Source organism: Stegostoma tigrinum, unplaced genomic scaffold, assembly GCF_030684315.1.
Source record: "Stegostoma tigrinum isolate sSteTig4 unplaced genomic scaffold, sSteTig4.hap1 scaffold_101, whole genome shotgun sequence".
Lineage (NCBI taxonomy): Eukaryota > Metazoa > Chordata > Chondrichthyes > Orectolobiformes > Stegostomatidae > Stegostoma > Stegostoma tigrinum.
Genome location: NW_026728053.1, coordinates 117,324 through 189,412, shown reverse-complemented (window position 1 = coordinate 189,412; position 72,089 = coordinate 117,324). Strand labels below are relative to the sequence as shown.

Below are 72,089 nucleotides of genomic sequence, written 5' to 3'. Positions count from 1 at the left end.
CTGGTATGGAAGAGGAGTTGAGTCCTGGGGCGGTCAGCCATGTTCTGGATGGTGAGTCAGGGTCGAGAGGTAGAACATCCAGATCCTGGTGCTATTTCTTATGTTTTTGTCTGCTTCCTAGAACCAGTAAGGAGTTTTATATTCAAATTGTCCAGTCCTGAACCATTTCAGACTGTGGTTTGGATGCTCACATCTCTCACTATTTGGATTTTGTTTTGCGAATACATTCTAAAGTGCAGACTGCAGACCAGAACATTGTATTTTTGAAAAAGAAATATTATAAAATTGAATAACTTTATAAACCATGATAATAAAATATTAATTGCTTGCTTAAATTGAAAGGGTTCTTTATCTTGCTCATCTGTTTGAAGCCAAATTATTTGTACATGCTTTCTACAACAGATTGGCTGGCTTTGAAAATGTTTTCACCATTACCTGTATGAATTTCCACCTCATATTTCGGTCATCAAGCTGGTGAGAAATCCTTGGAGATAAAGAGACATCAAGTGGAGATAACTGATTGGGCAGGTCATTTAATATTTTGACTTCTTGTTTCACTGGGGCAATTTCTTCTTTAAAAGCCTAATGGAGAGGAAGCATATAAAATCTGAGAAACGTCCTGAAATTAATGATTAAATGTTAATAAGAAATTAAGTTAAAACTAACATCCTAATATTAAATACAAAATACAAAAGCATCTGCTGGAAATGACATTCAATTAATGAAGATTTCGAGCTCAAAGTAACAGTGTCGATGAAACTATCACAAATTGTTGTAACAGAAAACTGAATTCACGAATCTATTCTTGAGGGAAGGGAATCTGCTTTCCTGAGCAATTCTGGTATCTGACTTCAAATTCACAGGAATATGGCTGACTCTCTACTGACTTCCAAAATGGCCCACCAAGCCATTCCTGGATGGGAAACAAATGTTAGCCTTGCCAGCAGTGCCCTCATCCTGTGAAAGAATGCTTTAAAAAAAGTGGACAAATCAACTCAACAAGGCTTTGAAGGATAATTCTACTTAGTCCTGTTCTTCTTATGTTATGCTATCCATATGCAGAACTGTATTTGAAAATACAATTTGACACCTGCCTGAGGCACAGCATATATAAAGACATCCTGAGGCATCCCAAAACTCAATCTGTTAACCAGTTCCAATTCAAGCCATTAGGAAATCAACCTCTGGATGTCGGGTATGGGTTGCCTGAACAAGCATAAATTGTTCCCTTTTTTTATATACCACCAAGCAAATAGCAGACAATTAGGTTTAATGTGGAAAGGGTTTTAGGTTTTGGTTGGGCAAATCAGGGCAGAACTTATACACTTAATGGTAAGGTCCTCGGCAGTGTCGCCAAACAAACTTGGGGTGCAGGTTCAGAGTTCCTTGAAAGTGGAGTTGCAGGTAGTGAAGAAGGCGTTTAATATGCTTGCTTTTGTTGGTCAGCACTCAATATAGAAGTTGGGAAGTCACGTTGCAGCTACAAAGGACATTGGTTTGGCCATTTTTGGAATACTGCACTCAATTCAGGTTTCCTTGCTTTTGCAAAGTTGTCGTGAAATTTGAAAGGGTTCAGAAAAGATTTACAAGAACATTGCCAGGGTTGGAGAGTCTGACTGTAGGGAGAGGCTGAATGGGTTGGGGCTGCCTTCTCTGAAGTACCTGCTTCAAAATCTTCCCACCACCAGCCTCATCTCATATCCAGCCCGACTGATCCCGACTGATCACAAGGTAAGAATGTAACCACCTCTGAATGGCACTTCTCACAAGACATTGGAAGAAAGTCGCTTAGCCACATAATTTCTTTTTCTGGCAATAGGAGTTTTTAATGCAATAAATTGCAAAGAATTCACGAAAAGAAAAGCATGCTGCCGTTTGACTCTTCAGAAATATGGCAAATCCCAAATTTCCACTGTTAAATCTTGGTAAAAATGGAGTGATGAAAATCATCTGCACACAACAAGGTGGCCAGCTTTTGAATCGATAGTATTTATGTAGCTGATCTTGTTCAGTTTCTGGTCAACAGTAACACCCGTGGTGTTGATGGTGGGGGATTCAGCGGTGGTAACAGCATTAAATGTCGAGAGATAATGGCTAAATTCTCCCTTGTTGGAGATGGCCATTGCTTGGCACTTGTGTGGTGCAAATATTACCTAGCACTGTATCAGCCTAAGCCTGGATAATATATTTGGTCTTGCCACATTTGAACATGGACTGCTTTATTGTCTACGGAGTTGGAAATGGTCCTGAACATTGTGCAGTCATCAGCAAACATTCCCACTTCTGACTTTATAGAAGGAAGCTGAAGCAGCACAGATGTTTGGCCCTGGACACTGCCCTGAGGAACTCCTACAGAGATGTCCTGGAGGTGAGATGACTATGTCTAACAACCACAAAAGTTTTCCTTTGTGCTTGGTATGACTACAACTAATAGAGGCCTTTTCCCTGCCTTACAAGAATCGAAGTCCACCTTAAAATATTCAATGACCCCAACTCTATCATCTTAGGAGGCAGCTACTTCCAATGTCATACAACTATCAGAGAAAAAATGCTCTGCTCATCTGTCCTTGAGTGGCAACTTCAAATTTTGCATGTGTCCCTCGTTCTGCGCTCGCCAAAGTATAGGAAAAATCTTTCTACATATTCCTTGTGAAGACCATTCAGAATCATATATAGTTCAAGGAAATCACCTCCTTACTCTTCTCAATTTCAGCAAAAACAAGTCCAGTCCTTCTAAGATAACAAAGTGTGGAGCTGGATGAACACAGCAGGCCAAGCAGCATCTCAGGAGCACAAAAGCTGATGTCTCGGGCCTAGACCCTTCATCAGAGAGGGGGATGGGGGGAGGGAACTGGAATAAATAGGGAGAGAGGGGGAGGCAGACTGAAGATAGAGAGAAAAGAAGATAGGTAGAGAGGAGAGTATAGGTGAGGAGGTCCTTCTAATCCTTCCCAGTCCTTCTGATCTTACTTCATAAGACAACCCATTAATTACCAGTTTCAAAATCTCCCCTTCCCCCACTGCATCCCTAAACCAGCCCAGTTCATCCCCTCCCCCCACTGCACCACACAACCAGCCCAGCTCTTCCCCCCCACCCACTGCATCCCAAAACCAGTCCAACCTGTCTCTGCCTCCCTAACCGGTTCTTCCTCTCACCCATCCCTTCCTCCCACCCCAAGCCGCACCCCCAGCTACCTACTAACCTCATCCCACCTCCTTGACCTGTCCGTCTTCCCTGGACTGACCTATCCCCTCCCTACCTCCCCACCCACACCTTCTCCACCTATCTTCTTTACTCTCCATCTTCGGTCCGCCTCCCCCTCTCTCCCTATTTATTCCAGTTCCCTCCCCCCATCCCCCTCTCTGATGAAGGGTCTAGGCCCGAAACGTCAGCTTTTGTGCTCCTGAGATGCTGCTTGGCCTGCTGTGTTCATCCAGCCTCACATTTTATTATCTTGGAATCTCCAGCATCTGCAGTTCCCATTATCTCTGATACCATTAATTACAAGTATTGTTCTTGTAAACCTAAATCTGAACTGCCTCCTTAAATGAGGCAACTTATATTATATGCCATAATTGAGGTACGGCTTCAATGCTATGTATAACTGTGGCATAAAATCCTCACTTGTATGTTCATTTCCTTTTGTAATAACATATAGCATCCATTAGCATCCTTAATCACTTGCAGTTAATCAGAAAGCCTGGTACAAACACCAGATAACATGACAGTCCTAACAGGATGCATTTTCCAATGCTTTCAATATATAGTCATGTGTGTCTCAGTGAATAAAAATCCTCCTCATTTTACCCCAATTAAATCTCACAATAAAGGAAGTACGTCTGAAAGTCATCTCATCCTGAGGAAAACAGACTTGCTCCAGGAAAGCTGCTAAAATATATCAAGAAAAATATATATGAAATGGTTCTAGAAATTTCTGCAACACAAATATCAAAGGAAACAATAGTTTGATGAACACACTGTTAAGTGTTGCACTTGCACATCACATTTTGGAAAACAAACAACACTGATTTTCTGCTTTTTTAAAAAAAGAATGTTGAATGTCTTCATTATGCAGCACTGCAGTGAACTGAAAAAGGTGTAGACTTTTAACCTGCAAAGAAAGTCTGTGCAGAAGTTAAAACAAACAAAAAAAAAAGCCACTTCTGCCCTAAAAAGACAATATTACATCACAAAAAGACAGGGAAGTTGGAGAATGCAGCATCATGCTACCTGCAGAGATCAAGTTTTGTCTGTGTCATAAAAAACAAAAGAACTGTGGGCACTGTAAATCAGGAACAAAAGCAGAAGTTGCTGGAAAAGCTCAGCAGGTCTGGCAGCATCAGTGAAGAGTGAGATCTGAGGAAGGGTCACAGGACCCGAAACGTTATCTCTGGCATTGTCTACGTCAGAGTGAGTTATGTCTATTGCTTCAGCAAAATCCAACCAACTTTGAATGAAAATCAATGCTTAAGAAACATCCAAAACATCCGCTGTACCCGTTGTGGCTTCCTCTGCATTGGGGAAACGATGCGGAGGCTTGGGGACTGCATTGCAGAACACCTATGCTCAGTTTGCAAGAAACAACTGCACCTCCCAGTCACGAACCATTTCAACTCCCCCTCCCAATCCTTAGATGACATGTCCATCCTGGGCCTCCTGCAGTGCCATAATGATGCCACCCGAAGGTTGCAGGAACAGCAACTCATCGTCCGCTTGGGAACCCTGCAGCCCAATGGTATCAATGTGGATTTCACAAGCTTCAAAATCTCCGGTCCTCCCACTGCATCCCAAAACCAGCCCAGCTCGTCCCTGCCTCCCTAACCTATTCTTCCTCTCACCTATCCACGCCCCCCACCTCATGCTGCACCCCCATTTCTTACCTACTAACCTCATCCCGCCCCCTTGACCTGTCCAGCCTCCCCAGACTGACCTAACCCCTCCCTACCTCCCCACCCATACTCTCCTCTCCACCATCTTCTCCTCTATCCATCTTCAATTCCCCTCCCCGCTCTCCCTATTTATTTCAGAACCCTCTCCACCTCCCCCTTTTCTGATGAAGGGTCGAGGCCCGAAACGTCAGATTTTGTGCTCCTGAGATGCTGCTTGGTCTGCTGTGTTCATCCAGCTCCACACGTTGTTATCTCGCATTCTCTAGCATCTGCAGTTCCCATTATCTCTCTAAAATAAAGGCTGATGTCTTTCAAAACCCAATGTCAGATTTTGCAGGTCGTCCTTACCCTGAAAAAATACCAAATAGGCATAAAGAAGAAAACTGGAGGTGAAACCATTCAAAAAATTTTCATTAGCATAACAAATGTTCAAACTGTAAAAGCAGGTTAAGCACCTGTACATAAGGAAACTGTACTCAAATTTTACACAGACACTTAGAGCTAACAAATGCGAGAAACCAATATCCATTTCTTTCTGGATTGCCAGTTTTGCTGTTGGGAAAATAGGCCTCTACTGAGCAATGTAAATTCAAACAAGATAGCAACCTCTCAGAACTCAACACTCACAGTCGTAGAGTTCTGTTTTCACAGGTTGGAGTATAATAGGGTAAAGTACAATACACCAAATCTTCTTTGGCACCTTATCCTTCCATAGAGCTGCTTTTAGTAGATGCGCACAGAATTCATTTTATACACATTTAAAAGTTTCTTAGTTCAAGAGGCCAGTTCCAGCACTTTGACTTGCATCTTCTTCATCATCACAACAGAACAAAATAAAAACTCACTCTTTGTAAGTCACGTTTTCAATTTTTAGTGACAAGGTGAAGTGCGAGAACTGCTCACTTGATGTTAAAATGTCCTAAGTATGTACCTATATATTTCAATTCTGTGAAATAGGTGGAATGAGTTCGAGAAAAGGATTAATTTTGTTGCTCTGGGAGAGAGCTGGTACAGATAAAATAGGCTGAATGGCCTCCTCCCATGCTAAAAATGTCCATAACTGTTCTTGGCCCTGCTAAATTGAAGTGGCCATCCTTTCATTATGACTGTGAGACGCAGCATGTTACGATAGATGGCATAATGGAGAAATCCTTTGTTATTAATGAACTTTTCAGCACTAGGCATCCTTTCGAAGTCAAATGTTCGACATATACCTGTTGCACTGACTTGGTTCCAAACACTTACAATATGGAGGTGCTGGTGTTGGACTGGGATGGACAAAGTCAGAAGCCACATGGCATCAGGTTATAATCTGACAGGTTTATTTGAAATCACACAAGCTTTTGGGATGCAGTCCCTTCATCAGGTGCAGTCAGAGAGGAAAACACACAGACACACAATTTATAAGCAGACAGATCAAAAGATCATACAACTGGTGTGAGTGGAGTGTCAGATAATAAGTCTTCATCCAGGATGTCTGTTTATTTGCAGATGTTTTGTTGAAGAAACACACAACTTGTAGTTACAGTCAGTGTGGTATCTTATAAATTCCTGCTTTGGAAATAAAGCTTAAAACTCTAAGACAGATTCTGAACACAAGCCTCTAAACTACAAGTCAGAGTCTGACCTGAGATGTCACCTTTTGTGCATTCCTGTTGCGCTGCCTGATTATCATGACAGCACAGCACTGACATTGACTTTATAAACACTTTACTTGCCTCTAACACTCTTGGTCACCTGTAGAGAGTTATTATCTGACACTCCACTCAGGCCAATTCTATGATCTTTTGATCTTTCTGCTTATAAACTGTGTGTCTGTGTGGTCACCTCACTAACTGCACCTGATGAAGGGGCTGCACTCCAAAAGCTTGTGTGACTTGAAATGAGCCTGTTGGACTACAAGCTCGTGTCATGTGACTTCTGACTTCAAACAGTTATAGAATATGTTTTCAATCCTACCTTGACTTGATAATAAGACAACTTCCTAAAATTTATAAAATGAGAAATATGTCTAACCCTGAGCCTTTTAAAAAGGAAATATTACAACCATAGTACAGTCAGACAGTAAAGACAGAAGGAATGATTTAGTCAACTGTGTCTGACACCACACAATTAATCCCCCTGATGGAAGAAAGGTTGGCTGCGTTCTCTTTCTTCAGGAACATCCAGCTAATACCACCTTACTACTGCTTGTTTTATTCAGCTGGTGTTCCATCTAATTCCTTTCGGTCTTGGTCAAACCCTCATGTAATTTATTTAAATTTTCAATAAAATAAATTTAACTTTATATTCCACAATTTGAACATTTCCTTTTAAGGTTTGAATGGTTCACTTTGTACAGTGCACATGTGGTGTTCATAATTGGAGAACATGGTGGGAAAATCAAGCTAACTTCTGCGTTCTTGTCAGTAATGCCCTTTGAACAGAACATGAAGTTGCGGAACTATGTGGAGACAACAATTTAAAACTGGGAAGACCACTGTTTGTGGTCCGACCACACATTCATGCAATCCCTAAAGCTGTCTCTTTACATCTTTTTAATACTGCCTACCTGTCTCTTGTCTTGGCTCATTAGCAGTGAAACCTTCATCTGGAACTACTTCACTTCTGGACCTGACAATTCCAATGCATTCCCTGCTGGAGTCCCACATTTGCCCATGGCATCTAAAACACTCTAAGGCTCAGGGTTAGACATACTTCTCATTTTATAAATTTTAGGAAGATGTCTTATTATCAAGTCAAGGTAGGATTGAAAACATATTCTATAACTGTTTGAAGTCAGAAGTCACATGACACCAGCTTGTAGTCCAACTGGTTCATTTGAAATCACACAAGCTTTTGGAGTGCAGCCACCTTCACCAGGTGCATTTTGTGAGGTGACCACACAGACACACAATTTATAAGCAGAAAGATCAAAAGATCATAGAATTGGCCTGAGTGGAGTGTCAGATAATAACTCTCTACAGGTGACCAAGAGTGTTATGAGGTCATCTAAAACTCCACTGCCTGAGTCTCATCTTGAAACAAATCCTATTCTCCGTACTTTCTAACTCACTGATACTATTAACAGTAATTTTATTAAATTCTCATTTTTGTTTACACATCGTTCCTTGGCTACGCCTATCGCTATTTTGGTAATCTCCACCAGTCCAACCATACTTCAGGATATCTGCACTCGTCTAATTATGTCCTCTTGCCCACTCTTGATTTTAAATGGCCCACGACTGGTTGTCAAACATTTAATTGTGTAGGCGTCAAACCCAACAAGAGACTTCCTCCACCTCTTAGCCGCTGTACCTTTCCTCTTTTAAGGCACTTTTTAAAACAATCCTCTTTGATCAAGCTCTTGATCATCAGAACTAAGAACTTAATAAGGCTCAGTTGTATTCTGGGATCGTTAATACTCCTTTCAGATGCCTTCAAAACTTTGCCTCCATTAAAGAGATATAAAGTGGTTGAAGACATTGCACAGCAGACGGGGATGAATTGGGGAGTTATTTCAAAGAGCTGTGATATGCCAGAAGACCTCCTTCCACACGCCAACTCTGATTCTACGTAACAAAAATGATTTTCAGACTTGGGAAGAGCCTTCAAAAATGTCACTGGTAACCAGCTTTTGGGCAGAGTAGAGCTGCTGAGATGATAGACCAGGAAAGAGGGGTACCAGTACTGATAATATGCTGAACACAATCAAATTTTGAGGTTGTAGAATGATGTGGTCTTCAGCATTTTTGAAACTTTGACCCTTTTCCTTCCTCTTCACGGAGCAAGTCAAATAGCGGCAGCACAATGTTGCATGGCTGCTCAAGCCTGCTCCACCGTTGATGATGATTGTGGCTGGTCTTCTCCATCAATTTAGCTTTTGCTCGTATCTCATCCTCTTTTCAAAACATCGGTCTATTCACGTGTAGTATCCCTCTCGTTAATTTAATGAGAATTCATTCCAATCACTGAACTCCTAACGCTGACCCACCCCAGATCAAAAAATTCAGCTGAGATCAGGAACTTATCTAACCTGTATGGCTGAGCTGGCTTTTAAAAAGTTTGCCAGTGAGAGAGTCCCAGTTAGAAACATTCATTCAAAAAAATACAATTGCATGGATTACTCTACAATCCTAAACTCCATTCAAATTCAGTTGGCTGAACGGTTGGTTTGTGATGCAAAGTGATGCCCTGCAGAGAGGGCTCAATTGCCACACCAGTGAGCTGACCACAAAGGATCTTTGCCTCAACCCCTCTACTTGCCCGAGGCATGGTGATCTTCAGGTTAAATCATAACCAGTTGTCTCTCTCTAAGGAGTGGCCAAATGGCGTGCTAAGACTTTACCTTTAATCCTGATAACATAGCAACAAGCAGATAACTCAGCTGATGTCACTGACTAATAGAATCCTCAATTATACTAATATTACCGATGTGATATCATCAGAAGGCATGCTCAACTAAGTTTTAATTTTCAAATTAAGTTAACAACCATTCAATCAATATTACTTAAGTACTCATATTACTGATCGTCTCGATACAACATTGCGGTTACATCTGTTCATAAGTGAAGTGTAATGTAATTGCACTTAGTCTGGTTTTATCAATGTGATCCTGCAATGAGTCAATAAGCAGGTCACCCACAGGTTGCCAATCAGTGTGGACCCCCTCAGCTGTTATCACGAGCCTCAAGATCATCCAGAGCTTTCTGCAGTTCTTGAAGTTTCTCCAATGCCTTTTCCACCTGTTTCTGCCAGTTGTTTGCATGGGTTTTCAATTGCTCCCAATTTTCCTTCACTTCTATTGACTGTTTGAGGACAGCTTTGGCAATTCTCTGGGCTCTCTCTTCCGGGTTAGGTTCTGGAAATATGAAATGCAAATAATTTATCAACTATTCATGACTTTGATCGATGGAACTGAAGTTTTCTTTCGAAACCCCTTTCCTTTAAAAGGTCTCTCTGGACTTTATCCTGAAATTGGGAATATATAGTATAAGACTAAAGATTTTGTTACAGGCACATCAATGATAAATTCTGTAATGAGCTAGCAGGTCACGGAGCCATTAACAGAGAATCTCAGAGAACCAATACAAAGCCAAATAAAATTGTGCAGATATTTGAAATTTATGACTACCAAGGAAACTTTAAAAAAGGAAAAAGATTAGAGTGACTAAATGGGTTAAATTCTCAACAAAAGATTTGACATATCCTTTCAGGATATCTTTCATAGCTATTAAAACAAACATCCAACACAAACCAAGTTTCATCTTTCAGGACTGGCAAGTTAGAATGATAAACCCGAAGTCTACCCTGCACAATTCGCTCTAGAACTCACTCAATGAGGTTGTTACGTGATATAGAGATAACAAAGTGTGCAGCTGGATGAACGCAGCAGGCCAAGCAGCATCTTAGGAGCACAAAAGCTTACATGTTGGGCCGAGACCCCTCATCAGAAAAGGGGGAGGGGGAGAGGATTCTGAAATAAATAGGGAGAGAGGGGGAGGTGGATCGAAGATGGATAGAGGGGAAGATAGTTGGAGAGGAGACAGACAAGTTGAAGAGGTGGAGCTAGTAGAGGTGAGTGTGGGTCGGGTGGTAGGGAGGGGGTAGGACAGTTCAGGGAGGACGGACAGGTCAAGGGGTGAGGTTAGTAGGAAGGAAATGGGGGTGTGGTTTGAGGTGGGAGGAGGGGATAGGTGGGAGAAAGAACAGGTGAGGGAGGCGGGGACGAGCTGGGCTTGTTTTGGGATGCAGTAGGGGGAGGGGAGATTTTGAAGCTTGTGAAATCCACATTGATATTATTGGGCTGCAGGGTTCCCAAGCAGAATATGAGTTGCTGTTGCTGCAACCTTCGGGTGGCATTGTTGTGGCACTGCAGGAGGCCCAGGATGGACATGTCGTCGAAGGAATAGGAGGGGAAGTTGAAATTGATCGCGACTGGGAGGTGCAGTTGTTTGTTGTGAACCGAGCATAGGGACTGCTTTGCAGAACACTTAAGTCTCTCCTTGGTTTCCCCGATGTTGAGGAGTCCACAGCGGGTACAGCGGATGCAGTATACCACATTGGTAGATGTGCAGTTGAACATCTGCTTGATGTGGAAAGTCTTCTTGGGGCCTGGGATGGGGGTGAGGGAGGAGGTATGGGGGCACGTGTAGCACTTCCTGCAGTTGCAGGGAAAATGTCGGGTGTGGTGGGGTTGGAGGGAAGCGTGGAGCCGACAAGGGAGTCATGGAGAGAGTGGTCTCTCCAGAAAGTAGACAAGGGTGGGGATGGAAAAATGTCTTTGGTGGTGAGGTCAGATTGCAGATGGTGGAAGTGTTGGAGGATGATGCGTTGTATCCAGAGGTTGGTAGGGTGGTATGAGAGGATGAGGGGGTTCTCTTTTGGTGCTTATTGCGGGGATGGGGTGTGAGGGATGAGTTGCAGGAAATGTGGGAGACATGGTTCTTGACCACTGTGTGTGGTTGGGTGGGGGGTGGGGGGTTGCGGTCGTTGAAAAACGAGGACATCTGACGTGTACGGGAATGGAATGCCTCATCCTGGGAGCAGATGAGGCGGAGGTGAAGGAATTGGGAATAGGGGATGGAATTTTTACAGGAAGGTGGGTGGGAGGTGGTGTATTCTAGGTAGCTGTGGGAGTCGGTGGGCTTGAAATGGATATCGGTTTCTGGGTGGTTACCTGAGATGGAGACAGAGAGGTCCAGGAAGGTGACAGAGGTGTTGTAGATAGTCCAGGTGAACTTGAGGTGGGTGCCTGAGATGGGGACATATATAGCTCCATTCATATTCACAAATCTCTGTTTCAAATCTAATCTTCTTAAGCACGTATGTAATTTTTCATTGTCAATGAATGTTGTTATGTTGATTGCATAGAGAAAGTGTTTCAAGAGACTGATTGGCCTCATACTTTTCATCCAATTGTATTTGGCAAGTTGACGTTCAGCACTTCTGTAACAAGTCCAATTCCAGTAAGTGGCGCAAATGGCATGGTCAACATTTCAATATAAATACAAGAGAGAAAAATTAAGACAATGGCCTGAGTGTTTCGCCCGATTACAGCAGAGGCATTAACACATACTAGTTTACATTAATTTATCTCTGAATCTACCAAGAAATGAATTCTTTGACAATGTCACGACAACATTGAACATTTGGCAAGCTCAGGGGCAAGGGGACTGGTTCAGAACTGTACACAGAAACGTAATGAACAGAAACACTGTATGGTGAGAATGGTACTAAAAAGGAAATGGTACAATTTCATCTGTATCAATCTGTAGTTGGAATACACATGGTTTGAACCGGCACCAATGCAAAATTGAATTGCCATTGCGTGACATACCATGTGTTCAGAATGAGGAAGAGATGAAGCTTAGTTATGATTCATTTCATTAACATGAATCTTAACTAACTAATCTAATTAAACGAAGCAGTTTTACAGACAGAACGCTGGTTTACAAACAAAATCTGCACTGATTGACTTCCAGATAGTAAAATGAAAGCTGTTGATCTCAGACTTTGATTATACACAGAATTGAAAGATGAAGTGACAATCTTGGATTCAGGATTGCAAACTGACATCGGGGATTAAGCAACTGATAGAGACCATCCATGTAGTTAATCTTGAATTGGCAGCATTACAAGTGACCAGGACAATACCTGCTCTATAAAAATAAGAAAAAGTAGAAACAGAAGACAACTAAGATACAACAAAAATGCAACATTCAATTTGAATTACAAAATACTTTAAGCAAACAATTTTATTTAATTCACATATATTATCTGCAATAATATCCATTTAATATTGGTTCTTCCAAACTGTTGCAGCATTTTGACATTAAAAGAATATTCCATCACAAGTATTGCTTGCTATAAAAATCCCAGCATGTTCTGAAATTCTTAGAATAAAAGTATTTCAATCTGATGGTGCTCCTGCATTATTCATCAGTTCCCCACTCAATGGGTATGTTCTGATATGCAGGAAACTTCTATTGTTCGATATGGGGACGGGTATTTACTTGGCATTGTTCTCATGGAGGCAGCACTGACAGATTATAATTTTCTTCCTGTGGGCTCTGTAGTCCAGATTTTTCTCTCCTCCATTATGTTGCATTAAAGATCAACAACATTCACCATTTCCTCAGTCTGAGAACCTACCATGTTAAAAAGTGACCAATTAAAGTGTTGCATTGCCTTCAATTTCACAAGGACTGAACTAATCTGCTGCTTACGACACTGATTGCAAAATTAAAAACCATGAATTGATAACAAAAACAGCGGGATTTTGTACTTTCCCTTGTGGCAAGTTTGAAAATAGAGGACATTTAATCAGGTGGAAGGATGGCACCACCTACAATTCTGCTTAGAGCCAGATTAAATCCATGGTGAGAAGACTTGTGCATAACTTCCCAACTTCATTGCGAGTTAAAGTCCCCAATTGAGCAACTGACGTACACATACATCATCCCACAACAACTGGTATTGACTCAACAGTGGGCAGGGGTGTCACCATTAAGAAATGTAACAGGCTTTCAAAGGCATTCAATGTGCAACATCAAGAAGGGGAAGTGGCGTGCTAATGGTGTTTCACTCAATCCTGGCCCGAGATCGAGCAATAATCGTAGGTTGGTTGCCAATGGTAACAGAGATCATCACCTCCCAAGTGACACTGCTGCTTACTACACCTGCTGGGTTCTGGTTAGCCAACCGCTCATGGAAAGTGGCATCCCACCAGGTTTGCCGCCGGTCTATTATGTGCCAGAGGGGAGAAAGATGTAGCTGCCTACGCATGAGAGGAGCAAGGTCAGGATGACGTACCCCTTGAGGGGAGCGACCTGAGGCTGGCGCTCCCCTGAAGGGAAGCTGGTTGGGGCAAGCCGTTCCCTCATCAGTTCTCGAGTCAATGGCCTAGACCCTCGTCGCTTCCACAGGATTACATCCAGAGGCTAAATAGCTGCCTATTCATCAGTGCTTGCAACTACTTCAACTCCGATTCACAGCTGGACCTGCAGGTAAATCTGCAAAACCACTGTCCCAGAGTACAGTTTCTTTGCATAAAAGGCACATTTTCAAGCTAGGAAGTCAAGGTAAACCAATCTCTTCCAACATTTAGAACTTTTGATGTTGGAAATCAGTCAAGTACAAAGTCGCAGCTCATCAGGAACTAAAACAAAGTTGCTGGAATAGCTCACCGGGTCTGGCAACATCTGTGACGGAAAACAAAAACAGCGTTAACGTTTCGGGTGCGGTGACCGTTCCGCAGATCATCAGGGATGTTTATTACTGGAATATTAATTAAGTAGAAACTAAACAAAATTGGGTAAAAGGCAGGAGATGGAGAGTGGTGATGCAAGGAAGTTTTCCATACTGGAGGCCTGTTGCCAGCGGTGTCCCACAGGGATCATTGCTGGGTCTGCTTTTGGTTGTCGTTTATATAAATGATTTAGATGAGAATATAGAAGGCCTGGTTAGTAAGTTTGCAGATGATACCAAAATCGGTGGTACAGTGCACAGCAAAGAGGGGAAATGCCAGTTTTGAGGAAAGGTCACCGGACCTGAAACGTTAACTTTGTTTTTTCCTTCAAAGAAGCTGCCAGACTTCCTGAGATTTGACAGCAACTTTGTTTTTGTTCGTGATTTACAGCATCTGTAGTTCTTTCGGTAGTTAAGAAGGTGTTTCATGACTCAGACCTTTGAGGAGAAGAGTTGGAATGCCATGTTGAAGTTGTACAGGATATTGGTGAGGCCTCTTCTACACTGTTGTGTCCAATTCTGGTCGGTGTTCAAGGAAGGATATTATTAAGCTGGAGAGGGTTCAGAAAAGAATTACCAGGATGTTGCCAGAAATGGAGGTTTTGAGATTTAAGGTGAGAATAGACTGGGGCTTTTTTCACTGGATCTTAGGAGGTTTCGGGGTCACCCGATGAATGTTTATAAAATAATGAGGGATCTAGATAAGGTGAACGCCAAATGTCTTTTCCCTACTGTGGAGGATTTCAAAACTATGGGGCATAGTTTTAAGATGAGAGGAAAAAGATTTAAAAAGGAAATGAGGGGCAATATTTTTATACAGAGGATTGTTCATATGTGGAATGAACTTCCAGAAGAATTGGTGGATGCGGGTACAGTTTCACTATTTAAAAGACATCCAGGTAAGTACATGAATGGAGGGATATGGCCGAGCGCAGGAGGCAGGCAGGACTACTTTAGTTTGGGATTATGGTCAGCATGGACTAATTGGACTGAAAGGTCTGTTTCGTGTTGTATCACTCTATGACTCTATAAATACAATTTTATTTAAATGCTAGTCTATCTTCTTTAGCATTGATCAAGGGTAGGTTATGGACAAAATAGAGCTTTGTAATTAGTCTGATCTCAGCTGTTTAAGGAGACTGGTGAAGTCTTTGTTGTCAGAAAAGTGGCCTAAAAAGGAAACAAATACAAGATTGGGTTGCCTCTTGAGGTTAACCACAGATCTATGTAAATGTCTGGCTCACATTCAGGAGGACTTTGCAATGTGTGACTTACTAGTGTTTTATACCACTACAACAATCGAATATGATGGATTTGCTTTACAAGAAAAATGGTGAAGGGCTATTTTGTTTCACTTTATAATTTACAACACACTATCAAGGTCATTCATGTATGACAATTGAATGAATCAAATTCCATTTTAGTTGAGGAATCGAGTGGTAATATCAGGTTTGGCCTTTGAAATGACAAGTGTTATGATCCCAGTTGATGGTGATACTGGACAATTCAGATTCCAGGGTGAGATAAATTTTCATTCTCTTTACTGTGGTATTCAATTACTGAAAATGCTCACAAGCGGATGCCTATGTATATTTATAACAGAAGAACACAGAAAATTATTAGATTAAAACCCACGTCTTGTCCTTCTCACTACACACGGTATAGGTGTACAATTCAAACTTAAAACTTGCGCAGCATTCCTCCAGTATAGAATCCAAGCTCACAAATAACATTATTATGTGAAGCCTGTTCAATATTGCTCTCCAGAGAGAGAAAAATGTTTTCATTTTCTATTAATGTCCTCTTATCATTATTTTAATTTTACTTGGATGGATTTCATTTTAACAGCATTGAAACCTTCATTTTTTTTAGTTTTATGAATCACAGAAACTCAGTAAGCAGGTACAGCAGGTATTAAGGCAGGGAAATGGAATTTTGGCATTTGTTGCTCAAGAAAGAGAGTATACAAATACAAAAGAAGGTTGCTGCAACTATGCAAGGCATTAGTGAGTCCACACCTGGAGCCCTGTGTACAGTTCTGGTCTCCTTACTTAAGGAGAGGTGTCATTGTATTGGAGGCAGTCCAGTGGAGGTTCACCAGGATGATTCCAGAGACGAGAATGCGTCTTAAGACAGACAGAGTAGTTTCGGCCTACATTCTCAGGGGTTCAGAACAATGAGAAGGGATCTAATTGAGGGATATAATATGTTCAAGCAGATTGATAAAGTTGACGTGGAAAGGATGGTTCCTCATGTGGGCAATAGAACAAGAGGTCATAGTTTTAGCATAGGGAAAGAAGGTTTAAAGGGATGATGAAAAATTTCTACACCGGAAGGGTCATGAATCTCTGGAATTCACTCCCTGAGAAGGCATTGGAGGGCTGTGACATGGAGCAAATTTGAAGAGGAGATAGAACGATTTTTGAGTTCATAATGGGTTCAAGAATTATGGAGAGCAGGTAGGAAACTAAAGTTGCAGCAGAGATAAGATCAACCACAATCATATCAAACAGCGGGGCTCGAGGAGCTGAACTGTCTTACTCCTCCTAGTACTTAAGTTCATTATCATTTTTGGTTTGGAGCTGTGAACTGTGAGCTGAGAGTGACCTTTGGACTGTGAGCAGCAGCTTATGTGAAAAAAGAAGAAACAATTTGATATTTGTTTATGAGGCTAGGTCTGGAGGTTAATTGCAGGTCAATTCTTCTTCCAAGAAAACTCTGTTGATGAGTCACTAGCAAAGAGAAACCAATATTGAACTGTCTTTAAATCAGAAGGATTGTCCCTGCAAAAGCTACAGGACAGACGTTTGATTGCCAACTGGTTGTCCTCCCATTATCAACTTATTCTAAGTTAAGAGGTCCTCTGTTACAAGTAATAATTAATTATCCCCCAAAGCCTACTGAAAGGTATTTGCATAGCTCAATGTTTTCAGAAACCAAGACAGAAGCTCAGAAATTACTGGAAATGCTCAGCGAGTCTGGCAGCATCTATGGACAGAAGTTAGAATTAACATTTCAGATCCTGTGACACTTAGAAATAAGGAATTTTGAGGAAAGGTGATACGACCCAAAATGTTAACTCTGTTTTCTCTCCATAGATGCTGCCAGATCTGCTGGTTTTTTACAGCAACTTCTGTTTTTGTTTCTGATTTACAGCATCTGTAGATTGTTCAGATTTTAACTTAACATACAATCTCATCTGACTGTGAGATTTTAGATGATGGACAAAAACAAAATTTCTGGAAAAGCTCAGCAGGTCTGAAAACATCTGTGAAGGCCAAAAAGAGGTACGATGTCAGATCTGGTGGCCCTTCCTCAGAGCTGATCAGAAGAAGGGTTGACAGATCTGAAATCTTTCTTCTTTTTTTCCTTCACAGATGCTGCTGGACCTGCTGAGCTTTTCCAGCAGCTTTGTTTTTGTTCCTGATTTACAGCATCCACAGTTCTTTCCATTTTAAAGATCATGCAGTCTGGTTAAGTAAACTGGCCAGTTACACTTGATTTAGTTTTTTCCCTTTGATACATTCCTTAATTATATCTGTTTGTGTGTCTTTCTGTCTTTGCTAGAATTGGGGCTAGAATCAAAGAAGATGATGTTTAAGTCATAGGCGTTCGTCAGAATACCTTTTTGCTTAACTTTTTTTAAAAAAGATACTATATTGTTCATAAACTGTAAAATCTTTTGTTTTGGCTATAAACCTGGTGTCAGGTATTGTTATTCACAAAGTCTGGCACTGGCTTTTCAAAAAATCTGATTAGGAAACATTGGGATCAATTTTGAACGTCACTAAATACTTTATATCAATGAGTTGCAAATATAGACAGGGAAGCTGATTGAATACGGCTGTGACTTCAGGTCATAAAATCAGTCATAACATACTTATATTAAATAAATAAAGACATTCCATCACATTCTCTTACTAATCAAGTTCACTTTGATTGTGACATTAATTTCTCTCCGTATTTGTTCTTGATAAAGCAACCACATTGATATTGTCTCTAATTCAGATAAGTGGGCAAGGTAAGGGCACTGTGACAGTCAGCCAGTGTCACTCAGAACAGCGGATGAGGGCTCTGTGACAGGCAGTGTTACTGAGAGGAGGGAGTGAGAGGCCTGTGACAGTCAGTCAGTGATTCTGAGAGGAGGGGTTTAGGGCCGGGAGATAGTCAGAGTTACCAAGAGGAGCAGTTGAGGGCCCTGTGACGGGCCGTGTTACTGAGAGGAGTGGGTGAGGGCCCTGCGACAGGCAGTCAGTGTTACTGCGAGCAGCGGGTGAGGGGTCTGTGACAGGTAGTGTTAATGAGAGGAGGGGGGGTGAGGGCCCTGTACTGTCAGTCAATGTTACTGAGAGGAGAGGGTGAGGGCCCTGTGACAGGCAGTCAATGTTACGGAGAGGAGTGGGTGAGGGCTCTGTGACAGGCAGTATTACTGAGATGCACGGGTGAGGGCCCTGTGACAGGCAGTGTTACTGAGAGGAGTGGGTGAGGGCTCTGTGACAGTTGTGTTACTTAGAGGAGTGGGTGAGGGCGCTGTGACGGGCAGTGTTACTGAGAGGAGCGGGTGAGGGCCCAGTGACAGTCAGGGGATGTTACTGAGAGGAGTGGGTGAGCGCCCTTTCCAATCAGTCAGTGTTACTGAGACGAGCGGGTGAGGGCCCTGTGACAGTCAGTCAGTGTAACAGAGGAGCGGGTGAGGGTCCGGTGACAATCAGTGTTACTGAGAGGAGTGGGTAGGGGCACTGTAACAGGTAGTGCGACTGAGTGGAGCGGGTGAGAGCCCTGCGACAGTCAGTGTTACTGAGAGGAGCAGGTAAGGTCCCTGTGACGGGCAGTGTTACTGAGAGGAGCAGGTAAGGTCCCTGTGACGGGCAGTGTTACTGAGAGGAGCAGGTAAGGTCCCTGTGACGGGCAGTGTTACTGAAAGGAGCGGGTGAGGGCCCTGTGACAGGCAGTGTTACTGAGAGGAGCGGGTAAGGTCCCTGTGACGGGCAGTGTTACTGAATGGAGCGGGTGAGGGCCCTGTGACAGGCAGTGTTACTGAGAGGAGCGGGTAAGGTCCCTGTGACGGGCAGTGTTACTGAGAGGAGCGGGTAAGGTCCCTGTGACGGGCAGTGTTACTGAGAGGAGCGGGTAAGGTCCCTGTGACGGGCAGTGTTACTGAAAGGAGCGGGTAAGGTCCCTGTGACAGGCAGTGTTACTGAGAGGAGCGGTAAGGTCCCTGTGATGGGCAGTGTTACTGAGAGGAGCAGGTAAGGTCCCTGTGACGGGCATTGTTACTGAGAGGAGCGGTAAGGTCCCTGTGATGGGCAGTGTTACTGAGAGGAGCAGGTAAGGTCCCTGTGACGGGCAGTGTTACTGAGAGGAGCGGGTAAGGTCCCTGTGATGGGCAGTGTTACTGAGAGGATCGCGTGAGGGTTCAGTGACAGGCAGTGTTACTGAGAGGAGCGCGTGAGGGCCCTGTAACTGGCAGTGTGACTGAGCGGAGCGGTGAGCGCTCTGTGACAGTCTGAGGGCACTGTGACGGAGTGTGTTACTGAGGGGAGGGGGTGAGGGCCCTGTGACAGTCAGTCAGTGCATAACTGAGAGGAGCAGGTGAGGGCCCTGTGGCAAGCAGTATTACTGAGAGGAGTGGGTGATGTCCCTGTGACGGGCAGTGTTACTGAGAGGAGGGGGCGAGGGCCCTGTGACGGGCAGTATTACTGAGAGGAGGGGGCGAGGGCCCTGTGACGGGCAGTATTACTGAGAGGAGGGGGTGAGGGCCCTGTGACGGGCAGACAGTGTTACTGAGAGCAGAGGGTTGGCCCAGTGACAGTCAGAGAATGTTATTGAGAGGAGTGGGTGAGATAAGGCTCTCCCTGAAAAGCAGGCATACCAGCAGAGACCTGAGAGTGAACACCGGTTTTTGTCCCCGACAATTAAGCAGGAGAATGAGTAAATTAAAAGCAAAGATCCGTGTTCTGTTGAGTTAAGGTATGCCTGGAATTAAGATCTGACCCATGATTGGTACATCCGACGCTACATGTCAAATGCTGAGTGCTCCTGCTGGTCTGCATGACCATGTGTACAGCAGGTGCCTCTTATTGGAGCAATTTGAGCAACAAGTTGGAGCATTAGAGAGCATTGATGAGTCTGACAGGTTTAGTGATAAAAACCACAAGAACTGCAGATGCTGTAAACGACGAACAAAAACAAAGTTGCTGGAAAAGCTCAGCAGGTGTGGCAACATATGTTGGAGGAAAAAACAGAGTTTACATTTCCAGTCCGGTGACCCTTCCTCAGAACTGATGGTGGCTGGGAAAACATCAGTTTCTATGCCGAAAATAGGGAGGAGGGTGGGGAGGGAGTAAACAATAGGATAGAGCCCAAAGAGAGAGAAAGACAGGTGGACAGATAAAGGAGTTGCTGACGATCAGGCTGGGAAGTTGTCAATGGGGACTGTTAGTCACTAACAACAGGGAGTGTGTAGTGGCAGGCTGCGTGGTAACAAAGCCTGGTGTGTGGGGTGGGGGCGCTGGGATATGGGAGAGTTTAGGCCCTAAAATTGCAGAACTCAATATTAAGTCTGGAGGGCTGTCAGGTCCCCAAGTAGAAAATGAGGTGTTGTTCTGTCTGCTTGTGCTGGGCTTCACTGGAACACTGTAGCAAGCCGGAGACAGAGATGTTGGCCAGGTTGGTTGATAGTATATGTTTCAGGGTGTTGTTTTGTGATTGAATGCAAGTTTTATGAGGAGAAACTGGTAGGCTAAGTGCGTTTTCCATGCAGCAGAGGAGGCTGAGGGGAAATCTGATCGACGTATTCAAAATTATGAGGAGGCATAGATTGATTGTGAGAACCAGTAGACGAGTTTAAGTCAGGGGGTATAGATTTCAGGTGAACTGTCAGCTATTTAGAGGGGATCTGAGGCAAGTGTTTTCACCAAAAGCGATACAAACATGTAATATGCTGCCTGACAAGGTGGAGAAGGCAGATACGCTTGCAATATTAAAGAAGCAACAGATGAGCATTTAAAGGGCCAGGGTATGGTAGGTAATGACTCAGTGCAGGTAAATGGGATCAGTAGTTTGATGTTTGTTAGTTGGCATTGATGTTGATCAAGTGAGCCTGTTTCTATACTGCATGACTTTATGAAGCAGGGGAGGAGATATCAAAGGTCCTGGCAAAGATTTTTCAAGTCATTTCTGGCCACAGCTGAGGTGCCAGAGGACCGCTCATACTTTTATATAAAAGAAGAAAGGACAGATCCAGAAGTTACAAGCCAGTCTAACCTTGGTGGTAGGGAAGTTATCAGAAAGAATTTTAAGGGACAAAATGTCGCTGCACTTGGAGAAACATGGAATGTTCGGGGATAGTCAGCATGGCTTTGTTGAGGTAATGCCATGGTTTGCAAATTTTATCTAATTTTTATTGAGGAGATATCAGAAGTGTTGAAGAGGGAAATTCATCTGATGTGGTCTATATGTTTTTGATAAGGTCAGTGATAGCAGACTGGTCAACAAAACAAGAGCTCATGGGATCTAAGGCTCAGTGGAGTGTTGGATCCAACATTGCCTGAAAGGCCAGAAGCAGAGGGCATGAACTCTTGCTTTTGGACATCAAGGTCCCTTTGTTTCTCAGTGCTCTCTAGGGATCTACTAGTCATTGTGAACATCTTTCACTTACCAGAGCTCCCAAAATGCATCACTACACATTTGCACTCTATCAATTGAGATTACCAGATCAAATTGTTATCCATTCAGATGCCACAAAGCTGTCAGATCAGAAAGTAACTGGATTCATGAATGATTCTCCATTTCCCCAAAGTCATTTCATCTTCCCTGTCTCAGGCAAAGGCAGCATTTTGGTATGGCTGATATACATCTAGTGGCACGCAGAAAAGTGTCCTCTGAAAATGAGACACATCAATACATCACCAAAATATGGTAGGACAGTAAACACATGCTTTTTGCTTTTGAATATGGTAATTAAGAACACATTGCAGAACGTAAAGTCATGTAACGTTTTGTGAAAATGAAAAAAAAATATTTCAAGATGCTGATCTATAAATTTTCTAATAATTTGAAGTTACCACAATCACTAGGTGAGTGGAAACATTTTCAATTGTTCCCACAACATACAATTCCAAGTAACTGTCACAGAATCTTCTGTCATGCGCTGTAACATGTTTCTTTAAATAACATACGAGTCCCTGCATTATTTCTCACTCTCCAGTTTAGCATTACTTTATTTCTAATCTCTTACTGCTCTATAAAGCCAAGTGTTCTGCAGAAAAGTGGTTGTTCCTGCAATAGATTAAGTGGCTGACCTGTTTAAACATGAAGGTGTCAGCGCGACTCCTCTGGCCCTTCTATGGGCTGAATCCAAAGCAGTTCTGATTGTCTCCTCCTTATCCATTAGTTCATGTCTGAGTGCCTGCACGTGAAATTCCATTAAGAAATTATCACCATTTGAAAGCAACACTGTACATTTCCATTTAATAAATCCAATCAATCAGCACTGTCAAAAAAAAAGAACACTGATAATTGTATTAGGTTCCAATGAAGTAGTCAATCACTTAAGTTTCTAATATTGAAAGTATATTTAATGCAGAAAGACTAATTACCACCGCAACCTTAAGCATCAGTCAAGCAATGCTGACACAACATGTTAATGCCCATTAGAAGGCCTCTATTTATCAGATATCAGAAGTGTTGAAGAGGGAAATTCATCTGATGTGGTCTATATGTTTTTCATATTATGTTCTTCATATTAAATGTGCTAATCTGTGGATGGGGACAAAGGATGAAGATGGGCATATTTACAGAAAAACACCGTGACTGACAAATCACATCACTGGTTGGAAATGAGAATTGAGAGGAAGATACAAAGATGCTTCAAGAGGATTTGGAGTGACTAAGAGAGAGGGCAAAAAAAATTGTTTGATTCACTTTTTTTTTGAGCAGCTCATGCTGGGTTCATCCTCACCTTCACCAGCTCTCACCTGTGGCTCCAAATAGTTACTAGCATCTGACAGAAGCCACATAATTGTAAAAAAAATTTCAATAGTAAGGTCAAATGCAGGGAAGGTAAACACTGCATCTCTTACAATTGGTGACTTTATGATTGGTCTATTCTAGCAGGCAAAGGCTGATTCTCCAATACTGGACAGATGAGACCAATCTCAAGGCCAATGGTCACTAGTACAGAACCATGTTGTGGAACATCTGGTTACCGGGACAATTCACTCTAGATCTCCCAAACATACTGAAGAACTTGCAGCTTCTAATGTTGCTGTTCCAGTTTCAGAAAAACAGAGCTTGATTTTTGTTTTTTCATGAGGTAAGACCCCTAACAAACAAAAAAAAATTCTGAAGAGACACAGTTTGTTTCTTGTGATTCAGGCCAGGATTTGTTCACACAACAATGATGGGAAAGTTAGAGGAAAAGTTTCCATATAATGGAATAGGGAATGCTTTTACTGCAAGTGACTATTCAAGCAAAATCTAGTGCTTCACTTAAAAGGGAACTGGGTGAAATATTTACAAGAAAAGAAAATTAAAACAAAGGAAACAAGTAGGGAATTTGGATGAAAAGTCCCCCTTCCTCCATTAGGAGGGTAGCACCAGCACATGCAAGACTAAACTAATCATCCTCAGGGCAAATTTTGTTTTAAATCAATTAGAGAAGGAATATAAATGTGGTTCCATTGTTTATAAAGGGTACGAAGGAAATGCCAAACTATTAAAAGCTTGCTTGTCTTATGTTAGTGGTGGGAAAATTTTAAAATCGATCTGAGAGATCAAATAAACTAACTGAGAAAGGCATGGACTAGTCATGGATAGTCAGCACGGCTTTGTCAAGGTAAGGTCATTACTTACAAATTTAGTTGAATTCTTTAAGAAAGTGGCAAGGAGGATCGATGAGGGTTGCGCAATGAATTTGTCGACATGGATTTTAGCAAAGCAAATGATAACGTCCCACCTGAGAAGTGCAAAAAAGTGAAAGCTCATGGGTCATGGGATACGGAGTAATGTGTTGACTAATCGGCTTAGTGGCAGGAAACAAGGGTAATTGTTCATGGCTGTGCTTCTGAACGGAAAGCAATTTCCATTGGTGTTTCACAGGGCTTGATTTTGGGGCCCCTTTAATTTATTTTATAGATGAACGATTCAGACTTGAACATGGGGGGCACAATTGGTAAATTGGCAGACAACTGAAAAATTGGATGTAAGGTGGATAGGACAGAGGATAGCTCCAAGTTCCAAAATGATATTAGATGGGTTGGCGGAGAAGGCAGGAAAGCGACAGATGGAGCACAACTCTGACAAGTGTGATGCATTGCTTTTCATGAGGACATAAAGGGAATACACAATAAATAGGAACATATTGATAGGGGTAGATGAAGTGGGGGATCTAAGCATGGAAGTGAACAGGTTCCTAAAGGTAGCACTACAGGTCAGTAATGTTCTGACGAAGGCACAGGGAATGCTTTGCCTCATTGAGAAAAGTGTAGATTACCAAAGTAAGGACATCATGATAAAACTGTACAGGATACTGATGATGCCACAACTGGAGTAGTGTGTGCAGTTGTGTTCATCACAATCCAGGAAGTATATAATAACTCTGGAGACAGTGCAGAAAAGATTTACTCAAATATTGCCAAAGCTGGAGAATTGTAAATATGAGGCTGTTTTCCTTGGAACAGAAAAGTCTGAGGGATGACATGATTGAGGTATACAAAACAGTGAAGGGCAGCGATAGGGTAGAGTTAGTGTAGACAGGAGGAAGCTGCTTCCCTTGGCAGAGAATTCAAAAATCAGCAGTTACAGAGTCAAGCTAAGTGGCAGAAGGGTTAGAGGGGATGTGGGAAAATCCGTTTTATGCAGAGGGTGATGGGTGTCAGGAATTTGCTGCCTGAATTGGTGTTGGACTAAGAGATTCTAAACTCTTTTAAGAAGTACCTGGATCTGCACTTTAAGTGCTGCAGGTCCATGTACGTTTGTAACAATTTGGGATTAAAAAAGGCATCAGATGTCTATGGGTCAGCATGGACAAAGATGGCTGAATGGCTCCCTTCTGGTTTATATCATTTGTATGGCTCTCTGTTGGTCCTGCGCAAGGCCAGCATACATTGGTCACACATTATCACTGTTGCAAAGGCACTGAACTAACTTCATGGACCGCAAGTGTTCATCTGGGATAGATACCCTGCACAAGGCTGATAGATAGGAATGGCCAGGATTCTGGCCCAGCATTTGATCTGATTTATTTGATTTATTGTAGTCACACGTACCCAATACAGGTGAACTACCCTTGTTTTTCCAGTGGGAACTGCTGTCAGATGAGTTATTGCAGTGCATTTTGTAGATGGTACACAATGCCCCCATTGTCTATCAGCAGTAGACAAACATCAATGTTGAGGTGATGGAAATGGTGCCAATCAAGCATGGATGGCATCAAGCTTCTTGAGTGTTACTGGAGCTGCGGCATCCAGGCAATCATATTCCATCACACTCCCAACTTTGCCTTGTCAGAGATGGACAAGCTTTGGGGAGAAAGGAGAGGAGATACTAACTACATGATTCCCAGACGTGCTCTTGTAGCCACAGTATTTATATGGCTTATCTCATGCAGGTTCAAGTCAGTAGTAACACCCATGAAGTTGATAACAGAATTTCAGTGTTGAAACTCAACAAAGGAAGATGGTGAGATTCTCTCTTGTTAGAGATGATCATTGCCTGGCACCTCTGTGGTGCAAACATTATTTGGCACTCATCAGTCCAAGCCCGAGTATTATCGACATCTTGCTGTTGATGCTAAACACTGTGCAATTATTAGCAAACATCCCCAAGATTCATCCTTGAGTTGACCATTTTGCCATCCTTCCACTGTGTCCTTCCACTGTGAAGCAGTGAATAAATATAACTTAGATACATAAATGGAACTGTCCTGTTCAAAGGTCAAATCCAAAACTTCCAAAATATACAGCTTCTGTCTCACTGAGCTGAACCAGACACTTCATTCTTCCTCCTTGTAACCATGCAGCCAATGCACAGGAAGGGTCATGTGCTGGCTGATTGGTGACCTCAGTACAATTGTTTCACTTATTTAATTTTGATCAGCAAACAAGCAAGCATACAAGCATCCAAAGTTGGTGTCTCATGTGATTTTATGAAGGGAAGGTCGTGCCTCAGGAACCTTATTGAGTTCTTTGAGAAGGTGACCAAACAGGTAGATGAGAGTAAACCAGTTGATGTATGGTGTATATGGATTTCGGCAAGGTTCGATAAGGTTCCCCACGATAGGCTATTGTACAAAATGTGGAGGAAGGGAATTGTGGGAGATATAGCAGTTTGGATTGGAAATTGGCTTGCTGAAAGAAGACAGAAGGTGGTCGTTGATGGGAAATGTTCATCCTGGAGACCAGTTACTAGTGGTGTACCGCAAGGGTCGGTGTTGGGTCCACTGCTGTTTGTCATTTTTATAAATGACCTGGATGAGGGCGGAGAAGGATGGGTTAGTAAATTTGCAGATGACACTATGGTCGGTGGAGTTGTGGATAGTGATGAAGGATGCTGTAGGTTGCAGAGAGACATAGATAAGCTGCAGAGCTGGGCTGAGAGGTGGCAAATGGAGTTTAATGCAGACAAGTGTGAGGTGATGCACTTTGGTAGGAGTAACTGGAAGGCAAAGTACAGGGCTAATGGTAAGATTCTTAGCAGTGTAGATGAGCAGAGAGATCTCGGTGTCCATATACACAGATCCTTGAAAGTTGCCACCCAGGTTGACAGGGCTGTTAAGGCGGCATATAGTGTTTTAGCTTTTATTAATAGAGGGATCGAGTTCCGGAACCAAGAGGTTATGGTGAAGCTGTACAAAACTCTGGTGTGGCCGCATTTGGAGTATTGCGTACATTTCTGGTCACCGCATTATAAGAAGGATGTGGAAGCTTTGGAAAGGGTGCAGAGGAGATTTACGAGGAGGTTGCGTGGTATGGAGGGAAGGTCTTACGAGGAAAGGCTGAGGGACTTGAGGCTGTTTTCATTAGAGAGAAGAAGGTTGAGAGGTGACTTAATTGAAACATATCAAATAATCAGAGGGTTAGATAGGGTGGATAGGGAGAGCCTTTTTCCTAGGATGGTGACAGCGAGCACGAGGGGGCACAGCTTTAAATTGAGGGGTGAAAGATATAGGACAGATGTCAGAGGTAGTTTCTTTACTCAGAGAGTAGTAAGGGAATGGAACGCTTTGCCTGCAACGGTGGGAGATTCGCCAACTTTAGGAGCATTTAAGTCGTCATTGGACAAGCATATGGACGCACATGGAATAGTGTAGGTTAGATGGGCTTGAGATCGGTATGACAGGTCGGCACAACATCAAGGTCCGAAGGGCCTGTACTATGCTGTAATGTTCTATAAAAACTCTGTATTGCAAGAAGAGACAAATAAAACATTGTATCGTATTATCCTACATGACAAGGCAAAGGGATCCTTTTATCAAATGGAAAGAAAGAATAGATATAATGTTGCAAAGATTAATCACAAGCCAGAGGATCGAGAAATTCTTAAAAGGCAGAAAACAACCAAAAAAAGAAGGGGATTAGGTAAACTTTGAGGATGGACTTGCAAATAATATCAGGACAGGCAACTGGAACTTTGTTAAATATATAGAAAGGAGGACAGACCAAAGTTAATACAAGCCCCTAAGAAAATGAGGTTGGAGAAATAATATTGGGGAACCAGGAAATGGCTGAAGAGTTAAATAAATTCTTTGCATGAGTCCTCAAGGCCTACTGGTATTATCATTAACCTATTAATCCAGAAACCCAGAAAATGTTCTGGGGACCTGGGTTCGATGGTGGAAGTTTAATTTTAAAAAGAAGTCTGGACTTAAGAATCTACCGATCACCATGAATCCATTGTCACTAATGTCCTTCAAGGGAGGAAATCTGCCAACCTCACCTGGTCTGGCCCACATATGACTCCTGACCACAGCAATGAGCTTGACTCTCAACTGCCCTCTAAAATGGCCTCGCAAGCCACTCAGTTGGACCAACCACTACTTAGACTCAAAGAAATGAAACTGGATAAATCACACAGCATTGACCTAGGCACCAGAAAAGACAATGGCAGAAACTGCCCTGTCGACCATGCAAAGTCCTCCTCACTAACATCTGGGGGTTAGTGCCAAAATTGGGAGAACTGTCTCACAGATTAGTTAATCAACAGTCTGACACAGTCATAATATCTTTCACACAATGTCCCAGACTCCACCATCACCATCCCTGGATATGTCCTCTCTCACCGGCAGGACAGACCCAGCAGAGGTGGTGGCACAGTGGTGTGCAGTCAGGACAGTGTTGCTCTAGGAGGCCTCAGCATTGACTCTGGACTCCATGAAGCCTCATGGCTTCAAGTTAAACATGGCCAAGGAAAGCTCTTGCCGATTACCACGTACCGTCCTCCCTCAGCTGCTGAATCAGTACTCTGCAATGTTGAACAACACTTAGAGGAAGCACTGAGGATGGCAAGGGCACAAAATGTATTCTGGGTGGGGGATTTCAATATCCACTGCGAAGAGTAGCTCAGCACCAGTGCTACTGATCGAGCTGGTCAGATCCTAAAGGACACAGCTGCCAGACTGGGTTTGCGGCACGTGGTGAGGGAGCCAACAAGAGGGAAAAACATACTTGACCTCATCCTTACTAATCTGCCAGCTGCAGTTGCATCTGTCCATGTCAGTTTCAGTAAGAGTGACCATCGCACAGTCCTTGTGGAACAACGTCCCGCCGTCACATTGAGAACAACCTCCATCATGTGTGTGGCACTATCACTGCAGTAAATGGGACAGACTTCACATAGATCTAGCAACACAAGGCTGGGCATCCATGAGGTGCTGTGGGCCATCAACAGCAGCAGAATTGAACTCTAGCACAATCTACAACCTTCGTGGCTCAGTATGTCCCTCACTCAACCGTTACCATCAATTCTGGTTTAATGGAGAGTGCAGGAGGGCATGCCAGGAGCAGCACCAGGCTTACCTGAAGATGAGGAATCAACTTGGTGAAGCCACCAAACAGGACTACTTGCATGCCAAATAGCGAAAGCAGCAAGTGATAGGCAGAGCTAATCAATCTCACCATGGATCTGATCTAAGTTCTGCAGCCCTGCCACATCCAGTCATGAATGGCAATGGACAATTAAACAACTCACTGGAGGAGGAGGAGGAGGCACCACAAATGTCCCCATCCTCAACGATGGAAGAACCAAGCACATCAGTGCAAAACATAAGGCTGAAGCATTTGCAGAAATCTTTAGCCACAAGCGCTGAATGGGTGATCAAACTCGGCCTCCTCCAGTGATCCCCACTATTGCAGATACCAGTCTTCTGTCAATTCAATTCACTCCATGTGATATCAAGAAATGGTTAGGGACACTGGATACCGCAAAGGCTATGGGCCCTGGCAACATTCCAGCAACAGTACTGAAGATTTGTGCTCCAGAACTTGCTGCTGCCCGAGCCAAGCTGTTCTAGTTTGTTTCAACACTGGTATCTACCCGACAATGTAGAAAATTGCCCAAGTATGTCCTGTACAGAAAAAGCAGGACAAAACCAGGCCAGCCAATTACTGCTCCATTAGTCTACTCTCAATCATCAGTAAAGTGATGGAAGGTGTCATCAACAGTGCTATCAGGCAGCACCTGCTCAGAAATAACCTACTCAGTTACGCCCAGTTTGGGTTCTGCCGTGGCCACTCAGCTCCTGACCCCATCACAGCCTTGGTTCAAACGTGGACAAAAGAGCTGAATTCCAGAGCTGAAGTGAGAGCGACAACCCTTCACATCAAGGCTGCATCTGACCGAGTGTGGCATCAAGGTGCCCTAGCAAAATGGGAATCAATGAGTTTCACAGGCAAACTCACCGGTGGTTGGAGTTATACCTGACACATGGGAAGGTGGTTGTGGTTGCTGGCAGTCAATCATTTCAGCTCCAGAAGATCTCTGCAGGAGTTCCTCAGGGTAGTGTCCTCGGCCCAACCATCTTCGGCTACTTCATCAATGACCTTCCCGCCATCATAAGGTCAGAACTGGGGATGTTCGCTGATGTTTGCACAATGTTCAGCACCATTTGACTTCTCAGACACTGAAGCAGTCCAAGTTCACGTGCAACAAGATCTGGACAATATCCAGGCTGGGTTGACAAGTACCAAGTGACATTTGCGCCACACAAATGCCAGGCTCTGACCATCTCTTGACATTCAATAGTGTTACCATCAATGAATCCCTCACTCTCAGCTGGGCGTTACCATTGACCAGAAACTCAACTGGTCATCACATTAAGATAGTGGCCACATGAGGAGGCCAGATGCTGGGAATATCACATCAAATAACTCACCCCCTGACTCCTCAAAGCCTGTCCGCCATCTAAAAGGCACAAGTCAGGAATGCGATGGAACACTCCCCCACTTGCCTGGATGAGTGCAGCTCCAACAACACTCAAGAAGCTTGACACCATCCAGGACAAAGCAGCCAGTACAACATCTACAAGTATCCACTCCCTCCATCTGCAATGCTCAGTAGCAGCGGTGGGTACTAACTACAAGATGCACTGCAGAAATTCACCAACGCTCCTCAGACAGCACCTTCTAAACCCAAGACCACTTCCATCCAGAAGGACAAGGGCAGCAGACATATGGGAACACCACCGCCTCCAAGTCCCTCACCATCTTGACTTGGAAATACATTGCCATTCCTTCCCCTCAAAATCCCAGAATTCCCTCCCTAATAGCGCTGCGGGTCAACCCACAGCAGGAAGAATGCAGTGGTTCAAGAAGGCAGCTCACCATCACCTTCTCAAGAGGCAACTCAGGATGGGCAAGAAAAACTGGCCAGGCAGTGACACACATGTCCCACAAATGAATACAGTCACAGTAAAAGACACTGACAGTGTTCCAAAATTCCTGCATAATCAAAGGGCAAATGATAGGACAGGATATAAAACAACAACTATCCCTAAAGAAAAGATATGAGGGAAACTAACTGGGTTAAAGACCATTAGGTCCCCTGGGCCCGAAGTGCTGCATCCTAGGATATTAAAAGTAATAGCTATAGTGATAGTTGATGCACTGATCACAATCTCTCCAGTATCCTTGGCTTTTCAAAAAGTCCCAGTGCCCCACAGGGCAGTATGGTGGCTCAGTGGGTAGCATGCTGTTTCAGTGGCAGGGACCTGGATTCAATCCCATCCACAGGTGACTTTCTGTGAGGAATCTGAACCTTATCCCCGTGTCTGTGTGGGTTTCTTCCAGCTGCTCTGGTCTCTTCCCACAATCCAAACATGCACAGATTAGGTGGATTAGCCATGGGAAATGCAAGGTTGCAGGGGCTGGGCAGCTGGTTGAATCTGGGTGCCATGCTCTTCCGAGAGTCAGTTTGGACACAATGGGCCAAGTGGCCTGCTCTCATGCTGCAGGGATTCTATGACTAGTACCTTTATTTTAGAAAGGAAAGGAGACAAAAAAGATAACTACTGGCCAGTTAGCTTCATGTCTGTTATTGGAAAATGCAACAGCCTATCAGAAAAGATGTAATTGCAGAGCACTTAAAATACATAATACAATCACAGTCACTACGGCTTGATAAACAGGAAATTGTGCATGACAGATTTATAAGAATTCCATGAGGAGATTACAAGTAGTACAAATAAAAGGGTGTAACATTCAAAAAGGTATTTGTAAAAATAATCACACTTCAAGCAGATAAGACTTTTAATAAGACCACATAGTTTTGGGGAAATATATTAACATGGATAGGGGATTGACCAAATAATAGAGAACAGACATTTGGTACAGGGGGAGTCATTTCCAGGTCGGCAAGCTGTAAACAGTGAACTGCCATACGGATCAATGCCACGGCCATTCTTGTTGCGAATAAATATTAATGACATAGTGATGAAAGTGAATGTACTATTACCGAGCTTACAGAAAACACAAAAATAGGTATGGAAGACAAGTGATGAGACTGCCAGACTGCCTGCAGAGGGATGTACAAAAGTTAAGACGCTCAGACTGGAGTATTTTTAACAGTATGAGAATCAAACGCTATAGGGAAACGGCAGGAAAGTGGTATCGAGGAATATCAGTATTTTATGATCTCATTGAGTGGCAGACTCAATGGACTGAATAGCCTTCTGCTCATTGATCATATTTCAAGAGTAAAACCTAGAGTCAATGAAATTCTAATTGAATTAAATATGGAAAATCAGCAAGGACATGTTACATTGCTTAACCCAAAGTCAAAGCACAAAAGCAGATTCCACAAAAGCACAGATAGCACATTCTTTGAGATGCCTCTTACTTCCAGACCAAAACGTTGCAACAAAAACTCACTAATGTAGAACCAAGAATACAAATATTCATGCAGCTACTTTCATGATGTGAAATGTCAATGTGATCTGTCACCCGCCAGTGACACAATAAGCAATGCTGCAGTAAGGTCAAGACAGACAATTAGGATGATTATTATTGATCAGTTTGGGTATTCAGAGACAGTGAGGGGGTTCTCAGACAATGTTGAAGCTCAAAGCACTTACAATCTGGGATTATGGTTTCCCTCCAGCACTACATTACAAAAGAAGAAGAAATGCTGAGAAATCAAAGGTCGAAAAACATGGCATACGTTTTAGGTAACACAGGAAGAAACCAGAGTGTGTCCAAATTCTGTGACAGAATATAATTTTCATACAACGCTTTCCTTAACATTTGGAAATAAGAAAGTATCTTTCATCAATGTTGTGTATATGGCTGCATTATTTTCTCTCAAACTGTGTTCTGTCACTGCTGTGAACAAAACAAAAACAGTGTTCTGGAGAGATAGCAGGAACTGCACATGCTGGAGAATCGGAGTTAACGAGGTGTACAACTGGATGAACACAGCAGGCCAAGCAGCATCAGAGGAGTAGGAAAGCTGACGTTTCGGGCCTAGACCCTTCTTCAGAAACATCAGCTTTCCTACTCCTCTGATGCTGCTTGTCCTGCTGTGTCCATCCAGCTCTCCACCTTGTTGTCTCAGAAACAGTGTTACAGTGATTAATATGGGTCCTAGCTCTGACCAACTTTTTGTGCGAAAGGTTGAATGTTCATCATTCTAGTTCTTGTACTCATTTTGCAGGACCTAAATGCCACAGCACAGTGGCTGAGTGGTTAGCACCACTGCCTTACAGTGACAGGGCCCCAGGATCGATTCCAGTTGTGGACAACTGTCTGTGTGGAGTTTGCACATTCTCCCCATGACTGTTTGAATTTCCTCCAGTTACTCCCATTTCTTCCCACACTCTAAAAGATATTGCTGCTACGGGATTGTACGACATAATAAATGTGTTAGTGAGAATGGGGGGAAAAGAGTCCCTTAAGACACAAGGGTAGCCTTGGAGAAAGTCTCAAGGGCAACAAGGTGGTGCAGTGGTTGGCACTACTGCCTCACAGTACCAGGGACCTGGGCTCAATTCCACCCTTGGGTGACTCTTCGTTTACACATTCTCCCCATGTCTGTGAGGGTTTTCGCTAGGTGCTCCAGTTTCCTACCACAGTCCAAAGATGTGCAAATTAGGTGGATTGACCACACTAAATTGTCCATAGCTAAGGTTTGTTAGCCTTGCAGGGGTAGGTGCGGACCTGTTGGGCTGAATGTTTCTACACTGTAGGGATTCAGTGAACCCTCTTTCTACCGATGTTGTTGGCAGCAATGTGCACAATGAGCTATGTAGGAATCCTGCTCATTGACTGCAGCTCCACCTTCAACACTATTATCCCCTCCAGACTGATCTCAAAACTCTATGACCTAGGTCTCTGCTCTGCCCTCTGCTACTGGATCCTCAACTTTCTGACCCAAAACCACAGTGAAGATAGGTAACTGCCCCTCCTCCACAATAACACTAGTGCCCTCTAAGGATGTTTTCTCAGCCCCCTACTGCACTCCTTGTGCACCCATGACTGTGTTGCCAAATTCCAAATTAACGCCATCTGCAAGTTAACTGACGACACCACTGCAGTGGGATGGATATCTAACAATGAATCAAAATACAGAAGGGAGGCAAAGGGTTTGGTGACGTGGTGCAGAGAACAACCTCTCTCTCGATGTCGGCAAAACTAAAGAACTGATCACTGATTTCAAAAGACAGGAGGAGAACACGCCCTGATGTATATCAATGGAACTGAGGTTGAGAGGGTGGAGCGTGTCAAGTTCCCTGGTATGACGATAATCAACAACCCGTCCTGGACTTGCCACGAAAATACGTTGGTCAAGGCGGCACAACAATGCTTCTCCTTCCTCAGGCGGCTCAGGAAATTTGGCCTGGCCAATTTCTACAGATGCACCATTAAAAGCACATTGTCCAAGTGTATAATGGCCTGGTATGGCAACTATTCTGCCCAGGACTGTGAGAAACTACAGAAGCGGGTGTGCACAGCCCAGATCATCACGGAAGCCAACCTCTCATCCAAGGACTCCATTTACATGGCTCACTGCTGCGGAAAGGTAGCCAGCATCACCAAAGACCCATCGCACCTACGTAATGATCTCCTACATCCTCTTCCATCAGGCACCAGGTACAGAAGCCTGAACACACACACACCAACAGTTTTAGGAACAGCTTCTTCCCAGTTGTTATCAGACTGATAAATAGACTCTCTAGCCTGAAATAACGCTGATCTTGCTAACATTGATCTCACTGAGCGCATACTCTGTTCAGTGTAACCTGCATGCCTCTGTCATTTTCATCTGTATATCCTTCGCTTACTATGATCTGCCTGTACCACTCATAAATAAAGATTTTCACTCTACTTTGGTACACGTGACAATAAATCAATCAATTAGTCAACAACCTTAATACAAGTTTGAGGAACAAGACTTCATCATCTGTCTTGTCACTTTCTAGCCTTCTGGTCCAATATTAAGTTCAACCAATTTAGATCAGAACCTACGCTTCCATCTTGCTCCTGTATCCCTTTTTGCATTCAGATGCCTATGTAGCTATTCACACCTCTTCTGGACACAACCTTTGATTTTTTTTTAAAAAATTACCATTGTGTTACCAAGCTTTTGCAAAAAATAATGTTTCGTAACATAATTTCTTCTACCCTCCACCTCATCACAAGCATTCCCTTCAGAATTTTTGGGAGTTTTCCGACCTCCTGTCTACCAGCCGGAAATACCTTACATTTGTGTCTTTCATTTCAGAGAGACTTTTATTACCAAAGCATTTTTGTCTTACACCCAATGGAACAAACGCAAGATCATGATATTTCAAACAATTGGAATAATTTATACGAGAAGAAAAACATGTCGTGTGGTTGACAAGTCCACTCTGAATGGTCGAGCTGTCAATAGAATCCCTGGCGGTGTGGAAACAGGCCATTTGGCCCTAGACGTCCACATCGACCCTCCAAAGAGCACGTCACCCAGACTCACCCCCTTGCTTTAGCCCTGTAACCCTACATTTCTCATGGCTAATCCACCGAATACACACATCTTTAGGCTGTGGGACGGAATCAGAGACCTGTTGTAAACTCATGCAGAACCTCGTGGAAACCCACACAGGCACAGAGAGAATGTGCAACCTCCAGACAGACAGTTCCCCGAGAATGGAATTGAACCTGGGTCCCTGACAGGCAGCAGTGCTAACCATTGAGCCTCTGTGCCAATAAGGAGAAAGGAACAGGGAATACAGGCTGTACAATCTTCTGGCTAATTCAAAGAAGGTGGAAGTTTTAAAACATTTCTGTTTACAGAGAACAGGTCATTGAGTGTCAATGTATGTCACTTCTAGCAGGTGCAAATGAGCCCCGTTAAAAGTTCAACTGTTTATCTTAAACTGGTCATGACTGAACAGCCCCTGCTAATAGCAGGTGTTTCACTTTGGACTTCTGCAAGTGAAGGCTTGTTTGTTTGTCAGGACAGATGTGATAGAGGCCAAGAATCAGGGAAGATGGAAGGGAGACCTTACAAGAAACAATATGTGTGGAAGTGTGGTTGAGGTAGCTTTGGGAATTTGGAGAATGTAGTGAATATTCATGAAATTGCATGAAATTCTTCAGGGGAAGGATGAACAGCCAAGGTCCAAGTGGGAGCAAAATAGAAAATGAAAACAGCAAGGAACAGGAACTCAGGTCATGCTTGTGGACTGAATGAGGGTGTACCGCAGGATAATCACCTAATCAATGTATCATTTCCCCTTTGCAGAGAAAACACTGGAAAAATTGAATATACCTGTATGTTTGAACAGATGAAGTACGGGTAAATCGCTGTTTCACTTTACAAGTGTATTTGGGACCTTGCTTGGTGACTGAGGAGTGGACTACAGAGGGAATGGTCACTTTGGAATGCTGAAAGGGGATACTGGTGAAGATGCTGGAAGATAATCTGCTGAACGCAGAGGTTGATGGAGGGACAAGCTGAGAATAAGGAGAATTTATGATTCTGGGATAGGTGGAATGGATGAGGGCCGAATTTTGTGAAATGGATCAAAGTGAAAGTTCTGCGAACCATGTTGGGGTCCTTGGTTGTGGAAAAGAGAAAGCATCTCACACATGCCGGTGCGGTGTGCTCTGCTCATTACAAACAAGCAGTTTTCAGTCGGCCAATCATTATCACATATGACCTATATGTCTGGCATAAGACTGGCTGCAAATTTCATAGACAATGTTGGTCAATGCAATGAGAATTATTTTTGGACTGACAACAGCATCCTGCTAGGGGAAAATACCATTCACATAACCACTATACAGCAGCAGCATGAATTACTTGCTTAAGCTCAAACTTTTGAGAAGCTTTGGTTTTCCATGGCAATTTGAGGTAGACCAGGCACTTTTCAGTTCTAAAATTTGAACCATTTGACAATGCACACTATACACATCAGTCATCTACTTGTGATATCCATTATAGAACATAGAACATAGAACAATACAGCACAGAACAGGCCCTTCGGCCCTCGACGTTGCGCCGACCTGTGAACTAATCTAAGCCCCTCCCCTGACACGATCCCATCATTATCCATATGCTTATCCAAGGACTGTTGAAATGCCCCTAATGTGGCTGAGTTAACTACTTTGGCATGCGGGGCATTCCACGCCCATAGCACTCTCTGAGTAAAGAACCTGCCTCTGACATCTGTCTTAAATCTATCACCCCTCAATTTGTAGCTATGCCCCCTTGTACAAGCTGAAATCATCATCCTCTGAAAAAGACTCTCACTGTCCACAATATCTAATTTTCTGATCATCTTATATGTCTCTATTAAATCCCCCCTTAGCCTCCTTTTCTCCAATGAGAACAGACCCAAGTCTCTCAGCCTTTCTTCATAGGGCCTGTGCTCCAGACCAGGCGGCATCCTGGTAAATCTCCTCTGCACCTTTTCCAATGCTTCAACATCTTTCCTGTCATGGGGCGACCAGAACTGCACGCAATATTCCAAATGAGGCCGCACTAGCATTTTGTACAGTTGGAGCATGACATCATGGCTCCGGAAGTCAATCCCTATAAATCCCGTGACTGTACAAAACGCTAGTCGAGTAGCCTGTATCTCAGTATTCTCCTCGACAACATTGTCGTTTTCCAGAGTGAATACTGTCAAAAAATATTCAATTAGTGCTTCCCCTATCTCCTCTGACTCCACACACAACTTCCCACTACTGTCCTTGATTGGCCCTCATCTTACTCTCGTCATTCTTTTATCTTTTATCTTATTTATCTTCATGATGTACTTTATGAACAATACCACACATCCCCACATCACTTTAAACCTTTGGAACCTTAACAAGTTGTAGATATCTCCAATTAGCTCACTTCTTCGCTTGAAGCAGAGCAAGGACTAAGTCCTACACGGTGAAAATGCTAGAAACAACAATGAGCACTGTCCTGCTGAGCCTTACCTAACTTAGTTTGGTCAGTAACGACCAGCACCCAGTTCAAAGTTGCACAATTGCTCAAGTTTTGCATTTCAGAGAGTGACTATTGTAAACATGGAAGCTAGGAGCAGGGGGGAGGCCAAATGGCTCTTTCAGCCTGCTCCACCATTCTTCATGATCATGACTGATCATCCAACTCAACAGCCTAATCCTGCTTTCTCTCCATAACACTTGATCCCATTCACCCCAAGTGTTATATCTAGCCATATCTTGAATGCGTTCAATGTTTTGACATGAACTGCTGGCTTCGGTAATGATTTCCACGGACTCACCATTCTTTGGGTGAAGAAATACCTCCGAAATCGTCTATCCTGAATCCTCATACTGTGACCCCTGGTTCTGGACACACCCACCACTGGGAACTGCATCTATCCTGTCCAGTCCTGTTCGAATTTTATAAGTCACCTCATTCATTTGAATTCCAGCGAAAACAATCTTAACCGAGTCAATCTCTGATCAAACATCAGACCTGCCATTCCCGGAAACAGGCTGATAAACATGCGCTGCACTGATAAACTATGAGAGCAACAGCATCCTTCCGCAGAAAAGGAGCACAAAACTGCACACACTATTTTAGGTGCGGCTTCACCAAGGTGCTGCGTAACTGCAACACCACATTCCGGCTTCTGTACTCGAAACCTCTCGGAACGAAGGCCAACAGACCATTTCAGAGATGGGAGGAACTGCCAATGCTGGAGAATCTGAGATAACAAGGTGTGGAGCCGGATGAACACAGCTGGCCAAGCGGTATCAGAGGAGCAGGAAAGATGACGTTTCGGGTTTGGGCCCTTTTTCAGAAATGGGGGAGGGGAAGGGGATTCTGAAAGAAATAAAGAGAGAAGGGGAGGTGGATAGAAGATGGATAGAGGAGAAGATAGGTGGAGACAGATCAAAGAGGCGGCGCTGGAGCCAGTAAAGGTGAGTGTTGTTGGGGAGTTATGATGGAGGTTCGTCAGTCAAGGGAAGACAGACAGGTCAAGGAGGAGGGGATGATGCTGGTAGGTAGGAGGTGGGGTGGAGATTAGGGTGAGAGTTCGGGTTAGGGTTACACCCTAACCCCACCCCACCTCCTACCCACCAGCGTCAGCCCTGCCTCCTTGACCTGTCTGTCTTCCCTTGACTGGTCAACCCCCTTCCTAACATTTGTCTTTACCAGTCTCTTTCTCTTCACGTATCTATAGAAACTCTGTGTCAGTCTTTATGTTCCCTGTATGCTTACTTTACTGCATTTACCCCTTCTTAATCAATCCCTTGGTCCTTCTTTGCTAAATTCTACTATGCTGCCAATCCTCAAATGTTGTTTCCATGGATCAGATACTATCGCTAATTGCCTTTGTTAAGTCATTGATTGGTCCTCTTACCCATTTTGCTTTCATGCCAGACAGGAATAAACAGTTGTTGCAGTCCGCCCACGTGCTCCTTAAATGTTTGCCATTGCCTATCCACTGTCATCCCTTTAGCCTTGATAGATCACAAAGAGTTGCTTAATTTCATGCCTCATATCTTCAGCTTTCATTATTAAGATGCAGCACCCTGGTCTCCAAATCAACTCTCACACTCTCCATCTTGATTGAAAAAATTCTATCATGTTGCGGCCACTCATCTCGAAGAAATCTTGCACAGCTAGATTGGCAATGATTCCCTTCTCATTACACAGCACCCAGTCTTAGATGCACTGCTTTTCAGTTGGTTCCTCAACATATTGCTCAAGAAAACCATCCCGTATCCATTCCAGGTCTGTTCTAGTTCTGTCATAAACTAGTAGAGCTCTCAACAATAAATTAGAAGGCTATGGCTTCAAGCTGTAATTTATATTTAAGCATAATTTTTAGGGTAATACTTCAATGAAGTACTGAGGAATTTGGATTGTCGGAGATGCCAGCATTCAGAAGAGGCATTAACTTGAGGCTCCATCTGCTGATAAGAGCTCAGATCAACTGAAGTCGTGACACACTTTGCCTGGGTCATAAATTCTAGTGACAAACCAGTCCATATCAATAGTGCAAGATAACAAAGTGTGGAGCTGGATGAACACAGCAGGCCAAGCAGCATCTCAGGAGCACAAAAGCTGACATTTCGGGCCTAGACCCTTCATCAGAGAGGGGCATGGGGAGAGGGAACTGGAATAAATAAGGAGAGAGGGGGAGGCGGACCGAAGATGGATAAAAAAGAAGATACGTAGACAGGAGTGTACAGGTGGGGAGGTAGGGAGGGGATAGGTCAGTCCAGGGAAGACAGACTGGTCAAGGAGGTGGGATGAGGTTAGTAGGTAGGAAAAGGAGGTGCAGCTTGAGATGGGAGGACGGGATGGGTGGGAGGAAGAACAAGTTAGGGAAGCAGAAACAGGCTGGGCTGGTTTTGAGATGCAGTGGGGGGAGGGGAAGAACTGGGCTGGTTTTGGGATGCAGTGGGGGAAGGGGAGATTTTGAAGCTTGTGAAGTCCACATTGATACCATTGGGCTGCAGGGTTTCCAAGCGGAATATGAGTTGCTGTTCCAGCAACCTTCGGGTGGCATCATTGTGGCACTGCAGGAGGCCCATGATGGACATGTCGTCTGAGGAATGAGAGGGGGAGTTGAAATGGTTCGCGACTGGGAGGTGCAGTTGTTTGTTGCGAACCAAGCGGAGGTGTTCTGCAAAGTGGTTCCCAAGCCTCTGCTTGGTTTCCCCAATGTAGCGGAGGCCACACCGGGTGCAATGGATACGATATACCACATTGGCAGATGTGCAGGTGAACAAAACGAAAATGAGCTCAAAATTCATACTGGCAAGTAGACCCGCTTGACAATATGAATTGGTGCAGAGCACACTTAGATGTTGGAAGCAACTGCGGACACTTGGTTCAATGGTGCTGCCTCCAAATGAAGCTACCTCACCCAGCTGCCAAGGGATCTGGACTGCATCGTGAAGCAAAAGGTTCAGGCTTCGTTGGTCACATAAATCTGTGGGTTCAGCTACTTGTTTGAAGATATCTGCAAAAGTTATCCAGAAGAAAAATACTGACATTCCTAAACTTAAGGGAGGTAGTTGAGAGTTCAATACATCCAATACATCTTCCTCAATTGCCTTGCTTTGTAAATTATCTTAAAACATTATTTTATTACCTTGATTGGCTATTTGCAAACAACTGTGGAAACAAAAACTTCTGTTTGTTTACAACAATGGACAATGGATGTTGTATGATTCTCCAAGGAAGTCATTTTGTCAATTTCTTTCTTGATTGTAAATCTCAAACCTCTCCAATATCTCCTCGTTCATTTCACAGAGGTAATCTTTGTGTGGACCTGGAAAACATCGGCACCGTCCTCAATGAATATTTTGTGTCAATCTTTACAATGGAAAAGGACACTGCAAGTAAGATATCAGGGCAAAGGACCTCGGAGCATCAGAGGTTAAGAGACAGGGAGATGCAGCTGGTTGAGCAACTTTAAAAGTGGATACATCTACAGGGCGAACTGAAATGTATACCAGCTCGCGGGGGAAGTGAGGGAGGAGATATCTGGGCCGCTGGCAGCAATTTTCAAAGCCTTGTCAATCGCACGTGAAGTAATGAAACACTATTAACATTGTCCCACTATGAACAAACGGAGAGAGGAACAGACCAGGAAATTAAAAGCCAGTCAGAATAATCTCAGCACTGGTGAAGCTATAAAGAGGCATTCTTAGGGGTAGAATGTACTTGCAAGAAATAATCAGGGATAAACACTATGGATTTGTTAAGATGAGGTCACATTATGCATTTGATGTGGGCTTAGTAAAGTCCCCCTTGGCAGATTGAGCAAGAAAACAACAGCCATGGGATCAAAGGCAAAGAGGCACACTGGAGCCAAAACTGGCTGAGGCAAAGAGCACAGGGTGATTGATGGTAGAGGGATATCTATTTGACAGGATGTTTGCTTTGAGTGGGGTTGTGCAGGGCTTTCCACAAGGACCCTTGAAATTTGTCAAGTTAATTCATCATTTGGGCTTAAACACAGGATGTATGACTGTATCGCTAGCGAATGGCTAATTTAGTGAGGAGGATATCGATGGAATGGCCATGTAAATAACAGCCATGGGATCAAAGGCAAAGTGGCACACTGGATCCAAAATTGGTTGACAGACAGGAAGAATAAACTTCAGGAGGAGATCAACAGACTGGTCAGCTGGGCACAGCAATTGAACTCAACCAGGAAAAGTGTGAGCTAATGAACTTGGGAGGGCGAACAACGCAAGGGATCACACTACGAAGGGTGTAATCCTGGAGATGACTGAAAAAAACAGCTGCCTGGGCTGGGGGTTGTCATGGAATCATATAGTACAGAAGGGGTCCTATGGCCCACTAAGGCTGTACCTCTAAAAATACACTGCAACATATACTAGTCCCATTTTTACACACTGGACCATTCTCTTAAATATTACGACATGTCAACTGCTCATCCAAGTACTTTTCAAAGGTTGTGAGGTTTCCTGTTTCAACTTCCCGCCCAGGCAATGCGCTCCAGACCTTCACCACACTCTGGATGAAAACGATTTTCCTCAAACCTCTAAAATATTCCCGTCTTTCTCTTGAAAATTATGCCCTATTGTTATTGATGCTTTAACTAAGGGGAACAATGCTTTCTATTCAACCCATCTTTACCTCTCATAATCTTATATGCCTCTGTCAGGACCTCCATTCACCCACCAAACCTTCTCTGCTTCACAGAAAATAATGTGATTTTTTCCAGTCTTTCTTCACAGCTAAAATGCTCCAACACATGCAACATCCTTTTCATTCCCTCCAGTGCAATTACATCCTTCCTAATGGGTGGTGACCAAAATGCCACACACGACTCCAGCTGTGGCCTAACCAAACTTTTAAACAACTCCAAAGTGACCTTCCCACTCTTACAATTTATGCCACAACTGATAAAGGGAGGTGTCCCATATGTCTTTGTAACAACCCTTACTAGCCTGACCTGACCCCTTCAGGAATTCATGAACAAGCACTCCAGGATCCCTTTTCTCCTCTAAGCTTCCCAGTGTCCTGCTATGCATTAGATTGAGATTTTATTATCACATGCATTCAATACAGGGTACAAGAGTACAAAGAAAAGAGTACAAAGTTGCCTTAGACGGTGCCATCTCAGGTACAAAGTACTTTGGTACGCAATTTTAGTTGCAGAAGTACAAAATTTATCCATCCTTCTTTACTCAGAGTCGTAGGGGAGTGGAATGCAATGCCGGAGAGGGTAGTGGAGTCAGCCTCAATAGGGGCATTTCATCGGCTATTAGACAAGCACATGGATGATAGTATAAGGGAGGGGCGGAGGTTAGATTGACCACAGGATTAGGGTAAAAGTTCGGCACAACATCGTGGGCTGAAGGGCCTGTACTGTGCTGTACCGTTCCATGCTCCATGTGATAAAAATAAATGAATAAGTTAAAATGTTCAGCACTACAGTCTTCTTATTAGAACAGTAGAAGAATAAAAACAAAAGTTTAAAAAGTCAAACATTCCAGTCCTCAGGTATGACTCCAGTGGAGAGTAGAGAGGCAAATGTAATTCCTCTCTTCAAGAAAGGAAATAGGGAAATCCCCGGCAATTACAGACCAGTAAGTCTCACGTCTGTCGTCTGCAAGGTGTTAGAAAGGATTCTGAAGGATAGGATTTACGACCATCTGGAAGAGCATGGCTTGATCAAATACAGTCAACACGGCTTTGTGAGGGGTAGGTCATGCCTCACAAACCTTATCGAGTTTTTTGAGGCTGTGACTAGAAAAGTTGATGAGGGTCGAGCTGTCGATGTGATGTATATGGACTTCAGCAAGGCATTTGATAAGATTCCCCATGGTAGGCTCATTCAGAAGGTCAGGAGGAATGGGATACAGGGGAACTTAGCTGCTTGGATACAGAATTGGCTGGCCAACAGAAGACAGCGAGTGGTAGTAGAAGGAAAATATTCTGCCTGGAAGTCAGTGGTGAGTGGGGTTCCACAGGGCTCTGTCCTTGGGCCTCTACTGTTTGTAATTTTTATTAATGACTTGGATGAGGGGATTGAAGGATGGGTCAGCAAGTTTGCAGACGACACAAAGGTCGGAGGTGTCGTTGACAGTGTAGAGGGCTGTTGTAGGCTGCAGCGGGACATTGACAGGATGCAGAGATGGGCTGAGAGGTGGCAGATGGAGTTCAACCTGGATAAATGCGAGGTGATGCATTTTGGAAGATCGAATTTGAAAGATGAGTACAGGATTAAGGATAGGATTCTTGGCAGTGTGGAGGAACAGAGGGATCTTGATATGCAGATACAGAGATCCCTTAAAATGGCCACCCAAGTGGACAGGGTTGTTAAGAAAGCATATGGTGTTTTGGCTTTCATTAACAGGGGGATTGAGTTTAAGAGTCATGAGATCTTGTTGCAGCTCTATAAAACTTTGGTTAGACCGCACTTGGAATACTGCGTCCAGTTATGGTCGCCCTATTATTGGAAAGATGTGGATGCTTTGGAGAGGGTTCAGAAGAGGTTTACCAGGATGCTGCCTGGACTGGAGGGCTTATCTTATGAAGAGAGGTTGACTGAGCTCGGTCTCTTTTCATTGGAGAAAAGGAGGAGGAGAGGGGACCTAATTGAGGTATACAAGATAATGAGGCACAGATAGAGTTGATAGCCAGAGACTATTTCCCAGGGCAGAAATGGCTAGCATGAGGGGTCATAGTTTTAAGCTGGTTGGTGGAAAGTATAGAGGGGATGTCAGAGGCGGGTTCTTGACACAGAGAGTTGTGAGAGCATGGAATGCGTTGCCAGCAGCAGTTGTGGAAGCAAGGTCATTGGGGTCATTTAAGAGACTGCTGGACATGCATATGGTCACAGAAATTTGAGGGTGCATACATGAGGATCAATGGTCGGCACAACATTGTGGGCTGAAGGGCCTGTTCTGTGCTGTCCTGTTCGGTTCTATGTTCTATGTTCTATTACAGTCCTTTCCTAAGCCACGAGTTTGCAGACACTCTGAACGAGGCTTCCCCCGTGATGGTTTGTATTCCCTGCGCTGGGCTAAAACCCACCCATCCTTGCCAGTGGACTTCACTGCTGACTGGCGTTGCTGACCTCCATCAGGCACGACAGGCTTTGCCACATTAAGTACTCTCTTATCTTATTCCTTCTTCAGGCTATATCAATCTGCCACTGACCTGCCCATCTGACCGACGAGAAGATTGGAGCAGACAAGGGGACCTGGTAAAAGGTGTTTAAGATTTTGAAGGGCATAGAAAGGATAACTGGAAGCTGCTTTTTCCATTAGTTGACATGAACTCACTGACGGAAAGTGTGGCTGATTCAGAAAGTGTCTGAATATTTAAGCAGTATTTAGATATTCACTTCTGTTGCTGTAGGCTCCAGGGCTATGGGTCAAACAATCAAAAAGGAAATCAATGTACTGTGAGTTCAATGTAGACAGATCTTTGTTGAGCAGTGCAGTAACGACAGAGCGCACGGCCTCCTCCTGTGCAACAAACATCCATGACTCTATAATTACACAGCTTTTCTTTGAGGCATTTCTCCACTTGACTGATTCTTTGTAAATGCAAGGCCGACAAAATAAATCCTTTTATTAAAAGCTTCCATCTCACTGAGAAAGCTTCAGGCCAATTTGATAATCTGCTCTGAAAATTCTGCTCATATTTTGATAGTTATGAAAAATTCTACTATCAGGGCTGTCACAATCCACAACATTCGAAATCAATCAACAATATTCTAGAAAGATGATCATTTGCCTATCCAACGAATTTTAACTGATGTTTTTAAAAAATAGAGAAATAAATCTAGATCTGTCAAAAACTAATCAGTTCTTCCTTGGACCATACCTGTACAGACCAGGTTTCAATGAAATATGCCCATTAGTTGTGAGATACATTGTTGACAACACAACATCAAATGGGGAAAAACATGACCTCACATGAAGTGTTATCACTGCTGCAAGTGAGCAGTCGAGTCATACAGCACTTCTGAATATTTTCCAAGTATTCTAATGATGAAAACATTATTGGTAACAAAAACAGCTGCTAAGTTGGTGTCGTTGAGAAGCAATGGCATCATACAGATGTAGTGCATCATTTATCCAGCAGGAATGCACTGTGCAGATTCTGCAAAGACCACGCTCTAACTTAACATTAATAGTGGCAGTGACTAAATAGAGAAATATACTAAGACAGCAAACCTTTTGTTAAACAGTACCCGTGGTACCAGGAATGGGCTGAATAATCAAAAATTCCAGTTGATCAATAGGCCCACACACACAAAAAACACACACTCAATAACAGGAACATAACGCATGGGATATACACATTACTGTTCTCCTTCATTTACAGCATAAATAACTTCAGCAATGATGCAACTTTGCCTTAACTCAAACTTACTGGCAGGGAGCCTTCTCACTTGCACCCTCACCAGACATCACAGAGATGATGAGAATACAGTAAACATCTGGTGTGTAATTTTTGTCAGTTTATTGAGTGGGCTAGTTTGTTAAACAAAGTTTACGTACAGTTAAATCTACAGTTTACATGTGTATCGGCAATGATAGATTTCGTACTTACACTTGTATTTTTTCCTCCAGATGACCCTTGGACAGACACATCAAGCCAATTTTCAAAGAAACACTCTGATTCTTCCACTCCTACCCCTGGAAAAGGAAGTTACAGAATGCCACTGACTGACTACTTATTTGAATACAGCATAAGATACATAGAACATCGAACAGTACAGGCCCTTCAGCCCATGATGTCGTGCTGAACTTTTACCCTAAACCTCAGGTCTATCTAACCTCCACCCCTATCTTGTATTAACACCCATATGCCTGTCAAATAGTCACTTAAATGCCCCTAATGAGGTCGACTCCACAACCCACTGCAGCTGAAACAAAGATCTCTTTGAATTGTCATTTGTCAGACATGTATTGAATCAAAAAACAAATTTCTCACTTCCACAGATTTCTACAGCATGTTAATATGATTTGTGAAAGTTAATACTTCACCCTTTTATTTTACAAATACAACTTTAAACAAAATGCTACTGTATAGAACTTCTATGCTGGCATTTGTGCATATGCCATTTCAGTTTTGTGATCTGTTTCTATGCAACGAGTGATAAATACTTTGATTAAAACGGTTGAGAGCAGTATATGTGAGATTTAATACCATGCTTTATCTGCAGATAGTCCATCTGCAGGTAGTTATTCATGAGAATCAACTAACATCATGTCTCAGAGGAGCTTGTGTCCTCTGGGTTAGGTACTGTTTGACCGTTGCCTACTGGTCACTAGTTGAGACGAAAGAGAACTACTAGCTGCTATCCATTTTCAACAAGTGATCACGATAATCTACCTGCATTTCAACGTCCCATCAACATTCAAGAATAATAAAATGTGAGGCTGGATGAACACAGCAGGCCCAGCAGCATCTCAGGAGCACAAAAGCTGATGTTTCGGGCCTAGACCCTTCATCAGAAAGGGGGATGGGGTGAGGGTTCTGGAATAAATAGGGAGAGAGGGGGAGGCAGACCGAAGATGGAGAGAAAAGAAGATAGTTTGTGGAGAGGAGAGTATAGGTGGGGAGGTAGGGAGGGGATAGGTCAGTCCAGGGAAGACGGACAGGTCAAGGAGGTGGCATGAGGTTAGTAGGTAGGAGATGGAGGTGCGGCTTGGGGTGGGAGGAAGGGATGGGTGAGAGGAAGAACAGGTTAGGGAGGCAGAGACAGGTTGGACTAGTTTTGGAATGCAGTGGGTGGAGGGGAAGAGCTGGGCTGGTTGTGTGGTGCAGTGGGGGGAGGGGACGAACTGGGCTGGTTTTAGGATGCGGTGGGGGAAGGGGAGATTTTGAAGCTGGTGAAGTCCACATTGATACCATTGGGCTGCAGGGTTCCCAAGCTGAATATGAGTTGCTGTTCCTGCAACCTTCGGGTGGCATCATTGTGGCATTCAAGAATTGTTGCTCGAAGAGGCTTCTGTGTAACAAGTAGGAGTAGAATCAAGATCAACCATGTTGTTTTCCCAATGTGAACCAGCTGCCAACACCATATATATGGGACCATCTTAATCATTCTTCTACAATTAACTTTTACAACAGACAACAGGTGCAGGAGTAGGCCATTCGGCCCTTCAAGCCAGCACCACCATTCATTATAATCATGACTGATCATCCACAATCCGTATCCTGTCCCTGCCTTATCCCCATCACCCTTGATTCCACTATCTTGAAGAGATCGATCCATCTCTTTCTTGAAACTATCCAGAGACTTGGCCTCCACAGCCTTCTGGGGCAGAGCATTCCATATATCCACCACTCTCTGAGTGAAGAAGGTTTTCCTCAACTCTGTTCTAAATGGCTTACCCCTTATTTTTAAACAGAACCTCTGGTTCTGGACTCACCCATCAGCAGAAACATGCTTCCTGCCTCCAGAGTGTCCAATCCTTTAATAATCTTCTGCATCTCAATCAGACCCCTCTCATCCTTCTAAGCTAGGTCCCTGTACAGCTGCAGAAGGACGTCTTTGCTCCTATACTCAATTCCTCTTGTTATGAAGGCCAGCATGCCAATGGCTTTCTTCACTGTCTGCTGTACCTGCATGCTTGCTTTCATTGACTAATGTACAAGAACACCAAGATCACATTGTACTTCCCCTTTACCAACTTGACTCCATTGAGATAGTAATCTGCCTTCCTGTTCTTGCTACCAAAAAAGTGGATAACCACACATTTATTAACAGTAAACTGCATCTATCAGCCATCCGTCCACTCACCGAGCCAATCCAAGTCATCCTGTATTCTCATAACATCCTCCTCACATTTCACACTGCCACCCAGCTTTGTGTCGTTGGAAAATTTGCTAAGATTACTTTTAATGCCTTCATCTCTATCATTAATGGATATTGTAAACAGCTGTGGTCCCAGCACCGAACCTTGTGGTACCCCACTGGCCACTGCCTGCCATTCCGAAAGTGACCCGTTCATCACGGCTCTTTGTTTCCGGTCAGCCAGTCAATTTATAATCCAAGTCAGTATTTTGCCCCCAATAACATGTGCCCTGACTTTGCTCACTAGTCTCCGATGTGGGACTTTATCAAAGGCTTTCTTAAAGTCCAGGTTCACGACATCCACTGGTTCTCCCTTGTCTATCTTCATAGTTACATACTCAAAAAATTCAGAAGATTCGTCAAGCACAATTTCCCCTTTGTAAATCCATGCTGACTCTGACCTGTCCTGTTCCGGCTATCCAAATGAGTTGTAATTTCATCTTTTATAATTCACTCCAGCATCGTTCCCACCACTGACATCAGGCTAACCGGTCTACAATTTCCTGTTTTCTCTCTCCCTCTTGGACTCACCCATCAGCAGAAAAATGCTTCCTGCCTCCACAGTGTCCAATCCATTAATAATCCTATCCGCCTAAATCAGATCCCCTCTCATCCTTCTAAACTCGAGAGGACACAAGCCCAGTCGCTCCAATCTTTCAACATATGATAGTCCCGCCATTCCGGGAATTGACCTTGTGAACCTACGCTGCACTCCCTCAACAGCAAGAATGTCATTCCTCAAATTGGGAGACCAAAACTGCACACAGTATTCCAGGTGTGGTCTCACCAGGGCCCTGTACAGCTGCAGAAGGACCACTTTGCTCTTATACTCAATTCCTCTGATCTGATTGAGGCATAGAAAATTATGACAGGCACAGGCAGAATACATTGTGAGAATTCTTTCCCCACGGCACATGTGTCTAAGACCAGATGGCACAAGTTTAAGGTGAGGATGAAACCAGATGGCACAAGTTTAAGGTGAGGAAGTCTGAGGAAAAGCTTTTTCATGTCAAAACTGGTAGACGTATGGAGCACGCTGCCTGAGAGGGCAAGTAGAGGCAGGTATTCTCAACATTTAAAAAGCATCTGGGATGAGCATTTAAAATGCTAGGTCAAAGTAGGCTCTGGACCAAGTGTAGATAAATGAGATTAGTGCAGTTTGGTATTTGTTGGTAGGCATAGATATGGTGTTTCTATGCTGTATGACTCTACGAGATTGACGGTCACAAAATTTTATTCAACATCTGGCCGTTTATTCCTTGACATTAACTGGATGATGTGCATATTGTGCGCATTATACACGTCATTCTCCAGCACTAACATTTGTAACCGTGAAGAGCATTGCAATCAGAGTGTCGCGATGTCTACATGATCCTGTACAGATCTGACCAAAAGGAATCAAAAGTATATCAGTTTCAATTTTATGATTTAAAACAAAAGTCGCTAAAACTTTCAACTACTTTATTTCTTTCACTGAAATGAAATTAGAACACACTGAAACTTTCTGTCAACAATGCCAGGGTTGATTTTAATCAGTCGACAATCTTCACATTTACTTAACTGATCATGCATATATCAAAATCCAATATGCAGGAAGCAGTTTAATGCACCTTAGGACAATCTAAACATACTACATTCAAGTGTAAATCATACATACGTATCAAAGACGTTCAGCAGCCAGTTCAGATACATGTCGACACAGAGTGGCACATTGACCTAGTTTTTGTGATTTTGTTCCAAACCATCATAAATGGTCGTTGAACAGTTGATTACTTCAGTCACATTTAGAAGTTGCTCGTTTTGTGTCAATTTGTGTTGATCGAAGACACATTGTGCTGTGTGCAACTCCAACAGATCCACTACAAAGGAGGAAGAAAACTAACTTCGATTACAGTTTTAACTTATTGGATCTATTAAACAAAATTAATTCCTTTATTTGGCCTAGAAATAAATACAATGATTCACAAAAGTACTCTGGAATGATGGAAACAGGCCATTTCCTTCTCAAATGTAAAATGTCAAATCTAACTAGGGAACCGTCAGTGATGCTGGTCATATTCTGTTGTTTGCTTCAGTAATTTCTGTGGAACAATGGTGGAGGAACAGTAGCTTTATATGTTATGAAGCCCTCCTTGATATTTATGAAGCAGCACTCAGAACAATTTAACCTAAAACATCCATCTCTTTCAACCGGCGTGCATTCTCATTACATCCAAATCCAAAGTACAATCTAATTGGCTCTTCACTTGTTTCAAACAGTGGATCTTACAACCCCTATTTCACTTCGGGTTATCAGCATTCTTTTAAATCACACTATGTCGCAGCTATTAAGTGTGTTAATGACACGTTCTTGTTAAGTTTAAAAAGGTGCTCTGTTACCTAGGTTTTGAACTAGATTTCTCTTGTAATTTTGCTATTTTGCCATACATATGGTATGTTCTACAGTGTCTACCAAAAACAATTAGTAGTTAAGCAAGTATCAATTCAATGTTAGTTCACAAGATGCCAACAAAATCTGGCAAACATTGTCAAAACATCGAATGCCAGGCAGAAACATTCACTGCTTTAAAAAAAAATTCCTCTTTACATCCCCCTACATCTTTTCCCCAAAACATGAATGCATTCCCTTCTCCTTGTATCATCATCCATTAGCCATGGGAACACAGCTTTTCCACGTTTATCTTATCCCAACCTATCGTAATCCCTAATGTCTCGATTAACTACTTATTAATCCCCTGTACTCCAATGAAAACAGCATTAGCTAAATTTGATGATAAAATGTCACATTCTTAAAACAAGTTGGGTAAATTTCATGATTATTATTCAAGACTACCAAAATTATTAGTCTTGAAGTTTAGTCACCAGATTTGGCTGCATCATTCCAGTCCTATTTCAAGGCTCAGGATAACTTCTTATGAGCTCGATTAAACAGCCCCATCCCACAGATACGAAGGTGGGAAGAACACACAAAATCTGGAGGGCACTGTGCGTACATGTGTGAAAGTTCTGGGGAACTGTCAAGCAGCCTGTCTATCCTTTGACCTCCTGAGACTAATTGATGGCAATTTAAGGGATCCCCTCTATTGTGTCAGGAGATAGATGTCAATCAGAAAGACAGTCAGCTTTACATGCACAATCCAGTCGAGAAAAAGTGAGTTGGTAGGGGAACATCGTTCACAGGCCCCTTGGCCTGATCCTAGGCACTTCATGCCCTTAAACTCTCATCCAACCTTTTAAAAACCCCTAACAACCCTCGGGGACCCGCCATCCAGCCATCAGCAACTTCAGACTCTTCTGGGCTCTAAGTGGCCAGGAGTTCTACAAGGTAGAACTTCCATCCAAGAGGGTGCCCGCTGTCCTGCCTCCAGCCATTTAATGCTGCAGGGCAGCTGTGAAGAGCATGGGCAGGCTCACATTTGGCATTTCAACTGGGAGAGACCTGAGCAGGAGCGGAGGCAACAGCACCATGTCGAGTACTATTTATCAGACCAAAAATTTCATATCCTAAGCATTCTCTCCAATGTTCTGCCAATTCAACAGTCAGTGCCCAAGGTTAGTAGAAAACCAGAAATAAGGAAAGATTTCAAAGCCGAGAAATAGAAAAGAAACAGACAATAAGAGCTTATTTAAACAAATGAAGGAAGAGGTCAAAGTGAAAGCAGATCCCTTAAAGAATGGAGGCGGCAAAAATAATAATGGGGAATCAGGAAATAGCAAATGAGACAAATAAATACTTCATACCAGTCTGCACAGCAAAAGACACAAATAGCATCTCAAAATTACTTAATTAACAAGGGGCAAAAAGAAGACAGGAAATATCACCAGAGAAGAGGTGCTAGGGAAACTAATGGGGCTAAAGGTCAATAGGTATCCTGCACGCGATGTACTCTGTGCTAGTAAATTAAAAGATGTAGCTAGTGCAGCCTTACTTGGAATACTGCGTGCATTTCTGGTCACCCAATTACAGGAAGGATGTAGAAGCATTGGAAAAGGTTCAGAGGAGATTTACCAGGATGTTGCCTGCTCTGCAGCGAAGGTCTGAGGAAGAAAGGCTGAGGGTCTTGGGTCTGTTCTCATTGGAGAGAAGAAGGTTCAGAGGGGATTTAATAGAGACATACAAGATGATCAGTGGACTAGATAGTGTGGACAGTGAGAGTCTTTTTCTGAGGATGATGGCATCAGCTTGTCTGAGGGGGCAGAGCTACGCATTGAGCGATAATAGATTTGAGATAGATGTCAAAGGCAGGTTCTTTAGTCGGAGAGCGATAAGGATCGCCCTGCCTGCTGATGTAGTTCACTCAGCCACATTGGGGGCATTTAAACAGTCCTTGGATAAGCATATGGATGATGATGGGATAGTGTTGGGGGATGGGTTAAGATTAGTTCACAGGTCGGCGCAACATCGAGGGCCAAAGGAACACTGGCTTTGTGTCCCAGAAATAGATCCAGCATTGCACTGTCCCTTACAAGCTCATCTCCATGTTCATGTAAAATAATCTATCAAATGTATTTAAAGAATTATTTCCCAAGTCAAACTTTTGTCTAATCTCAATTAATGTTGTGCAGTTGAAATCCCAGAATATAATTATTATTTTATTAGCTTCTCACCCCTCAGTGAATTCCCTGCTCTTCAACTGCCCACTGCTTGCAAGGCCGATAGCTTAAATTCCTCACAACATTAGCAAACCCTTGTGCAAGGATTTTGGTTCCTTTCTGCTTCAGCTGCAGACCAGCCCACTTGTAGAGGACATACCATCCTCACAAATTCTCCTTCAGATCCAGGAGTCTAAATCCCTCCCCAAACACAAACACTTGAGCCAAGCATTCATCTGTTTTCTTCTCCTTTTTCTTGCCTTCTCAGCATGTGGCACCAGGAATAATCCAGAGATTACAACTTTACAGGTCCTGCTATTTAATCCACTGCCTAGCTCTCAGAACGCTTGGTGCAAGCGTTACCCCAAACCAAATCACTCATCTTACCAATGTGTACATCGAGCTGTGTCTTAGGGTCCTCCTCCTTCAGGATCCCCTTAATGACATTGTTGACCTGGTTAATATGCCACAATGGAGTCACAGGTACGACTGTGCAAAATCTGGTCCACGCAGATCGTCGCAATGGGCAAAAAAGCACACCATTTGTCTCTACTTGCCAGGGGGCTAAGGCAGTTTGGTGTGTCCACAAAGACCACTTTCATTGAGTACCAGAGAAAGCATCCTATCTGGATGCATATCACAGCATGGTTCCTCTAGCTGAACAATCCCTATTTATTATGGCTCTTGCCTTTCTTCTTCCAGGCAGAATTGGAGAGAGCGAGCGCGCGACAGACAGAGCGAGAGAGGTGGGCGATGAGGGAGAGAGAGACAGACAGACAGACAGAATGGGCGACAGAATGTGAGTGTGAGCGCGCCTGCATCAGGCAGTGAGAGAGATGTTGCTGAGGTGGAGATAGTTGAGAGTGTTGATCACCAGCGATCTCTCCTGGTCCACCCAGATCGTCACAATGGGCAAAAAAGCACACCAATGTCTCCATTTCCCCAAGAGGCTAAGGCAATTCAGTGTGTCCACAAGGACAACAATTATTGATGTACCATAGAAAGCAACCTATCACAGCATGGTTTGGCAACAGCTCTTCCTCAGGTCATAAGAAACTACAGAGTCGTGAACACAGCATAGTCCATTATGCAAACCAGCCTTCCATTCATTGATTCCACCTGTACTTCCCACTGCCTCGGGAAACCCACTGACAAAATCAAAGGCCCTTCTCACCCAACAATTACACTCTCTTCTACCTTTGACTGAAGGGAAGATGTAAAAAAGTTTGTATACATGTGTGAAAAGATTCAAGAACTGCATCTTCACCGCTGTTATTGGGGATCTGAATAGAACACTTAAAATTTTAAATCTAGAACATAGAACATAGAACAGTACAGCACAGAACAGGCCCTTTGGATCTAACTTGGATCTCGCTCTCAGTGACAGCTACAGAGAAGATGTACAATGTTCCATTTCACGAATGCACTTTGTATGGTATGATCTGTCTGTACTGCATGCATAAGAAAACTTCTCAGTGTACCAAGGCACAAGTGACAATGATGACTCAAATCAAATTGACTGTGTGCGAGAGAGAGGTGAGCATATGATTGTGTTCAAGAGTGCAAAGATGGTGCATGAAAGTGTGAGTGTGCGCACGACAGAATGTGTGCGCCAGTGTCTGTGCTTGAGAGTGTGTGAAAAGAATTAGCACAAGGAGGGAGTGTTACAAGCATGCATGAGGCTGTGAGAGTGTCTGTGAGAGCAAGTGACTTTGAGAGCAAGCAAATTTGCAAGCATAAGTGTGTGAGGGAGAGATTTGTCGGGGGTGGGGGGGGGGGTGTCTGTGTGTACTTGAGAGTATGAGCATTGGCAAAAGATCCTGCGACAGTGCATGCAAGTATGCCACAGCATGTGTGCAAGACCGTGCTTGACTGTGTGACAGTACGGAGTATGAATGAGTGAGAATGTGACAGAATGTGTGAGTGAGAGACTGTGTTCCTGGTTCTGTGTGTGTATGGATAGTATGTTTGAGCATGAGGGATAGGATATGCATGTGCAACACAGTGTGACTGTGAACTTCTGTTTGTGCCTGTGAGTCAAGTGATGGGGGATAACAGGGAGAGGAGAGATAATGACAGAGAGAGAGAGAGAGAGAGAGAGAGAGAGAGTGCGTGAGAGAGAGATGAGATGAGGAATAAGAAATGATGAGTGGTCAATACCTGGAGGAAAAAAAGAACCGTGTGTGAGCATTAAGAGAAGCCGCTGGCTGTAATATGGAGGCTATTGTTTTACTGATTGTACGAAACGAAAAGCAAGTGTCACCTCTTGGTGTTAGGGGACAGGAGATGCGCGTTAGAGAAGGAGATATAGTCAGCCTTGTTAGAGACAGCAGACACGTTGCAAATGCATAGAAACTAAAATTAAAGCTTTCTTGTCAATGTGTAAAGAGGTGAGACAAATATGACCGGCTAATATTGTACCTTTGCGCTCAGTAAAATCATAGAATCATGATTCAGGGAATCCTTACAATGTGGAAACAGGTCCGTCAGCCCAACACGTCCACACTGCCCCTCAAAGCATCCCACCCAGACCCATCCACCTATAACTCACCTAACCTACACATCACTGAACACCTTGGGAAATTTAGCATGGCCAATCCACCTAACTTGCACCTAACTTGCACATCTTTTCACCGTGGGAGGAAACTCGAGCACCCGGAGAAAACCCATGCAGACACATGGACAATGTGCAAACTCCACACAGACAGTGACCCAAGGGCGGAATTGAACCCAAGTTGTTGGTGCCATGAGGCAGCAGTGTTAACCACAGCCCCTGTGCTCTTTATTATGCTCATTAAGCTGCAAGCATTTTTTTTTTAAGAAAGTAAACTTACCATCGTCACAGGATGCGAGTGCTTTCAATTTCTGTCAGCTTGGAGAACTTTATCCGCATCTGCAAGGGCAAGGTGATGGCAATGGTGTGAGACTGGTTAATATTCTGCAGTTCGCCGTGCAAAAAATTAACAGCATTTCCAATGCTTTTTACCTCGGGGCATAACAGAAAGACAAGAACATGAAAAAATCCTGAAATCTTCCTCCAATTTCAATCTCAGATGGACCATCCCTTCATCAAAAGCCACAACCAAACTGAACAGTAACTTGGTTCACTCCAAATCAACTATAACACTAATTTCCAAAACTCAATGTCCTGTTTTTCGAAGATATCTGCATGTTCCATGTAAAATCATGTATTTTCCACTGCCTACCAGGCCAATCATTTGTTCACTATGATCTCTGTCTCTCTCTCTCTCTCTCTCTCTCTCTGTATCTTGCCCTCTTTGATTTCTGCAATTCACGCCCTCCCTACCCTCAGCTACCTGTGCTCATATGCTCGAGGCTTCTCCAATTTTCTGATGTTCGTGCTAATGCTTTAAGATCCCCGCACTGAATGTCAGCAATTTTTTTCAAAAGCCTCAATGACGACTGCCCAGTGGCTCTGACATCCATATTTATCACTATGAAGTGCTTTGAGAGGTTGGTCATGGGTCACATCAACTCCAGCCTCCCACATTACCTTGATCCACTGCAATTCACCTACTGATGCAGCAGATCCATGGCAGATGCCCTCTCCTTGGCTTTACACACATCTCTGGAACGTCCAGATAACAAGGGCATCTACGTCAAGCTCCTACTTATTGACCACATCTCCACCTTCAACACCATAATTCCATCTGCCCATCCTGGGCCTCCTGCAGTGCCACAACAATGCCACTCAAAGGTTGCAGGAACAGTACAACTTATTTTGCTTGGGAACCCTGCAGCCTAATTGTACCAGTGTAGACTTCACAAGCTGCAAAATTTCCCCTCCCCACCTACATCCCAAAACCAGTGCAGCTCATCCCCACCTCCCTAATCTGTCATTCCTCCCACCTATCCACTCTCCCACCTCAAGCCCTACCCCCATCTCCTACCTACCAGCCTCAGCTCCACCCCCTTGGCCTGGTCGTCCTCCCCGGACTGACCGATCCCGTCCCTAACTGCCCACATACACTCATCTTTACTGGCTCTATCCGCCGCCTCTTTAACCTGTCTGTCTCCTCTTGACCCACCTTCTCCTTTATTCAGAGACAAAGGGAATTGCAGATGCTGGAGAATCCAAGATAACAAAGTGTGAAGCTGGATGAACACAGCAGGCCAAGCAGCATCCCAGGAGCACAAAAGCTGACGTTTCGGGCCGAGACCCTTCATCAGAGAGGGAGATGGGGACAGGGTTCCGAAATAAATAGGGAGAGAGAGGGGGAGGCGGACCGAAGATGGAGAGAAAATAAGATAAGTGGAGAGGAGAGTATAGGTGGGAAGGTCGGGAGAGGATAGGTCAGTCCAGGGAGGACAGACAGGTCAAGGAGACGGGGTGAGGTCAGTTGGTACGAAATGGAAGTGCAGCGTGAGGTGGGAGGAGAGGATAGGTGAGAGGAAGAACAGGTTAGGGAGGCGGGACAAGCTGGGCTCGTTTTGGGATGCAGTGGCGGGAGGGGAGATTTTGAAGCTTGTGAAGTTCACATCGATACCATTGGGCTGCAGCGTTCCCAAGTGGAATATGAGTTGCTGTTCCTCTGCACCCTTCGGTTGGCATCATTGTGGCACTGCAGGAGGCCCATGATGGGCATGTCGTCTAAGGAATGGGAGGGGGAGCTAAAACCGTTCGCGACTGTGAGGTGCTGCTGTTTCCTGCGAACCGAGCGGAGGTGTTCTGCAAAGCACACATGAGGTTTTTTTCTTCTAGCTTGCACTCACTGGAGCACTGCAGCAAGCCTGAGACAGAGATTTTGGACAGGGATCATGATGGGGCGCTCAAGTGACAGGCAATTGGAAACCTGGGGCCATTCTTACAGACAGAATATAGGTGTTCTGCCAAGCGGTTGGTCAGTCTGCGTTTCGTCTCCCCGATGCAGAAGGAGACCATATTGTGAGCAGTGAATACAGTAGACTAGATTGAGTGAAGTGTGGGTAAATCGCTGCTTCCCCTGGAAGCCTTGGATAGTGAAGCAGGAGGAAGTAAATGGGCAGATGTTATGCCTTCTGTGGTGGCATGGAAAGTGCTGTTGGGTTATGGGGAGCTGTTGGGAATGGATAAGGAGTGGATCGAGGCGTCCCGACGGAATGGTCCCTGCGGAAGGCTGACAAGAGAGGGGAGGGGAATATATGCCTGGTGGTGGGATCTTGTTAGAAATCGTGGCTGATGTTCTTCTCGATGTGGATATTGATGGGTTGGTCATTGAGGACCAGGGTACCTCATCAGGGGTGAGGCCAAAGTGTAGGACATGGGTTGGACATGGCTGAGATCTCTGTCAACCACGAACGCAAGGATGCTCAGTTGATGAAGAATGTAGACATTTCGGAATCCCTCCAGCAAAAGATGATATCATGAGAACAAGTGGATCTGTCTGGACAGTCCTGTCTGAAGATTTTGTGATGTAAGACTCTGTTGTTTGTCATAAAGGATATGGCTGAGTGATCATATTCAAATAGAAGAGACCAAGAATGTGAGGCTGGAGAATGGGTTGAGAACCATGCCTCTAGGATTCCTCTGCATGTCTATGCTTGGCTTGGGCTACTATGGTTACCTTGTCCCAGTTTTGTATGACAGGCGTGATTCACCACCCATAATGCAACCAACAAGCAGATACAATTGGGCCCCCACATACAAACCCATACAGATCAAAACCGGAAATGACAGTACTCATGGTAACAGACCGGACAGTATAAATTCCAGACAGAGTAGAGTAACATTGTTTTGTTGGAGGCTCTAGTGATGATGTCATTGATCATGGTGACGAAACGTCTCAATGAAAACAAGCCAAATTGGCGAGCAAGTCAACAACCGCAATTTGAACTACCTTGTTCAAGTGTTTCATTTTTGATCTTGAATGTTAAATCTCGCTCCAACACAGGGATGGAAGATGACAGTCAACAGCTGCATTCTAACTAATTCATATCGAATCATTGTTTTGACCAGTCCAGAAACATGTAGGTTAGGTGGATTGGGAATGCTGAATTACCCACATTGCCCACGGATGTGGAGGTTAGGTATATTCGCCATTGGAAATGCAGGCTGACAGGGATAGAGCAGGGAATGGGGATGGGTCTGGGTGGGATGCTCTTTGTAGGGTTGCTGTGGACTTGTGGAACTGAATGGCCTGTTTCCACACTGGGGATTCTATAAAACTAGGTTTTACTCAATTCAAGAGAGAGTGAGTTTATCAATTGCTAAACGCAAGAAGTCATAAGGCACCACAAATATGCACAAGTTAGACACAAGAAATTAGCTCAAAAAACATAAATGTTAAGAGGGATACGGATAGTTCAGAATTTGGATTGTTTGTGAAGAATAGAAAATGGGATGTTGTGGCCACTAAGTTGGGCGATCCCTGTAATGCTGATATGAATTCAGCAGTTAATTTTGAGATTCTGGTTGAAACTCTTTTGACCTTGTTTCTTTTTGACATCGCCCTGGTTTGCAGAGCTCAGAGCAAGAGATTGTCTTTTCTTCTTAGCTGCAGCAGAGGCCTATGAAATGGCTGTCCTAGAACTGCGACCTCCACAACTCCGTAGACCACACGAGCATATTCGCCCAGGAATACACACACACTGACATTAAAGAACTATTGGGATAACAATACTCAGCATGGGACTGGAAAAGACAGCATGTAGAAACAGAAAACAGCTGTAAATAGTGTCAAGAGGTCATATAAAGTTATAAAGCTAAATTAATGACTCTTTGCTTGCGTGCTCATTGTATTCAGAACAAAATCAACAAATTAAGAGCACACATACAGGTTGACGGGCATGATTTGAGAGCTATTACAAAGACATGGTTATAAGGAGATCAACACTGGAGGTAAATGTGCAGGGCTACGTGACATTCCAAAAAGACAGGCAGGAGGGAAACTGACTGTAAGCGATGAAATTACTGAGAGAACAAGAAACAATCTTCAATCAGAAAATGTAGAATCCAATTTTATTTATTTGTTAATGGGAGGAGGACATCACTAGCTACGCAGTGTTTATTGTCCATCCCTCGTTGCCCAGGAGACAGTTCAGAGTCAATCATATGGCTGTGGGTCTTCAGTCACAAGTAGGCCAGACCTCGTAAGGATGGCAGTTTGCTTTTCTAAAGGACATCAGTGAAGCAGTTGGGTTTTTCTGACATTTGGCAATGGATTCATGGTCATCATTAGATTCTTCATTCATGATTTTCTTTGATGTTCAATTCAAATTCCACCATCTGCTGTGCTGTGATTTGAACACAGGTCCCCAGAATGTTATCTAAATCTCTGAATTAACAGTCCAGCAATACCACCACTGGGCCATTTCCTCCCCAAGCTTGGAACAAGAAAACCTGCAGCTGACTCCCACATGGGGAAAAACACTGAACCAGGAGCTTCTTCAAACAGGGTGATCGCCTCGCCTTACATTTTAAGATAGCTATGAACAATCAGGAACTTGTGGGAAGCTACTAAATTGGGGGAAGGAGTATTAGGTAGGAGCTGAGCAGTATTCATTGGGAGGAGCTTTTATTGAACAAGTCGACATTTGATACACGGGAGTTATTTAAAGACCTACTGATCAGCGTTCAGAACTGGCCTATTCCAGGGAAGGAGGAATGACAAGGATGGCAATCTAAGGACATACGGACATAAGAAATAAAGCAGGAGTAGGTCATCTGTCTCTTTCAGCTCACTCCGCCATTCAATAAGGTCATGGCTGATCTTTGTGCGGACTCAGCTCCACTTACCCCGCCATTCACCATAACCCTCAATTCCTTTCCTGTTCAAAGATCTATCTGTCTTGGCCTTTAAAACATTCAATCAGGGAACCTCAACTGTTTCACTGAGCAGAGAATTCCACAGATTCACAACCCTTTGGATGAAGCAGCTCATCCTCAACTCAGTCTTAAATCTGTTCACCCTTATTTTGAGGCTGTGCCCCCCCAGTTGTAATTTCACCCATCAGTGGAAACAACTTCCGTGTTTCTTTCCTATCTATTTCTTTCATCATTTTAAAAGTTGCTATTAGAACACCCCTCATTCTTCGAAGTTTCAGTGAGTGCAATCCTAGTCTCCTCAATCTCTCCCCATACAGCAACATTTTCAATTCTGGAATCATTCTTGTGAAACTCCTTTGCACCCCCTCCAGTGCCAGCACATCCTTTCTAAAGTGAGGAGACTAAAACTGTACAAACTACTCTACATCAAGCTTTACCAGCACCCTATACAACTGGAGCATCCCCTCCCGATTTTTAAACTGCATCACTCGAGCTATAAGGGACACTATTCCATTTGTTGCCTCAATTACCAGCTGCATCTGCAAACATTCTGTGATTCATACACAAGGTTGCCCAGCTCCCTCTGCATAGCAGCATGCTACAATTTTTCACCATTTAAGTAATACTCCATTTTGCCCTAATTGCTACCAAAATGGATAGCCTCACATTTACCATCATTGCACTCCATCTGCAAGACCCTTGTCCATTCACTTCAACTTTGTGTCCATCTGCAGATTTTCATTATCCTCTTTACTCTACCACTCATTTTAGTGTTAAATGTGATCTGTGAACTGTAATAGTACATGGAACAACACAGCGCAGAACAGGCCCTTTGGCCCTCCATGTTGCGCTGACCTGTGAACTAATCTAAGTCCATTCCCCTACACTGTCCCATCAGCATCCATATGCTTATCCAAGGGCTGTTTAAATGCCCTTCATGTGGCTGAGTTCACTACATTGGCAGGCAGAGCATTCCACCCCCGTACCACTCTCTGAGGAAAGAACTTGCCTCTGACATCTGTCTTAAATCCATCACCCCTCAATGTGTAGCTGTGCCCCCTTGTACCAGCTGAAGTCATCATCCTCGGAAAAAGACTCTCACTGTCCACCCTATCTAATCCACTGATCATCTTGTATGTCTCTACTAAATCCCCTCTCAGCCTCCTTCTCTCCAATGAGAACACACCCAAGTTCCTCAGCCTTTCTTCATAAGACCTTCGCTCCAGACCAGGCAACATCCTGGTAAATCTCCTCTGCACCTGTTGCAACGATTCCACATCCTTCCTGTAATGGAGCGACCATGCAATATTCAAAGCGAGGCTGCACTAGCGTTTTGCAGAGTTGCAGAATGACATCACGTCTCCGCAACTCAATCCCTCTACCAATGCAACCTAAAACACCATCAGACTTCTGAACAGCACTATCAACCTGGGGGGCAGTTTTCAGGAACCTATGTACATGGACACCAAGATCCCTCTGTTCATCTCCACTACCAAGAATCTTTCTGTTGACCCGGTGTCCTGCCTTCCTATTATTTCTCCCAAAGTGAATCACCTCACATTTATCCGTATTCATCTCCATTTGCCACCTTTCGGCCCAATTTTGCAGTTTATCCAAGTCTCCCTTCAACCTGCAACATTCTTCCACAATGTCCACCACTCCATTGTCTTTAGTGTCATCTGCAAACTTACTAACCCATCCACCAATGCCTGCATCCAAGTCATTTATAAAAATGACAACAGCAGTGGTCTCAAAACAGATCCTTGAGACACACCACTAGTAATCAGACTCCAGGCTGAATATTTTCCATCAACCACCACTCATTGCCTTCTTACTGAAAGCTAGTTTCTAATCCAAATGGCTAAATCTCCCTCAATCCCGTGCCTCTGTATTTTCTCCAATAGCCTACCATGGGGAAACTTATCAAAGGCTTTACTGAAGTCCATGTACACCACGCCAACTGCCCGACCCTCATCCACATGATTGGTCACCTTCTCAAAACACTCAATGAAGTTTGTGAGACACGACCTGCCCTTGACAAATCCATGTTGACGATCTCCAATCACATTGTTGCTTTCTAGATGATTATAAATCCTATCTCTTATAATCCTTTCCAAAATTTTTCCTACAACAGACGTAAGGCTCACAGGTCTTTAATTGCCTGGGTCATTCTTACTGCCCCTCTTGAACAAGGGCACAACATTTGCACTTCTCCAGTCCTCTGGTACTAAATCTGTAGACAATGAGGACTCCAAGATCAAGGCCAAAGGCTCCACCACCTCCTCCCTAGCTTCCCAGACAATCCTCGGAAAAATCCCATCAGGCCCAGGGGTTTGATCTACCTTCACACGTTGTCAAATTGATAACACTTCATCCTTACTAACCGTAACCTTTTCAATTCTAGTAGCCCGTAACTCAGTCACCTCCTCTGCAATATTCTCCTGTCGCTCAGTGAAAACAGATGAGAAATATTCATTTAGCACCTCTCCAATCTCCACAGCGTCCACACACAACTTCCCACTTCTGTCTTTGACTGGCCCTTTGCCTAACCCAGTCATCCTCTTATTCCTCACATACCTATAGAAAGCTTTAGGGCTCTCCTTTATTTACCTGCCAATGTCTGCTCATGTACCCTCCTTGCTCTTCTTAACTCTCTCTTTAAATCCTCCCTAACTAATCTGTAGCTCTCCATCACCTCATCTGAACCATCTGGTCTCGTCACATCAGCCTCCCTCTTCAGCTGAACAAGAGATACAATTTTTTTAGTAAACCACGGTTCCCTTAGCTTATTGCTTCCTCCTTGCCTGACAGGGACGTACCTCTCAAGGACACGCAATATCTGTTCCTTAAACCAGCTCCACAATTCAATTGTCCCCATCCCCTGCATTTTGCTAACCCATTCTATGCCTCCTAAGTCTTGCCTAATCGCACTACAAGGGAGGAATGGAGAAGCAGATAGTGAAGGGGACTATCAGAGATTACAGAACAGAACAGAGATAGACTGGAGAGTTGGGCAGATAAATGGCAGATGGAGTTCAATCCAGGCAAATGCGAGGTGATGCATTTTGGAAGATCAAATTCAAGGGCAAACGAAACAGTAAATGGAAAAGTTTTGGGGGAAATTGATGAACAGAGAGATCTGGGTGTTCAGGTCCATTGTTCCCTGAAAGTGACAATGCAGGTCAATAGGGTGGTCAAGGCGGCATATGGCATGCTTTCCTTCATTGGACAGGGTATTGAGTACAAGAGTTGGCAGGTCATGTTGCAGTTGTATTGGACTGTGGTTCGGCCACATTTAGAGTACTGTGTCCATTACCAAAAGGACGTGGACGAGAGGAGGAAAATTTAGGGGAGATATGCATGGCAAGTTCTTTACACAGAGGTTGGTGGGCACCTGGAACGCATTGCCAGCAGAGGTGGGCAACGCAGGCACATTAGCATCTTTTAAGATATATTTGGACAGGTACACGGACGGGCAGGGAGCAAATGGACACAGACCGTGAGAAAATAGGTGACTGGTCAGACAGAGGATCTTGGTCGGCGCAGGCTTGGAGGGCTGAAGGGCCTGTTCCTGTGCTGTAATTTTCTTTGTTGTTTTGACTGACTGGAGTGAGGGAGGGAGGGTGCGACGGCTGGAGCGAGGGAGGAATGGATGGCTGGAGGGAGGGAGCGAGGACTGACAGGAGGAAGGAATGGATGAATGGAGGGAGGGAGCAGGAGGAGGGGGCGGGGGGTAGGACGAGGGGGTTGGGGTGAAGGAGGAGGGGCGGGTGGGGAATGGAGGAGGGGGCGGGGAGAGAGGAGGGGAGGAGAGGGGGTGGGTTCGGTGCCAGGCAGCTGTTCAGGCAGGTACCAGAGATAGTGGGAACTGCAGATGCTGGAGAATCCAAGATCTTGGCCTGCTGTGTTCATCCAGTCTCACATTTTATTGTTCAGGCAGGTAGCTGTGCCCAGGAGCCGGGCGAAGAGGCCTTCTCCCACCTCGGATCCCCGCTCCCGGCCAAGGCGGCGCAGGGCCGAGCCACTGAGCAGCGAGCGCTCCAGCAGCCTGGATGCCTGCTCCTCGCCCAGTGGTCATGCTGGAGGCTGTAGGGGTCCGGGATCGTGGTCCGCTGATCCCGATGCAGAACAGCTGGGTCCTCAGTCCCCTCCCGGGAAAAGGGTTCCAGACAGTGGACTCGTCACCGAGGCATGGGCGGGGGGGAAAGGCGTGAGTAGGAACAGGAGAGGAAGGGGATTGACTGAGAAGGAGAAAGAGACAGACTGTGTGTGTGAGAGAGAGAATTAGAAATGCAGTCTGATTGCGGATGGGTTGGGTTTAAACAGATTTTTAAACTTTTAAAAAAAAACTCAATGCTGCCTGCTGAGCGGGTGGAGATGCACGGATAGATAAACACACGGCGAGAGGAAGAGAGACACAGAGAAAGACAGAGCGCCGGGGGCGGGGGCAGGGGAGAGGGAGAAGTTCACAGGGAGAGACGGAGAGACAGGGGAGAGACAACGGCAGAGACACACACAGAGGGAGGCAGAGACAAGACGAGAGACAGAGAGGAGCGCGCGCACACACACACACATGCACACACACACACAAGAGACAGTGAAAGAGAAAGAAAGAGACAGAAGTGCACAGCGAGGTGGCAGAGACAAGACAACAGAGAGAGAGAGACATAGACACAGAGTGAGGCACACACAGAGAGATGGAGAGACAGTTTGTGTGTGTGGCGAGGGGTGGGTTTGGAGAAAATGGGAGTGGGGAGCGAGGGCGAGAGAGAGAGACACAAAGAGACAAAGACAGAGTCGTAGAGTTGTGCAGCAGGGAAACAGACCCTTCAGTCCAACTCCTCCATGCTGACCAGATATCATAAATGACTAGTTCCATTTGCCAGCATGTTGCCCATATCCCTACAGACCCTTCCTATTCATGTGTCCATGCAGGTGACTTTTAAATACTGTGATTATAATAGCCTCTGGCACTCCTCTGGCAGTTCATTCCATACACAAACTACACTGTGGAGAACACATTTTTCTGAGGATGGTAGATGGATTTGGAGCCAAAGAACAGGAAATAACATGACCAACCCAAGGAAACCTAAACACTTGAATAGAAAGCGGGACCGAACACCAGCGCTTCACTGGAGGCTCACTGATGATTTCGCCTGGAATGGTGACGAATCATCTGAAAACTAACCTTCCAGCTCAGTGAGCAATCTTACATCCAAAACCTCAATCCTGAGCTAAAAATCTTCTCAAAACTCGATAATACTTGGCCACTTGATTGACAGATGCATCCTATTTTTTTAAAAAAATAAACTTTTTTTGTTCGATGTATGACTGACTGACCAGTGTTTATTGTCCTTCCTTAACTGAGACTTGGGAACTCTGCAGCCCAATGGTATCAATGTGGACTTCACAAGCTTCAAAATCTCCCCTCCCACCACTGCATCCCAAAACCAGCCCAGCTCGTCCCCACGTTCCTAATCTGCTCTTCCTCTCCCCGATCCCCTCCTCCCAGCTCAAGCCAAACCCCCATTCCTGACCTACTAACCGCTTCCCGCCCCCTTGACCTGTCTGTCCTCCCCAGACTGACCTCTCCCCACCTACACTCACCTCTATTGGCTTCATGTCCGACCCTTTAACTTAAGACCATAAGATATGAGTCTAAGTAGGGCCATTCGACCCATCAAGTCCACTCCGCCATTTAAATCATGGCTCATGGGCATTTCAACTCCACTTCCCAGCACGCTCCCCGTCGCCCTTGATTCCTGTGAGATCAAGAATTTGTTGATCTCTGCCTTGAAGGCATCCAACGTCCCGGCCCCCACTGCACTCCGTGGCAATGAATTTCACAAGCCCGCCACTCTCTGTCTTAACAAAAGTCATCTCATTTCCGTTTTAAATTTACCCCCTCTAATTTTAAGGCTGTGCCCACGGGTCCTAGTCTCCTGGCCTAACAGAAACAACTTCCTAGCGTCCACCCCTTCTAAGCCACACGTTATCTCGTAAGTTTCTGTTAGATCTCCCCTCAACCTTCTCAGCTCTAATGAGTACAATCCCAGGATCCTTAGCCGTTCGTCGTATGTCAAACCTACCATTCCAGGGATCATCCGTGTGAATCTCCGCTGGACACGCTCCAGGGCTAGTATGTCCTTTCTGAGGTGTGGGGCCCAACATTGGACACGGTATTCTCAATGGGGCCTAACTAGACCTTTATAAAGCCTCAGAAGCACATCACTGCTTCTATATTCCAACCCTCTTGAGGTAAACAACAACATTACATTCGCTTTCTTAATCATGGACTCTACCTGCAAGTTAACTTTTAGAGAATCCTGGACCAAGAATTCCAGATCCCTTTGTACTTCTGCTTTACGAATTTTCTCACCATTTAGAAAATATTCCATGTCTGTATTCTTTTTACCAAAGTGAAAAACCTCACATTTACTCACATTGAATTTCATCAGCCATTTCCTGGAGCACTCTCCTAAACTGTCTCAATCTTACTGCCGCCTCTCCACCTCCTCAGTACTACCTGCCTGTCTACCTATCTTCGTATCATCGGAAAACTTCGCCAGAATGCCCCCAGTCCCTTCATCCAGATCATTAACATTAACAGGAGGGGGCACGAGAAAGGCTTGGCAGAAGGAATCCGGGAAAACACAAAGGCATTTTACACTTACGTGAGGAATAAGAGAATGGTCAAAGAAAGAGTAGGGCCGATCAGGGATAGCATAGGGAACTTGTGTGTGGAGCCTGAGGAGGTAGGGGAAGCCCTAAATGAGTTTTTTGCTTCTGTCTTTACGAAAGAAACGACCTGTGTAGTGAATGAAACCTTTGAAGAGCAGGTGTGCATGCTGGAATGGATAGAGATAGAGGAAGCTGATGTACTGAAAATTTTGTCAAACATTAAGATTGACAAGTCGCCAGGCCCGGATCAGATTTGTCCTCGGCTGCTTTGGGAAGCGAGAAATGCAATTGCTTCGCCACTTGCGAAGATCTTTGCATCCTCGCTCTCCACTGGAGTCGTACCTGAGGACTGGAGAGAGGCAAATGTAATTCCTCTCTTCAAGAAAGGAAATAGGGAAATCCCCGGCAATTATAGACCGGTAAGTCTCACGTCTGTCGTCTGCAAGGTGTTAGAAAGGATTCTGAGGGATAAGATTTATGACCATCTGGAAGAGCATGGCTTGATCAAATACAGTCAACACGGCTTTGTGAGGGGTAGGTCATGCCTTACAAACCTTATCGAGTTTTTTGAGGATGTGACTAGTAAGGTTGATGAGGGTCAAGCTGTGGATGTGGTGTATATGGAATTCAGTAAGGCATTTGATAAGGTTCCCCATGGAAGGCTCATTCAGAAGGTCAGGAGGAATGGGATACAGGGGAACTTAGCTGCTTGGATACAGAATTGGCTGGCCAACAGAAGACAGCGAGTGGAAGTAGAAGGAAAATATTCTGCCTGGAAGTCAGTGGTGAGTGGGGTTCCACAGGGCTCTGTCCTTGGGCCTCTACTGTTTGTAATTTTTATTAATGACTTGGACGAGGGAATTGAAGGATGGGTCAGCAAGTTTGCAGACGACACAATGGTCGGAGGTGTCGTTGACAGTGTAGAGGGCTGTTGTAGGCTGCAGCGGGACATTGACAGGATGCAGAGATGGGCTGAGAGGTGGCAGATGGAGTTCAACCTGGATAAATGCGAGGTGATGCATTTTGGAAGGTCGAATTTGAAAGCTGAGTACAGGATTAAGGATAGGATTCTTGGCAGCGTGGAGGAACAGAGGGATCTTGGTGTGCAGATACATAGATCCCTTAAAATGGCCACCCAAGTGGACAGGGTTGTTAAGAAAGCATATGGTGTTTTGGCTTTCATTAACAGGGGGATTGAGTTTAAGAGTCGTGAGATCTTGTTGCAGCTCTATAAAACTTTGGTTAGACCGCACTTGGAATACTGCGTCCAGTTCTGGGCGCCCTATTATAGGAAAGATGTGGATGCTTTGGAGAGGGTTCAGAGGAGGTTTACCAGGATGCTGCCTGGACTGGAGGGCTTATCTTATGAAGAGAGGTTGACTGAGCTCGGTCTCTTTTCATTGGAGAAAAGGAGGAGGAGAGGGGACCTAATTGAGGTATACAAGATAATGAGAGGCATAGATAGAGTCGATAGCCAGAGACTATTTCCCAGGGCAGAAATGGCTAGCACGAGGGGTCATAGTTTTAAGCTGGTTGGTGGAAAGTATAGAGGGGATGTCAGAGGCAGGTTCTTTACGCAGAGAGTTGTGAGAGCATGGAATGCGTTGCCAGCAGCAGTTGTGGAAGCAAGGTCATTGGGGTCATTTAAGAGACTGCTGGACATGCATATGGTCACAGAAATTTGAGGGTGCATCCATGAGGATCAATGGTCGGCACAACATTGTGGGCTGAAGGGCCTGTTCTGTGCTGTACTGTTCTATGTTCTATGTTCTATGTTCTAAGGTGAACAGCAGCGGCCCCACCACTGAACCCTGCGGGACACCAATCGTCACTGGTTGCCATTCTGAAAAAGAGCCCTTAATCCCAACTCTCTGCCTTCTGTCAGACAGCCAATCCTCAATCCAGGCCAGTATCTCACCTCGAACACCATGGGCCCTCACGTTGCTCAGCAGCCTCCTGTGAGACACCTTATCAAAGGCCTGTTGGAAGTCTTGATAGATAACATCCGCTGGGTTTCCCTGGTCTAACATACCTGTTACCTCTTCAAAGAATTCTAACAGGTTTTTCAGGCACGACCTCCCCTGACTAAATCCATGCTGACTTGTTCTAATTTGACCCTGCACTTCCAGGAATTTCGAAATCTCATCCTTGACAATGATTCAAGAATTTTAATCAACTACCGAGGTCAGGCTAATCGGCCTGTAATTTTCCATCTTTTGCCTTGATCCTTTCTTAAACAAGGGAGTTACAACAGCAATTTTCCAATCATCTGTGACTTTTGAAAGATCATAGCCAAAGCCTCTGCTATTTCCTCAGCCACCTTCCTCAGAACTCTAGGATATAGCCCATCGGGGCCAGGAGATTTATCAATTTTTAGACCTTTTAGCTCTTCTAGCACTTGCTCTTTTGTAATTCCTACCATCCTCAGCTCTGCCCCCTGGCTCTCCCTAATTGTTGGCATATTACTCATGTCTTCCACTGTGAAGACTGACGCAAAGTACTTATTAAGTTCTTCAGCTACTTCCTTATCTCCCACCACTTGCCTTCCAGCATCAATTTGGAGTGGCCCAGTGTCTACTTTTGCCTCACGTTTGTTTCTTATGTATTGAAAGAAGCTGTTACTATGATTTCTGATATGACTAGCTAGCCTACCTTCATATTTGATCCTCTCCTTCCTTATTGCTTGTCTGTCTCCTCTGCACCTATCTTCCCCTCGATCCATCTTCAATCTGCCTTCCCCTCTCCCTATTTCTTTCAGAGCCCTCTCCTCCTCCCTCTTTTCTGAAGAAGGGTCTAGGCCCGAAATGTCAGCTTTTGTGCTCCTGAGATGCTGCTTGGCCTGCTGTGTTCATCCAGCTCCACACTTTGTAATCTTGGATTCTCCAGCATCTGCACTTCCCATTATCTCTGATGCCAATTGTTTTTATTTTGTGGACAGATGCTATCAATAGCAAACCAAACAAAAGCTTCATTTGTCATTGTCAAAATTGGTAATAGCCCACGAGCTGCAGAGTGAACAAAAAAAAGTTACCCATTTGCTTGTGACTCTCAGATGGATTTCTTTCCGATTTATTTATTCTTTAATGAGACATAGCTGTTGCTGATTGTCCAGCACAAATTGACTTCTTGAACAGCTTCATGTTGCTGTAGACAGGCCCACAATGCTGTTCCAAAAGAGATTACTAATATTGACTCAGGAACAATCATTCATTTCCAAATCAGTTTGAGAGTAGCTTGGAGGTGATTTTTACTGGGATTAGTGCTACCATGTCTGATGTCCTTGACCTTGAAGATGAGTTTTCTAAGTCTGGAAAGGCGGGTGTAAGAATAGTTGGAAAAAAAATGTGGCAGTGCATCTTGTATATGGACACATTATTGTGTCTTGGAGTTAGTTGTGGAGAGAATGGATACGGTGCCAATCAAGGGGCTGCTTTGGTCTAGACTCAAGATCGTTTCCAGTGTTGTTGGATCTGCACCATCATTGACACACTTCTGACTTGAGAATTGGAGGGCGGCTGCAGGCTTCGGAGTCAGGAGTTTCTACATCAAATCGCAGAGTCGTTTTGCTTTGTTCCTTTGTCTGTTAGTCTGTGGTCCCAAGTGATATCTAAAACCAGGTCATCTTTCTTGTGAGCTTGTTATTCCAAACTTAAAATTTATGTTGAATATCAGATGGAATTTGTTTTATTGACTCCATTCTGCAATCATGTCGATCTGAAAATGTTAACTGCATTAATTAATACTAAGCAGAAACAGACTTTGTAGAAAATGGTTTGACGATTTTCTGTGTCTGGAACATCCCTCTTCCTTCTTGAACGAAGATCGTACCAACCTATGGTACCAAACTGCGAGTCAAACGGACGGGGCTCATAATCTTTAAATTCCTAATCAAAATTAGTGTAATCGTATGGTTCTGTGCAATAAAAGAGAAAGAATAAACAGGTTCCCACAATTTTGCTGATGTTTATGAACAGAATGCACAAATTCAAAAGTTTGCGCTGGCATGTCTGCTTCCTCCAGCCTGTTTAAACTGCTCCATTCAATGTGAAATTTGTGATAAGTTTTAGCACACAGGTCTGTTTCATCTGTGCCACCGCCTTCAGAGTGTATTCAATTCTAATAGACATACATGCTTTCCCCCTTTTCCAGTAATACATTCCTTGAAGAGTTCAATGATATTTG

At 44.0% G+C, this 72,089-nt stretch overlaps 2 long non-coding RNA genes across 2 annotated transcripts in view; both read right to left on the bottom strand.

Annotated features, from left to right (window-relative positions):
• Positions 1-20,300: 20,300 nt before the first annotated feature.
• LOC132207561 (uncharacterized) lies at positions 20,301-46,700 on the bottom strand. The gene is made up of 3 exons (XR_009443571.1): positions 46,615-46,700; positions 22,422-22,528; positions 20,301-22,001 (listed from the first exon to the last, which is right to left on the bottom strand). It is a non-coding gene; the product is annotated as an uncharacterized LOC132207561 (long non-coding RNA).
• Positions 46,701-70,941: 24,241 nt separating this feature from the next.
• The window catches only part of LOC132207562 (uncharacterized), a 2,784-nt gene continuing 1,636 nt past the window's right edge, over positions 70,942-72,089 (bottom strand). The window contains exon 2 of the long non-coding RNA XR_009443572.1: positions 70,942-72,089. This exon is cut by the window's right edge and continues 297 nt beyond it. This is a non-coding gene — a long non-coding RNA (uncharacterized LOC132207562).